Raw genomic sequence first — 72089 nt, 5'->3', positions numbered from 1 at the left:
GGAGATTGGAGACTGGTCTGTAGTTATTTGGGCAGGATGGGTCGAGAGCGGGTTTCTTTAGTAATGGAGTAATGATAGAGTGTTTGATGGAGGAGGGGAAAATGCCAGAGGAGAGGGAGAGATTAAAGATTGTAGTTAGGTGAGTTGTGACAGCTGGAGAAAGAGACTCTGAGGAGGTGTGAAGGAATGGGTGTTAAAAATCGTTATTGCGCAAAAATATCTAATCAAGACTTAACCAGGTGCGTTATTCTTAAAAGAAAAATGTCATGATATTCTGACGAAAGTATAGTGGTTTATTGAGTTATCCACCATCGCAGCAAAAACATAAAAGGTAGATGAAACAATTACAAACAGAGTGTCCATGTGTAGATATCAGCGCTTCTCCTGTTACTCATCTTTCCAGGGTCCTGAATGGTAGAAGTCATCTGTCTGTGTGAAAGTCTGAAGTCATCATGGCATGGAGTAGCTAACAGCTGTTGTTCCTCGTGTCTTGTCTCATGTCCATGGAGAATGATGGTGAAGGAAGGGAGGTGACCGTCCCACGTGACAAAAAAACCCCCCACCCCCTCCTAAGAGACGTTTATATATGGTTTCTACAGATCACGTGTCTTCTGTATATGGTGTTAACTTATACTCTGAGCTACATACACAGAAATAGCTTTTCATAGTGTCAGCAAGAAGCAATGTGCTCAGTACAGAATAAAAATAAGAATAATTAATATTTAACAATTCCCCCTTTTGAGGGTGACAGACATTGATTGGAACCCTCAAATTAAAATAATAATAAGATCTACTTTCTTCTTTGGCAAAATGATGTAATAAATAATATTATTAATAATAATATCGTTATATGTTCTCAATAATATAATGATATGTAAATTCATGTTATGGTAGGCCGTGACCAATATTCATATAAAATATATATTATACTTCCCTATATCTACTTGAAGCATCTCAGGTCTGATGTCATCTGGTCTTCATATTGATGTCTTCTTGGTTCTTTTAAACAATCTTTATTATAAGTCTTTTGTAATAGATGATAACATGTAGATATGTAGAGACTGTGTGTCATGTGTCAATCAAAGTCCATAAATTCAAATGTTGATAAGAAAACAAAGTTCATAGATGAAATGTAGCTTTAATATCTGTGCAGTGTCACCTTTAGAGACCTGGACTTACATTGGCTCGCCTTGGAAATCATCTGGAATCCTCATATCGTCCGCACTGGTCTTGGGACAGGTGTGACGTCTTTGGTCGGCACAGCAAGGGTTACAGTGACTCTTCCTTGCTAAACATAGCACCATAACCAGTCCTTAGTGCACAGGACACATGTCAGGGTTGTAGCGTCCTGACAATTACCTGAGTGTTCACCAGCTTTCATGGAAGTCTTATAGGTGATAGGAAACCACTGGAACGTGATAAGAACGTAATAACACAGTTCATCTTTGATACTGTACTCAGTTGTCAGTGATGGATGCTGTAGTTGTGAATGGTGACATGAATTGTATTTGACACAGTCTATTATTACTCAGAAATCATAGCATTGTTACCTTGTGGAACTTCAGGATAACGGCTTTTCTTCTTGCAATTTTTAAGAATCAATTGAATTTAGAAAAATGTAAAGTCTTTATTAACGTATCTCCGGTATCTTGATTGAAGTCTTCATTCCCTATTCTATACCAAATCTGGTTCTTTTCCCTAACTTATAACATCACAGCGTACCATAGCAATCAATAATATCCATATAATTATTAAATTATATTAATATGAAATTTATATTTAGAAAATAAAATAATAATAATAATAATAAATGATATATTATTTACCATATTCTTCATGTGATTGGACATTTTTATGTCATAAGTGTAATTTCTTCTTGAACCCATAGATGTCAGTATGTCTTTTATGTAACAAGTGCTGATATTTATTATTAAAACTTTATTAATTTATGTTCAATAAACCAATAATATGTAAGTATGTATAGCCATGAACCAAAATAAGAATATATATATGAATAAATGAATGAATGAGTGAAAGAATTGTTGTATTTAACTCAGAATTGAAATTTTCTTATATAATGAAACCATATGATCACTATATTTGATAAAGCAATATGCTTGTAGACATTACTCTATTAAATATTGATTTTTTCTTGAGAGGAAAAATTAAAAAGGAAAATTAAAAATGAAGAAAAAATTAAAAATGAAAAATTAAAATATTGCCTTCATTTGTTGATGAAAAAAATGAAAAAATTAAAAATAAAAATGAGAATAAAAAATAAGAATAAGACCTTTATATGTTGATGACAAATGCTGAGATTATGTCTCAGTAACACATTCCCTTAATATTTTCCTCATGTAGATGTTGTCATAACCTTGGATCACCAAAATATTGAAATTATGCAGCTTTGCATATAATACCCTTCATTAGAGAAAAAAATGATATTTATAATATTTATTGTTATTGTACCCAATAATACCTTATTAATATTTCTTCTTTATTAAAATGTGTGAAGAAGAGGTATTGATGAAATGTGATGATGTGATCAGGATCAAAAACACATTTCCTCCTTAATATCAAAAAATATTATTTTATGAAAAAATTAATTTGTAAAAACCCAAGTGAAAAATAATTATTTTTATAACTGTCATATCAGCTTTATGACTTATATTTGTTTGAAGATGCGTATTCATCTATGTAACCATGAAAAAAAACACTGAATATAATAAAATTATCATTAGGAAAAAATGTTCTAAATGTAGGTTTCCTTGATAAACCATATTGATGTGTTATTGTACTTATTAAATAATAATAATAACTAAAGAAATATATGTTGCATGCATGTTGAATATATCTTAATATTCTAATAATTTAACTGAATCCTATTTTCTCATTAACACAAGGTGTTTTTTTTTTTCAAACATACCATAAATCATGACTGAGGCCTCTGTCAAACTGTGCATCCACATTCCACATTCCACATACCACGCTCTGGTCACTCTTACATCACATCTCATGTCAAATTCACTCAGCAGCTGCTCATATGTTCTCTCACCTGTCACATGTGACTCACATAGACGTTCACAATACATTTCACATACAAAGAATAAAAAACATGTATATTAACCCAAAATATTGTATCCTAATTATCAATCAATGCGCATTGTAATCTATAAAATTTAGTATTCTAATATTCCTTTGAATATTCCCCAAATATTATTTAACTGTATCAGTATGTTTTAAACTATAGAAAGGACTGGACTCATTTACAAGAAACTTGAGTTGAATGTTCTAACGCTATTTCGGTACAGGAATCCATTTGCATGTAAAGGCTGAGGAAAATTCCTAAAGTTAAAAAACTAAAAAACAAGGCTATATGATATCTTTTAACTCACAGCTGTCACGTCATGCACCATGCAGTGGAAAAAAAACATAATGTTACAGAAAAATATGTAGTACACACATTTTTAGGTTGTTAGATATATTATTTATTTTTAAGTGTTAAATATATAAAAATCATGCAGTTAATATAGCTTCCTGTGTGAATAAGACATAAATTCATGAAACAGGTATTTTTTGTTCAATCCTCGCTTTGAAAGTAAAATTCTAAGGGAAATGAAAGATAAAGGTTAATTTCATATTTATTTCAAAACAAAATAATTTAAATATCTTATACATATGTATATATTTAATAAATGTATTTAATTGTAATTCTAAATATTTTTTTACTGGAGTATATTTTAATTATTTCGCTATATATATAAAAATGCAGTTAATATAATCTCTACTTATACAAATATGCTACAGTATTTACTGTATATTATATTAATATATGTAACTGCAGAATTATATAGAATAAAATAATTACATATTAATAAATAATACATTGTATAACTCATCATATAATATAATTACATATTTAGCCAATTCCTATCCCAAAATGTAACTCTCTGTCGATTATCTGAAATGCTGTATTTAGTAAGGTCAGTTTTAACCCTATGGACTCTTTGAAGAGCTGCTGTGATAATGGAGTGTTCAGCTGAGCTCCCCCTGGGATACTCACCTGCTTCCGTCTGTCAGTTTCCGCCATCTTTAGAGACAGATCTGAGCCTTCAGATTTTAAATCTTTCAGAGAAATTTCTTTAATAGACTCCTGAATCTTTTCATACGGTTTGTAACAAATATGTAATTTTCTTCGTACTTCATAGATTTGATTTTGGATCAGATTTGAAGATTTTGATTTTGGCTTTTGATAAGATTGAATTCCGACTGGTTTCAAAAACTTAGTAAAATGTGTTTTCCTTTCAAGATTCTCGTGTTTTCTAGAAAAATCAAGGGATTGGGCGCATTCGTATAAAGAATTTTTCTGTGTAGCAATTATACGAGATACAGGATTTAAGAATTTAAATTTGTTTACAAAACAATTTATCATGGATTGTTGATTCAAATTCGTACAGACCAACTTATAAATCCTTTCAAAAATGGCCATAAAAGTAAACGTACATTCTTCCCGGCCAATCTTCAATTTTAGAAGAATATCAAGATCTGGATAATTTTCTTTCAATCCACAGAAAATCAAAATTCTTAATCTTTCTACATCAGTCATATTTTCATACTCCTCATTCTGCATTTCTAATGAATATCTTCTCATAAAAGTTACTGGCAGCCAAATTTTAAACAAATTATTTTTCTCCTGATTAGTCAAATCAAACTTATCAGCAAAACTTTCAAATATCTCTGAATTTCTGCACACATGGATTTTGTCATCATATGCAGGAATGATTTTGCATAATTTTAGCAGGATTTTCCTAGATTTAAGTTGGAGTTGGGCCTCTGAGTCGTCTATTTTTAGTGGCCCTTGTACATCTGTCCCTCGTAGATCATCTTTGTCAATTGTCATGTCTCCTTCACTTCCTCCATCTTGTTTTTCATCTTGTGTCACAAAGTCAATGTCACTTTGGGTGGTCATCGTCATTACAGATACGTGCGTCACATCTTTCTCACTCTTCTCATTACAGTCAATCTTGGGAACATCATTCGTTTCCTTAGAAATTCTTTCTACACTGTCTTTTTTGGACTTCTCTGTCACAAACTCGTTAAATACATAAACCATATGTAAAATATTTTTAAGTTGCTCTTTTTCTTTTTTCTTAGACATTAGCTTACAATCTAAATTCAAATTCGAATTCGCTATTCTGCATTCTGCAAATAAATTAGACCAAAATATTTCTAAGCTAGATCCGTACAAACTTACAAATTCTATCTGACTTGATTTAGCATATGAATTTATCAAATCCATTTGTCTTACCTTGAAATCTCAGCTTGTAATCCCTTTGCTTTTACAACGCTGGGCTCCGGACTTCAGCACGGCTATTTTTAGCACATCTATCTTCAGCACTACCAGTGCTTGCTGTCAATCCGTCTGACACCTGTTAAAGTCTTCGTAATTCGTAGGTTCTTGTATGAGTTCTTTGTGACTTGAAGTTTTGAAGTGGAATTCCTGAATACTTGCACAATCTAGCGGAACTCTTCTGTCTTCCCCCGTGTGCAAGAAGAAGGAAATTCACGCAAAAATAGCACAAAAAATCAAAACTGGCTGGCTAGGCCAAATGTTAAAAATCGTTATTGCGCAAAAATATCTAATCAAGACTTAACCAGGTGCGTTATTCTTAAAAGAAAAATGTCATGATATTCTGACGAAAGTATAGTGGTTTATTGAGTTATCCACCATCGCAGCAAAAACATAAAAGGTAGATGAAACAATTACAAACAGAGTGTCCATGTGTAGATATCAGCGCTTCTCCTGTTACTCATCTTTCCAGGGTCCTGAATGGTAGAAGTCATCTGTCTGTGTGAAAGTCTGAAGTCATCATGGCATGGAGTAGCTAACAGCTGTTGTTCCTCGTGTCTTCTCATGTCCATGGAGAATGATGGTGAAGGAAGGGAGGTGACCGTCCCACGTGACAAAAAAAAACCCCACCCCCTCCTAAGAGACGTTTATATATGGTTTCTACAGATCACGTGTCTTCTGTATATGGTGTTAACTTATACTCTGAGCTACATACACAGAAATAGCTTTTCATAGTGTCAGCAAGAAGCAATGTGCTCAGTACAGAATAAAAATAAGAATAATTAATATTTAACAATGGGGTCGGTGGTGCACATAGTCGGACAAGAAGAAGAGAGGAGCCAGGAGACTTCTTCTTCTGTGATGGGATCGAATGTGGAGAGTGAGCCAGGGGAAATGCAGGGAGGGATGGGAGTCACTGAACTTGGTGATTGGGAGCAGATTTCCTGACGGATATTGTCTATTTTCTCTATAAAGTGGGAGGCCAGGTCATCAGCACAGATGTCTGTGATAGGGGCTTGTGCTTTTGGCCTGAGGAGGGAGTGAAAGGTGTCAAAAAGTTTCTTGGGGTTGTTGGCTAGTGAGGAGATCAGGGTGGTGAAGTAGGTCTGTTTGGCTAGGAGAAGGGCAGAGTTATAGGTCCTTAACATAAATTTGAAGTGTATGAAGTCTTCTGGTGTGCGTGTTTTCCTCCATAAGCGTTCAGCACACCTAGAGCATCGCTTGAGAAATCGGGTTTGCGATGTGAGCCTGGGCTGTTTCACTCGGTGTTTGGAGGTTCTGAGGGTGAGGGGCGCTACTTGGTCAAGGGTGCTTCTAAGAGTGTCATTGAAGTGATGTACAGCCAGATCAGGACAGGAAAAAGAAGCGATTGGGGACAATGATGAGTGTAGGGAGTCTGAAAGTGTATGAGGGTTAATGGCATGTAGATTTCTGAATGTGCGATAGGTAGGAGTGTGCTGGGGTGGGTGAGGATTTGTGAGTGTGAAGGAGAGAATGTTGTGGTCAGAGAGGGGAAGCGGGGAGTTATCTAGGTAGGAGATTGAGCAGAGCCAGGCGAAGACCAGGTCAAGGTTGTTACCGTCCTTGTGTGTCTCAGAGGTTGAGAGCTGTGAGAGGCCTAGAGAAGTGGTTAGTGATAGAAGCTGGGATGCAGATGTGGAAGTGGGGCTGTTTATGGGGATGTTGAAGTCTCCCAGGAAAGGGTTGGTAGTTCTGAGGACATGAAGTGCGGCAGCCAGGCAGAGAAATGGTCCAGGAAGTGGGTGGGTGAGACTGGGGGCTGTTGTGAATTCTGCTTTTGGGCTCCCTCCGGTGGTTGTAGATGGTAATGCAGTTGTGCCTGGACTGCAGGATTGGACAGGTGTATCTGCTAATTGCAAAGCTGACTGGGGTATTTAGCTTTGCAGGACTCATTAGTCCCTGCCAGTTGTCAATGTACTATTGCCAGTAATGGTTCTCTCCTGGCCTCTTCTGCCTGCTGCCATTTCAGCTAAAGATAAGTGTCTGATTCTGTTTCTTAGGCTCACAGGCTGTGTGTCTATTTTTCAGTCCTGTTCTTAGTTTCTATTTTGTTCCAGCTTCGACTGTCCTGTTGTTTTCTCAGTCTGGTTGGATTCGCTGGAGTTGCAGATATACTCTCCACACCTCTAGTTAGGTGGTGGAGTTTTTTGTATTTTTCTGCGGTGGATATTTTGTAGATTTTGTGCTGACCGCTCAGTATCCTGTGCTATACTTTCCTATCTAGGTAGAAGTGGCCTCCTTTGCTAAATCTGTTTTCCGCCTGCGTGTGTCTTTTCCTCTCCTACTCACCGTCATTATTTGTGGGGGGCTGCCTATACTTTGGGGGTCTACTCTGAGGCAAGTCAGTTTTCCTATTTTCCATCTTTAGGGAAATTTAGTCCTCCGGCTGTGTTGAGGTGTCTAGGTCTGATAGGTACACCCCACGGCTACTTCTAGTGTCTGTGATAAGTTCAGGGTTAGCCGTCTGTATAGTTACCACTACTCCAGCGAAGGTATTTTCATGTTGTTCCAAGGCCGCCTGATCATAACAGTACAACTGGCCGACAATGAGTTAATTGCATATCAGAAGAAGGGAGGAATGGTTTTGAGCCATTTTTCTTTTCTTAGCCTGTTTTGTCTTTTCCTCCCTCTTAATCTCTGGGTGGCAGAGGAACCTAGTACTAACATGAATGTTCAGGAGTTAGCTTCTCGTGTGGATCAGCTTGCTGCTAGGGTACAGGGTATTTCAGATTATATTGTTCAGACTCCTGCTTTAGAACCTAAGATTCACGCTCCTGATTTATTTTTTGGTGACAGATCCAAATTTTTGAGTTTCAAAAATAACTGTAAACTGTTTTTTGCATTGAGACCCCGGTCCTCTGGTGATCCCATTCAGCAGGTTAAAATCATCATATCCCTGCTGCGTGGTGACCCACAGGATTGGGCATTTTCCCTGGAATCTGGCAATCCTGCTTTGCTTAATGTTGATTCTTTCTTTCAAGCATTGGGGTTATTGTATGATGAGCCTAATTCTGTGGATCAAGCTGAGAAGACCTTGTTGGCCCTATCTCAGGGGCAAGAGGCGGCTGAATTGTATTGTCAGAAATTCAGAAAATGGTCTGTGCTGACTAAATGGAATGATGATGCTTTGGCGGCAATTTTCAGAAAGGGTCTTTCTGAATCCATTAAGGATGTTATGGTGGGGTTTCCGACACCCTCCAATCTGAGTGATTCTATTTCTTTGGCCATTCAGATTGACCGGCGCTTGCGGGAGCGCAGGGCTGTGCGTGATATGGCATTATCTTCAGGACAAGGTCCTGAACCTATGCAGTGTGATAGGATTCAGTCTAAAACGGAACGACAAGGTTTCAGACGTCTCAATAGGTTGTGTTTTTATTGTGGCGACGCTTTTCATGTCATTTCTGTCTGCCCTAAGCGGACAAAAAGGGTCGCCAGTTCATTTACCATCAGTACTGTACAACCTAAATTTCTGCTATCTGTGTCCTTGATCTGTTCATTGTCGTCATTTTCTGTCATGGCGTTTGTGGATTCAGGCGCCGCCTTGAATTTGATGGACTTTGATTTTGCTAGGCGCTGTGGTTTTCCCTTGCAGCCTTTGCAGAATCCTATTCCTTTAAGGGGCATTGATGCTACACCCTTGGCTAAAAATAAGCCCCAGTTTTGGACACAGGTGACTATGCGCATGGCGCCAGCCCACCAGGAAGATTATCGATTTCTGGTGTTGCATAATTTGCATGATGCTGTCGTGCTGGGTTTCCTGTGGTTGCAGGTCCATAATCCTGTTTTGGATTGGAAGTCCATGTCTGTAACTAGTTGGGGTTGTCAGGGGGTTCATAATGATGTTCCTCTGATGTCAATTGCCCCTTCTTCCTCTTCTGAAATTCCGGAGTTTTTGTCTGATTTTCAGGATGTATTCGATGAGCCTAAGTCCAGTTTCCTTCCACCGCATAGGGACTGCGATTGTGCTATTGATTTGATTCCAGGCTGTAAGTTTCCTAAGGGTCAACTTTTCAACCTTTCTGTACCTGAACATACCGCCATGCGGAGTTATATTAAGGAGTCTTTGGAGAAGGGGCATATTCGTCCATCCTCTTCACCATTGGGAGCGGGGTTCTTTTTTGTTGCTAAGAAAGATGGATCTTTGAGACCCTGTATTGATTATCGCCTCTTAAATAAGATCACTGTCAAGTTTCAATACCCCTTGCCTTTGCTTTCTGATTTGTTTGCTAGGATTAAGGGAGCTAGTTGGTTTACTAAGATTGACCTTCGGGGGGCTTATAATCTTGTTCGTATAAAGCAGGGTGATGAATGGAAAACTGCGTTTAACACGCCCGAAGGCCATTTTGAATACCTTGTGATGCCATTCGGACTCTCTAATGCTCCATCTGTTTTTCAGTCCTTCATGCATGATATCTTCCAGAGTTATCTTGATAAATTCTTGATCATATATTTGGACAATATTTTGATTTTTTCCGATGATTGGGAGTCTCATGTGCAACAGGTCAGGATGGTATTTCAGATCCTTCGTGACAATGCCTTGTTTGTGAAAGGGTCTAAGTGTCTTTTTGGGGTGCAGAAGGTTTCCTTTTTGGGCTTTATTTTTTCTCCCTCATCTATAGAGATGGATCCGGTTAAGGTTCAGGCCATTCATGATTGGATTCAGCCCACATCCGTGAAGAGCCTTCAGAAATTTTTGGGTTTCGCTAATTTTTATCGCCGTTTCATTGCTAATTTTTCCAGCGTGGTTAAACCCTTGACTGATTTGACTAAGAAGGGCGCTGATGTGGCGAATTGGCCCTCTGCGGCTGTCTCTGCCTTTCAAGAACTTAAACGTCGTATTTCTTCTGCTCCAGTGTTGCGCCAGCCGGATGTTTCTCTTCCGTTTCAGGTTGAGGTTGACGCTTCTGAGATTGGGGCAGGGGCCGTTTTGTCTCAGAGGGATCCTGTTGGTTCCTTGATGAAACCGTGTGCCTTCTTTTCCCGTAAATTTTCGCCTGCGGAACGCAATTATGACGTCGGCAATCGGGAGTTGTTGGCTATGAAGTGGGCGTTTGAGGAGTGGCGACATTGGCTTGAGGGAGCTAAGCACCGTATTGTGGTCTTGACCGACCATAAGAATTTGATTTACCTCGAGTCTGCCAAACGGTTGAATCCTAGACAGGCTCGATGGTCCTTGTTTTTTTCTCGTTTTGATTTTGTGGTCTCGTACCTTCCTGGTACTTAGAATGTTAAGGCTGATGCCCTCTCTAGGAGTTTTTTGCCTGATTCTCCTGAGGTCTTGGAACCAGTCGGTATTTTGAAGGAAGGGGTGGTCCTTTCTGCCATTTCTCCTGATTTACGACGGGTTCTTCAGAAATTTCAGGCTGACAAACCTGACTGTTGTCCTGTGGGGAAACTGTTTGTTCCTGACAGATGGATTAGTAGAGTGATTTCTGAGGTTCATTGTTCTGTGTTGGCTGGTCATCCTGGTATTTTTGGTACCAGAAACTTGGTTGGTAGGTCCTTTTGGTGGCCTTCTTTGTCGCGTGATGTGCGGTCTTTTGTGCAGTCCTGTGGGACTTGTGCGCGGGCCAAGCCTTGTTGCTCCCGTGCTAGTGGGTTGCTTTTGCCATTGCCGGTCCCTGAGAGGCCCTGGACGCATATTTCTATGGATTTTATTTCCGATCTTCCTGTTTCCCAAAGGATGTCGGTTATCTGGGTTGTTTGTGACCGATTCTCTAAGATGGTTCATTTGGTGCCTTTGCCTAAATTGCCTTCTTCTTCTGATTTGGTTCCGTTGTTTTTTCAGCATGTGGTCCGTTTGCATGGTATTCCGGAGAATATTGTGTCCGGCAGAGGTTCCCAGTTTGTTTCTAGGTTTTGGCGGGCCTTTTGTGCCAAGCTGTGCATTGATTTGTCTTTTTCTTCTGCATTTCATCCTCAGACAAATGGCCAGACTGAGCGAACTAATCAGACCTTGGAGACCTATTTGAGATGCTTTGTGTCTGCTGATCAGGATGATTGGGTGGCTTTCTTGCCATTGGCCGAGTTTGCCCTTAATAATCGGGCTAGTTCGGCTACTTTGGTTTCGCCTTTTTTTTGTAATTTTGGTTTTCATCCTCGTTTTTCTTCTGGGCAGGTTGAGCCTTCTGACCTTCCTGGTGTGGATTCTGTGGTCGACAGGTTGCAGCAGATTTGAGCTCATGTGGTGGACAATTTGGTGCTGTCTCAGGAGGAGGCTCTACGTTTTGCTAACCGTCGTCGGTGTGTTGGTTCCCGGCTTTGGGTTGGGGATCTGGTTTGGTTATCTTCCCATCATGTTCCTATGAAGGTTTCTCCCCCTAAGTTTAAGCCTCGGTTTATTGGTCCTTATAGGATTTCTGAGATTATTAATCCGGTGTCCTTTCGCCTGGTGCTTCCGGCCTCTTTTGCTATTCATAATGTCTTCCATAGATCTTTGTTGCGGAAATATATGGAGCCCGTTGTTCCCTCTGTTGATCCTCCGGCCCCTGTGTTGGTCGATGGGGAGTTGGAATATGTTGTTGAGAAGATTTTGGATTCTCGTTTTTCGAGGCGGAAGCTTCACTACCTTGTCAAATGGAAGGGTTATGGCCAGGAGGATAATTCTTGGGTTTCTGCCTCTGATGTCCATGCCGCTGATTTGGTTCGTACTTTTCATCGGGCTCATCCTGATCGGCCTGGGGGCTCTGGTGAGGGTTCGGTGACCCCTCCTCAAGGGGGGGTACTGTTGTGAATTCTGCTTTTGGGCTCCCTCCGGTGGTTGTAGATGGTAATGCAGTTGTGCCTGGACTGCAGTATTGGACAGGTGTATCTGCTAATTGCAAAGCTGACTGGGGTATTTAGCTTTGCAGGACTCATTAGTCCCTGCCAGTTGTCAATGTACTATTGCCAGTAATGGTTCTCTCCTGGCCTCTCCTGCCTGCTGCCATTTCAGCTAAAGATAAGTGTCTGATTCTGTTTCTTAGGCTCACAGGCTGTGTGTCTATTTTTCAGTCCTGTTCTTAGTTTCTATTTTGTTCCAGCTTCGACTGTCCTGTTGTTTTCTCAGTCTGGTTGGATTCGCTGGAGTTGCAGATATACTCTCCACACCTTTAGTTAGGTGGTGGAGTTTTTTGTATTTTTCTGCGGTGGATATTTTGTAGATTTTGTGCTGACCGCTCAGTATCCTGTGCTATACTTTCCTATCTAGGTAGAAGTGGCCTCCTTTGCTAAATCTGTTTTCCGCCTGCGTGTGTCTTTTCCTCTCCTACTCACCGTCATTATTTGTGGGGGCTGCCTATGTTTTCCTATTTTCCATCTTTAGGGAAATTTAGTCCTCCGGCTGTGTCGAGGTGTCTAGGTCTGATAGGTACACCCCACAGCTACTTCTAGTGTCTGTGATAAGTTCAGGGTTAGCTGTCTGTATAGTTACCACTACTCCAGCGAAGGTCTTTTCATGTTGTTCCAAGGCCGCCTGATCATAACAGGGGGCCGGTATATGACCGCTACTCTGAGGGAGAGGGGACGAAAGAGCCTGATGGTGTGGACATCAAAAGAAGGGAATGAGAGTGATGGAGCTGGGGGGATTACCTGGAAGGTGCATTGTGAGGAGAGAAGTATGTCGACTCCACCACCATGTCTGTTTGTGGGTCTCGGGGAATGTGAGAATTGTAAGCCACCATCAGAAATGGCAGCAGGAGAGACCATGTCTGAATCCTGAATCCAGGTTTCCGTGAGGGCCAGCAGATTCAGAGAGTTTTTCAGAAAGTAATTGTGTAGGAAAGGAAGCTTGTTGCATACAGACCGTGGATTCCAAAGGGTACAATTAAAAGAAGGAGATGAAGGAGTGCAAGTAATATTAGTAAGATTATTATGGGTTGAGGTTGGTGGATGGTGGACCGGGGTTGGGGGAGATGTCCCCTGAAATCAGTAGTAGTAGGAAGATAACAAGCAAGTAGTTTTTCGAATTGTATGAAGTTTTTTTGTGCAGAGATTTTGGGCAAGATGGGCTGAGGTTTTTCAGAAAGGTGAGAAGTGCTTGGGAGCTGTACATGGGAGAGGGAAGCAGTGAGGAGCTGATGTATATGAGTCATGATGGAAGGGGTATTGGATCATTTTTGTGAAAAAATATTATTTTTTTACTTTTAAGGCTCTACATTATAAACTTCTGTGAAGCACTTGGTGGGTCAAAGTGCCCACCACACATCTAGACAAGTTCCTTAGGGGTTCTACTTTCCAAAATGGTGTTCCTTTGGGGGGTTTCAATGTTTAGGCTCATCAGGGCCAACATGACATGGCGTCCTATCTCAATTCCAGTCAATTTTGCATTGAAAAGTCAAACGACGCTCTTTCCCTTCTTAGCTCTGCCAATCACCCAAACATTGGTTTACCCCTACATATGGGGTATCAGCGTACTCCGGACAAATTGTACAACAACTTTTTGGGTCCAATTTCTTCTGTTACCTTTGGGAAAATAAAAAATTGAGGGCGAAAAGATCATTTTTGTGAAAAAATATGTTTTTTTATTTTTATGGCTCTACATTATAAACTTCTGTGAAGCACTTGGTGGGTCAAAGTGCTCACCACACATCTAGATAAGTTCCTTAGGGGTTCTACTTTCCAAAATGGTGTCACTTGTGGGGGTTTCAATGTTTAGGCACATCAGGGGCTCACCAAGTGCGAAATGGTGTCCTATCTCAATTCCAGTCAATTTTGCATTTAAAAGTAAAACGGCGCTCCTTCCCTTCCGAGCTCTGCCCAAAGAGTGGTTTACCCCACATATGGGATATCCGCGTACTCAGGACAAATTGTAAAACAACGTTTGGGGTCCAATTTCTCCTTTTACCCTTGGGAAAATGAAACAAAGTGGAGCTGAAGTAATTTTTTTGTGAAAAAAAAGTTAACTGTTCATTTAAAAAAAAAAAAAAAATTCCTGTGAAACAGCTGAAGGGTTAATAAACTTCTTGAATGTGGTTTTGAGCACCTTGAGGGGTGCAGTTTTAGAATGGTGTCACACTTGGGTATTTTCTATCATATAGACCCATCAAAGTGATATCAAATGTGATGTGGTCCCGAAAAAAAAATGATGTTGTAAAAATAAAAAATTGCTGGTCAACTTTTAACCCTTATAACTCCCTAACAAAAAAAAATTTGGGTTCCAAAATTGTGCTGATGTAAAGTAGACATGTGGGAAATGTTACTTAGTAAGTATTTTGTGTGATATATCTCTGTGATTTAAGGGCATAAAAATTCAAAGTTGGAAAATTGCAAAATTTTCAAAATTTTTGCCTAATTTCCATTTTTTTCACAAATAAACACAGGTAATATCAAAGAAATTTTACCACTGTCATGACGTACAATATGTCTCGAGAAAACACCGTCAGAATCATCAGGATCCGCTGAAGCGTTCCAGAGCTATAACCTCATAAAGGGACAGTTGTCAGAATTGTAAAAATTAACATAGTAACATAGTAACATAGTTAGTAAGGCCGAAAAAAGACATTTGTCCATCCAGTTCAGCCTATATTCCATCATAATAAATCCCCAGATCTACGTCCTTCTACAGAACCTAATTGTATGATACAATATTGTTCTGCTCCAGGAAGACATCCAGGCCTCTCTTGAACCCCTCGACTGAGTTCGCCATCACCACCTCCTCAGGCAAGCAATTCCAGATTCTCACTGCCCTAACAGTAAAGAATCCTCTTCTATGTTGGTGGAAAAACCTTCTCTCCTCCAGACGCAAAGAATGCCCCCTTGTGCCCGTCACCTTCCTTGGTATAAACAGATCCTCAGCGAGATATTTGTATTGTCCCCTTATATACTTATACATGGTTATTAGATCGCCCCTCAGTCGTCTTTTTTCTAGACTAAATAATCCTAATTTCGCTAATCTATCTGGGTATTGTAGTTCTCCCATCCCCTTTATTAATTTTGTTGCCCTCCTTTGTACTCTCTCTAGTTCCATTATATCCTTCCTGAGCACCGGTGCCCAAAACTGGACACAGTACTCCATGTGCGGTCTAACTAGGGATTTGTACAGAGGCAGTATAATGCTCTCATCATGTGTATCCAGACCTCTTTTAATGCACCCCATGATCCTGTTTGCCTTGGCAGCTGCTGCCTGGCACTGGCTGCTCCAGGTAAGTTTATTATTAACTAGGATCCCCAAGTCCTTCTCCCTGTCAGATTTATCCAGTGGTTTCCCATTCAGTGTGTAATGGTGATATTGATTCCTTCTTCCCATGTGTATAACCTTACATTTATCATTGTTAAACCTCATCTGCCACCTTTCAGCCCAAGTTTCCAACTTATCCAGATCCATCTGTAGCAGAATACTATCTTCTCTTGTATTAACTGCTTTACATAGTTTTGTATCATCTGCAAATATCGATATTTTACTGTGTAAACCTTCTACCAGATCATTAATGAATATGTTGAAGAGAACAGGTCCCAATACTGACCCCTGCGGTACCCCACTGGTCACAGCGACCCAGTTAGAGACTATACCATTTATAACCACCCTCTGCTTTCTATCACTAAGCCAGTTACTAACCCATTTACACACATTTTCCCCCAGACCAAGCATTCTCATTTTGTGTACCAACCTCTTGTGCGGCACGGTATCAAACGCTTTGGAAAAATCGAGATATACCACGTCCAATGACTCACCGTCGTCCAGCCTATAGCTTACCTCTTCATAAAAACTGATTAGATTGGTTTGACAGGAGCGATTTCTCATAAACCCATGTTGATATGGAGTTAAACAGTTATTCTCATTGAGATAATCCAGAATAACATCCCTCAGAAACCCTTCAAATATTTTACCAACAATAGAGGTTAGACTTACTGGCCTATAATTTCCAGGTTAACTTTTAGAGCCCTTTTTGAATATTGGCACCACATTTGCTATGCGCCAATCCTGGGGAACAGACCCTGTCGCTATAGAGTCCCTAAAAATAAGAAATAATGGTTTATCTATTACATTACTTAGTTCTCTTAGTACTCGTGGGTGTATGCCATCCGGACCCGGAGATTTATCTATTTTAATCTTATTTAGCCGGTTTCGCACCTCTTCTTGGGTTAGATTGGTGACCCTTAATATAGGGTTTTCATTGTTTCTTGGGATTTCACCTAGCATTTCATTTTCCACCGTGAATACCGTGGAGAAGAAGGTGTTTAATATGTTAGCTTTTTCCTCGTCATCTACAACCATTCTTTCCTCGCTATTTTTTAAGGGGCCTACATTTTCAGTTTTTATTCTTTTACTATTGATATAGTTGAAGAACAGTTTGGGATTAGTTTTACTCTCCTTAGCAATGTGCTTCTCTGTTTCCTTTTTGGCAGCTTTAATTAGTTTTTTAGATAAAGTATTTTTCTCCCTATAGTTTTTTAGAGCTTCAATGGTGCCATCCTGCTTTAGTAGTGCAAATGCTTTCTTTTTACTGTTAATTGCCTGTCTTACTTCTTTGTTTAGCCACATTGGGTTTTTCCTATTTCTAGTCCTTTTATTCCCACAAGGTATAAACCGCTTACACTGCCTATTTAGGATGTTCTTAAACATTTCCCATTTATTATCTGTATTCTTATTTCTGAGGATATTGTCCCAGTCTACCAGATTAAGGGCATCTCTAAGCTGGCCAAACTTTGCCTTCCTAAAGTTCAGTGTTTTTGTGACTCCCTGAAAAGTCCCCCTAGTGAAAGACAGGTGAAACTGTACAATATTGTGGTCGCTATTTCCTAGATGCCCGACCACCTGCAGATTTGTTATTCTGTCAGGTCTATTAGATAGTATTAGGTCTAAAAGTGCTGCTCCTCTGGTTGGATTCTGCACCAATTGTGAAAGATAATTTTTCTTGGTTATTAGCAGAAACCTGTTGCCTTTATAGGTTTCACAGGTTTCTGTTTCCCAGTTAATATCCGGGTAGTTAAAGTCCCCCATAACCAGGACTTCATTATGGGTTGCAGCTTCATCTATCTGCTTTAGAAGTAGATTTTCCATGGTTTCTGTTATATTTGGGGGTTTGTAACAGACCCCAATGAGAATTTTGTTACCATTTTTCCCTCCATGAATTTCAACCCATATGGACTCGACATCCTCATTTCCTTCGCTAATATCCTCCCTTAAAGTGGACTTTAGACAAGACTTTACATAGAGACAAACCCCTCCTCCTCTCCGATTTTTACGATCCTTTCTAAACAGACTGTAACCCTGTAAGTTAACTGCCCAGTCATAGCTTTCATCTAACCATGTCTCGGTTATTCCCACTATGTCAAAGTTACCTGTAGATATTTCTGCATCTAGTTCTTCCATCTTGTTTGTCAGGCTTCTGGCGTTTGCGAGCATGCAGTTTAGAGGATTTTGTTTTGTTCCAATCTCCTCGCTGTGGATTGTTTTAGAAATGTTCTTACCTCCCTTCTGAGTATGTTTTCCTGGGTCTTCTTTGTTCGCGTCTAATGTTTTTCTTCCCGTCCCCTCTTCTTCTAGTTTAACGCCCTCCTGATGAGTGTAGCGAGTCTTCTGGCGAATGTGTGTTTCCCAGGTTTGTTGAGGTGTAGTCCGTCTCTGGCGAGGAGTCCATCGTACAAGTAATTCACACCGTGGTCCAGGAATCCGAATCCTTGTTGTCTGCACCATCGTCTTAGCCAGTTGTTTGCATCAAGGATCCTGTCCCATCTCCTGGTGCCATGCCCGTCTACTGGAAGGATAGAAGAAAAAACTACCTGTGCATCCAGTTCCTTTACTTTCTTCCCCAACTCTTCAAAGTCTTTGCAGATTGTCGGTAGGTCCTTCCTTGCCGTGTCATTGGTGCCAATATGTATCAGAAGAAATGGGTGGACGTCCTTGGAGCTGAAGAGCTTTGGTATCCTATCGGTCACATCCTTGATCATCGCACCTGGAAGGCAGCATACTTCTCTTGCAGTTATGTCCGGTCTGCAGATGGCTGCTTCTGTGCCTCTCAGTAGTGAGTCTCCCACCACCGGTTGGCCCGGTCATTAACGTGCAAACCACCCTTGGGGGTTAAGGGGTTAAGGAAATATTCACAGTAGATCTATAGGGTTTTCCACACCCCTCAATGCATATAAGGAAGAATTTTTTTATCCACTGACCGAAAGCAGAAAATGTACAAATTATATTAGAAAGTCTCTTTAATCTAAAGTTCATTTGCATAAAATCAGAAAAATAAATACATTTAGGACTTTTTGAGATAAATAAGCCACACAATAATATTATATAGCCACAACTTAGAGTAATGGATAGAATGGCCATGCAATAGCTCAAGGCAGCGCTGAAGAGCCATGCAATTACTCAGGGCTGCCATACACGTAGATATGGAATGCCATATTCTGGCAAGCAAGGGGTGATGTTTATAAAAATGCTGATTTCCCCCTCCATCTGACCTTACCTTCCAACAAACTCTAAATTATGCATTTGAAAATAAGTGCAGAAACACTAGCTTTTATTACAAAGCCGCGAAGCAGGCGGGAGCTCAGCCAAGTCCTGAAAATCCACCCTGTTTAATATCTGCAAATATTTCCTCCTTCGTGTACGCTGTATTGTTGGAGTTTGGCTTTTTTTTTTTTTTTCATTTTAGCAGTACATGGTTTTGAAGATTATTAATGCTGTACCACCACATTATGCTTGAATTATTCACACTTAGGTTGGAAGATGGAGGGTGCGGGTAAGAGGTTTTGTATTTTTTTTTATTATTTTATTTTTGTGTAAAATCGAATGTCCAAAAAATCAAGTGAAAAGTAGTTTATCTACAATTTAGTATTTTTTTTTCACTGATTCACTACCTTTCTACCTGTATGAGATTGATCACTAAGCTACATAAGGATATTGATATAATATTACAGTGTAAAGATTTTTATAAAGTGTAAATTTCCTTTTATTTTTTTTTTATCTAAATGTGTCTAAAATGTATGCAAAGATTTAATTTGTCATTTTACCTGTATATTTGGAGTTTTGTTTTTATGTTTCATTGCTCCAAATTCACTGGAAGGATTATGCTCATCTTGTTAAATGGGTTAAATTGCAAAGTGTTTGTTCATCCCTAATTTAAAATCCTTTCTGCTCTCAAGAATGGAGAGATTCTTAATTCTATTGTTTACTGCTCATTGCGTATGTTTCTGACCATCTCTGCAGTGAGAATCAATGGTAGCCGAAATCCTAGGTAAGAAGTGCGTGCTAGCAAGATCTTTGCTTTAGAGCCTGCAAGCACTGATCTATAAGAGGCTGGATCACTGTCTCCAGCTTTAGCCCCCATATACTCCTTCAATACTGCAGAGGCATAACCCCAATAGTATAAGATATAATTCACAAATAGTATAATATTCAGTTACAGAATGGTAAAAAGTGTATATGAATCAGTATTCATTAATATTTGAATATATACACATACAGAAAATACCCCTGATGAAGCAATTGTGAAACGCACGTCGAGTGTCTGATGAATGAGCTTATCATTACTCATGATCTTTACATGTGACTCTCTCATGGGATATCAATTGGTTAGCATATTTAGCACTGAATACTTTCTGTATATATATATATATATATATATATATATATATATTTTTTTTTTTTTTTACACACAGCTCTGGCAAAAATTAAAAGACCACTGCAGAATTTTTAGTTTGCCTGATTTTACTGTTTATAGGTAAATTTTTGAGTAAAATGTAAGTTGTCCGTTTATTCTATCAACTTCTGACAACATGTCTCCAAGTTTACAAGCAATAAATTTTGTATTTTTTTCTGACAAAGAAAAATGGTCAAACCCCCCCCCCCAAAAAAAAAAAAACCCCAGTGCTTTCAGACCTGAAAAAATGCAAAGAAAACAAGTTGATAGTTATTTAGAAACAACAATACTAGTGTTTTAGAGTTCAGAAATCAATATTGTGTGGAATAACCATGATTTTTAATCACAGCTTTCATACGTCTTGGAATGCTTTCCACCAGTCATTCACGCTGCTTCCTGCTCAAAAATGTAAGCAGTTCTTCTTTGTTTGATGGCTTGTGACTATGCATCATCCTCTTGATTACATTCCAGAGGTTTTCAATGGGGTTCAGGGCTGGAGATTGGGCTGCCCGTGACAGGGTTTTGATGTGGTGGTCTCTTAATTTTCACCAACCTGTAATGCTGGAATTATAAATACCCATTGCTTTTATTATTTGACTTTAATAAAGCTTATAAAGCTTCAGTAATTGGAATCATTATTTCTGTTCTGGCACATATTTCTCTCTCGGTTTTCCTGATTTATGTAGTGCTTTTTCGGACACTCATATTTACTGGGATTAAAATTTTTGGTAGCTCCATTATACAAGTGCTACACTATAATGTCGTCACAGTTATATGTATGTATTTATAGGGTGCTTTAGGATGATATCTCTGTGTGTATGCGCATTTACGGTCATTCTATTAATAATGATATCACATTTGTGTGCTTTCTTATAGCTACTACTTATTTGTGAGGATGTCACGATAAACTGGGATTTATTGTAATGATGTTAGATAGAGTAGGTATGGATGTTTATTGTGTGCGCTAAATTGTAATGACATCACAATAATGTGTGGATGTGAATTTACAGGATGTGCTGATAATGGTAAGTGTGTGTATAAAGTATTGTGAAAATTAGTATGGTTATGTATTCAAAGACTGGGCTCTCTGCTTTTAATGATTTCCGAATATTGTGTTCTGTATTTCTTGCTTCTGAGCTATCGGAGCCAGAGCATATTTATAGGGTCCGGATGCTAAAATAGTATATTGGGACTCTATACCAGGGGTGTCAAACTGCATTCCTCGAGGGTCTCAAACCATGCGTGTTTTCAAGATTACCTTAGCATTGCACAAGGTGCTGGCATCATTCTCTGCACGTGATTAAATTATCACCTGTGCAATGCAAGGAAATCCTGAAAACATGACCTGTTTGCAGCCCTCGAGGAATGCAGTTTGACACCCCTGCTCTATACTATTAAGTCATTCTATCTTGTGTGAATTCTATGTGTACGTTCAAAGTAGGGTTCCTAACTAGTGATGAGCAAGTGTACTCGTTGCATGGGTTTTCCTGAGCACGCTCGGGTGGTCTCCGAGGATTTGTAACTGCTCGGAGATTTAGTTTTCGTTGCCTCAGCTGCATGATTTACAGCTGCTAGACAACTTGATTACATGTGGGGATTCCCTAGCAACCAGGCAACCCTCGCATGTACTCAGGCTGGCTAGCAGCCGTAAATCATGCGGCTGCATCAACAAAACCTAAATCTCCGAGTAGTTGCAAATACTCAGAGACCACCCGAGCGTGCTCAGGAAAACCCAAGCAACGAGTATACTCGCTCATCACTATTCCTAACCTTCCAGAAATTCCTGTACAGTCTGTAAAAACAAGGTACTGTTTTGCCCTGTACATAAAAAAAATGTAGGGCATCTGGAATTTTTTTGAGGCTGAAGAAACTTCTACTGATTATTTTGACTATAATTATCATCATTTTATGGTTTAATGTGAACGCAGCTGGTGTCTTCATATCAGAATTATGGGCTGTAGACATGGATCACTTATAATCATAGTGATTTACCATAGTTTTACAATGTCTCTGTGAAAAATATTGTCTATCCGTGAGGTTTTGATACGCTTTCCAGAAAAAATAAAATCAAGTTGGCAACTCTGGTTCAAAGACTGGAACCTCTTGGAATGATGTTATCACGTTATGTCAGACTGGAGAGCCAAGTTCCCACCACTAGCATCGATTCAAGTGGTCTACTCTATATCTACCTGCATGTATTACCTGGCCCTTCTTTGCAAATTTCCATCCGACACATTTATCATACATTTGAATCGAATGGAAAAGTGGCTGTTCTTGCAAGCAGTTTACCAAAATTGATGCAGTTTTCAAATTGATTGTTCATGACTTCACACATTAGTTTGACAACAGTTTTAATCATAGAAATGCTCAACTACTAGCAGGTCTGTGGTGGCTAGAAATAAACAGTAAGCAGTGTAAGAAGCAGGAACACCACAGATCTGTGTAGAGGCCTTTTTGGGGTACTTCAACTCAGTTTTTATTCGCTCCAATGAGTACGGAACTGATGTACCTGAAAAGGGACAGTACACAGTACACAGAGCAATGGTGCCCTGCTCCATACACCATTACCTTACATCCATGGCAGGACAGAAACAGCTGTTTTCTAGGGGTATCAGATGTAGGACCCCCACCGATCTGATACTGATGACCTATCTGAAGGATACATCATCAGTATCAGTCCTGGACATTCCCCTTAAGCAGCAACAAGAAGCTTTAAGATGATTGGTTGCAAAGGGACATCTGTGACAAATGAAGAAGGTGAGATCTGGGGAAGGTGGCTACTGAGTGGTCTCCTTCTACTTACTGCTTTATGTTATCTTGGTGCTATGCTATATAATAATAAAATGGATAGTTTGTTAAATATATGATGAGATGCTGTATGTGTGTCTCTGTGTATATAGTATATGTATATAATGTATGTATGTAGTGCCCAGCACTGTTTATGCAGGGTTATGGCAGACTGGGGACCTACTCCAGTTCCCTTGTGGACCAGTTTGGGCCTGATGATAATGTTTAGAGGCTGAACTTTATTAAAATTTCACATATTACTTTGTTGGTTTATAGCCTGTGTTACACTGCAATTGTGTATGTATTTTACTAACCACTGTATTATACAAATATCTTATATTTGTGTGTGTCTGTGGGCATATAATCTGTTACTTGTTGTAATGATGTCCCAATAGCATGTTTAAATATGTGTTTGTATATATGTATGTATGTGTAATGATGTGAAGTACATTTAGTGTCTGCATTTATACACTCCTCAATAGGGTTGAGCGACTTTTCTTTTTATAGGATCGGGTCGGGTTTCACGAAACCCGACTTTTTCAAATGTCGGGTCGAGTGAAATCGGCCGATCCTATAGAAAGGTCGGGGTCGGCCGAAACACGAAACCCAATGCAGTGCATTGGGTTTCTAATGGTTCCCAGGGTTTGAAGGAGAGGAAACTCTCCTTCAGGCCCTGGGATCCATATTTAAGTGTAAAATAAAGAATCAAAATAAAAATTTTGATATACTTACCCTCGGACGCGCCCTGGTTCTCACCGGCAGCCTTCCTTCCTAAGAATGAGCGCCTGAAGGACCTTCGATGACGTCGCGGCTTGTGATTGGTCGCGTGAGCGGTCACATGGGCGTCACGCGACCCAATCACAAGCCGCGACGTCATCTAAGGTCCTTCAGGCGCTGAATCTTAGGAAGGAAGGCTGCGGGTTAGAACCAGGGCGCGTCCGAAGGTGAGTATATACCTATTAGGAATATACTCACCCTCGGACCCACCCTCGGACGCTTCCTTCCTAAGAATTAGCGCCTGAAGGACCTTCGATGACATCGCGGCTTGTGATTGGTCGCGTGACGCCCATGTGACCACTCACGCGACCAATCACAAGCCGCGATGTCATCGAAGGCCCTTCAGGCGCTCATTCTTAGGAAGGAAGGCTGCCGGTGAGAACCAGGGCGCGTCCGAGGGTGAGTATATCAATATTTTTTTTTTTTATTCTTTATTTTACACTTAAATATGAATTCCGATACGGATTCCCGATATCTTAAACATATCGGAACTCGGTATCGGAATTCTGATTCCAGATCAGAAGATCGCCGACCTCATGGCCGACCCCACACAGTCGGCGACTTCTGAATCTGGCCGACCTGTTTCGCTCAACCCTACTCCTCAATATTAAAAAATACAACACCAAGAAAAAAATCCATGGAATCATGGATAAACATGTTAATTATATGCAAGTTATGAAAAAATGGAAGCAACATTTTCAAAACATCTCAATTTATTTAGTACCAAGTATGAGTGCCACACACAGAAATACACACACTTACATGCCTGCTATCAATGAGTTTATTAATGATTATATGAGGAATGTTCTGCCACACTGAAAGCACATGGACACACAAATCATCAAGATCTGCTGCTGGCAGGTCCCTTTTAAGTTTCCAACGCATTGGAATCACAGATGTGCTTGATGGGAGACAAGTCCAGAGATGCTGCAGGCCCCGGGAGTCCATTTCCCAATGTAGACTACTCACAGTACCACAAGCAATATAAGGACATCACAAACCAAACCTAAGGTGTCGACACAAACTATCAGAAGGCGTTTGCACAACATTGGGCTACCAGCGGGACATCCGGCTACAGGTGTTCCATTGAACTTGCGCCTCCGCTCTCAAAGGCTAAAATAGTGCAGAGCAAGATGGCTATATTGGCTGCAATAGAGGTCAATCATCTTCACTGATGAGTCCCACTTTTGTGATGTATGCAATGATAGCTTGAGACTGGTCTGGAGATCACATGGGCAATGCCATGAAGAAGCCTTCACGAGGGTACGCAACATAGTGCCAACTCTCGGGACTATGATGTGGGGTGGCAATAACCAGATCCCTCTAGTCTTGATTCCACACTAACAACTCGGCCTTCATTCATTTATTAGTAGAACCAATGATACAGCCATTTCTCCAAATTGTCCCAAGAGCTGCTATTCAACACAACAACACCAGGTCGTATGTTGCAAATGCTACTTTCGCTGTCGGCATGGCCTAAACAATCTACTAAGGTCTGTAGCCTCTACGGACTTTCAAATCGAGCATATTTGGAATATTTTAGGCCAGTAATTGCATGCCGACAGTGGATGATGCAAATGCCCAAGTACATTCAGCGTTGCAGAAAATTCCTCAGACAACCACTAATAACTTCATTGATAGCAGCCAGGGCATGTAAATGCGTGTATTTCTGCTCATGGTGCTCATACTCAAATATGCTGAATAAATGAAGATGTTTTGGAAATTTTGTTTCCATTTTTTTCATCATTTGCATATCAGTAACTTGCCTATCTATCCTCTGATTTACATAATTCCATGATTTTTCTTTGCTAGTATTAAAAATTCAATGTTGAGGAGTGTGAATCGGTATCTATTATAATTATGATGCAACCACATATGTAATAATGATACAACAGTATACCTATATTATTGTTTGTTGAAAAGCAGTTATGGTGATGTCACAAGCTATGTGATCATATCACAATATAATGTGTTCATTTATAGGCTGTGTCTTTTTGTAATCATGCATTATTAACCCCTTTCTGACATGGGACGTACTATCCCGTCGAGGTGGGGTGGGCCCCCATGACCACGGACGGGATAGTACGCCCAGAGCGATCGGCGGCGCTCACGGGGGGAGCGCCGCCGATCGCGGCCGGGTGTCAGCTGCTTATCGCAGCTAACATCCGGCACTATGTGCCAGGAGCGGTCACGGACCGCCCCCGGCACATTAACCCCTGGCACACCGCGATCAAAGATGATCGCGATGTGCCGGCGGTATAGGGAAGCTTCCCGCAGGGAGGGGGCTCCCTGCGGGCTTCCCTGAGCCCCCCGCAGCAACGCGATGTGATCGCGTTGCTGCGAGGGTCTTACCTCCCTCCCTGCTTCCTCCAGCCCCGGATCCAAGATGGCCGCGGATCCGGGTCCTGCAGGGAGGGAGGTGGCTTCACAGAGCCTGCTCAGAGCAGGCACTGTGAAGGCTGCAGCGCTGCATGTCAGATCAGTGATCTGACAGAGTGCTGTGCACACTGTCAGATCACTGATCTGTGATGTCCCCCCCCTGGGACAATGTAAAAAAGTAAAAAAAAAAATTCAAAATGTGTAAAAAAAAATAAAAAAAAATATTCCTAAAAAATGAAAAAAATAAAAAAAAATATTATTCCCCTAAATACATTTCTTTATCTAAATAAAAAAAAAAACAATAAAAGTACACATATTTAGTATCGCCGCGTCCGTAACGGCCCGACCTATAAAACTGGCCCACTAGTTAACCCCTTCAGTAAATACCGTAAGAAAAAAAAAAAAAACGAGGCAAAAAACAACGCTTTATTATCATACCGCCGAACAAAAAGTGGAATAACACGCGATCAAAAAGACAGATATAAATAACCATGATACCGCTGAAAGCGTCATCTTGTCCCGCAAAAAACGAGCCGCCATACAGCATCATCAGCAAAAAAAAAAAAGTTATAGTCCTGAGAATAAAGCGATGCAAAAATAATTATTTTTTCTATAAAATAGTTTTTATCGTATAAAAGCACCAAAACATAAAAAAATGATATAAATGAGGTGTCGCTGTAATCGTACTGACCCGAAGAATAAAACTGCTTTATCAATTTTACCAAACGCGGAACGGTATAAACGCCTCCCCCAAAAGAAATTCATGAATAGCTGGTTTTTGGTCATTCTGCCTCGCAAAAATCGGAATAAAAAGCGATCAAAAAATGTAACGTGCCCGAAAATGTTACCAATAAAAACGTCAACTCGTCCCGCAAAAAACAAGACCTCACATGACTCTGTGAACCAAAATATGGAAAAATTATAGCTCTCAAAATGTGGTAACGCAAAAAATATTTTTTGCAATAAAAAGCGTCTTTCAGTGTGTGACGGCTGCCAATCATAAAAATCCGCTAAAAAACCCGCTATAAAAGTAAATCAAACCCACCTTCATCACCCCCTTAGTTAGGGAAAAATTAAAAAAAATGTATTTATTTCCATTTTTCCATTAGGGCTAGGGTTAGGGTTTGGGCTAGGGCTAGGGTTAGGGCTAGGGTTAGGGCTAGGGTTAGGGCTAGGGTTAGGGCTAGGGTTAGGGTTAGGGCTAGGGTTAGGGCTATGGTTAGGGCTAGGGTTAAGGCTACAGTTAGGGTTGGGGCTAAAGTTAGGGTTAGGGCTATGGTTAGGGCTAGGGTTAGGGCTACAGTTTGGGTTGGGGCTAAAGTTAGGGTTGGGGCTAGGGTTAAGGCTACAGTTAGGTTGGGGCTAAAGTTACGGTTAGGGTTTAGATTACATTTACAGTTGGGAATAGGGTTGGGATTAGGGTTAGGTGTGTGTCAGGGTTAGAGGTGTGGTTAGGGTTACTGTTGGGATTAGGGTTAGGGGTGTGTTTGGATTAGGGTTTCAGTTATAATTGGGGGGTTTCCACTGTTTAGGCACATCAGGGGCTCTCCAAACGCGACATGGCGTCCGATCTCAATTCCAGCCAATTCTGCGTTGAAAAAGTAAAACAGTGCTTCTTCCCTTCCGAGCTCTCCCGTGTGCCCAAACAGGGGTTTACCCCAACATATGGGGTATCAGCGTACTCAGGATAAATTGGACAACAACTTTTGGGGTCCAATTTCTCCTGTTACCCTTGGGAAAATACAAAACTGGGGGCTAAAAAATAATTTTTGTGGGAAAAAAAAGATTTTTTATTTTCACGGCTCTGTGTTATAAACTGTAGTGAAACACTTGGGGGTTCAAAGTTCTCACAACACATCTAGATAAGTTCCATGGGGGTCTAGTTTCCAATATGGGGTCACTTGTGGGGGATTTCTACTGTTTAGGTACATTAGGGGTTCTGCAAACGCAATGTGACGCCTGCAGACCATTCCATCTAAGTCTGCATTCCAAATGGCACTCCTTCCCTTCCGAGCCCTCCCATGCGCCCAAACGGTGGTTCCCCCCAACATATGGGGTATCAGCGTACTCAGGACAAATTGGACAACAACTTTTGGGGTCAAATTTCTCCTCTTACCCTCGGGAAAATACAAAACTGGGGGCTAAAAAATAATTTTTGGGGGAAAGATTTTTTTTTTCAATTTTCACGGCTCTGCGTTACAAACTGTAGTGAAACACTTGGGGGTTCAAAGCTCTCAGAACACATCTAGATGAGTTCCTTAGGGGGTCTAGTTTCCAAAATGGTGTCACTTGTGGGGGGTTTCTACTGTTTCGGTACATTAGGGGCTCTGCAAATGCAATGTGACACCTGCAGACCATTCCATTTAAGTCTGCATTCAAATGGCACTCCTTCCCTTCCGAACCCTCCCATGCGCCCAAACAGTGGTTCCCCCCCACATATGGGGTATCAGCACACTAAGGACAAATTGGACAACAACTTTTGGGGTCCACTTTCTCCTGTTACCCTCGGGAAAATACAAAACTGGGGGCTAAAAAAATAATTTTTGTGGGAAAAATTTTTTGTTTTATTTTTACGGCTCTGCATTATAAACTTCTGTGAAGCACTTGGTGGGTCAAAGTGATCACCACACCTCTAGATAAGTTCCTTAGGGGGTCTACTTTCCAAAATGGTGTCACTTGTGGGGGGTTTCAATGTTTAGGCACATCAGTGGCTCTCCAAACGCAACATGGCGTCCCATCTCAATTCCTGTCAATTTTGCATTGAAAAGTCAAACGGCGCTCCTTCCCTTCCGAGCTCTCCCATCCGCCCAAACAGTGGTTTACCCCCACATATGGGGTATCAGCGTACTCAGGACAAATTGTACAACAACTTTTGGGGTCCAACTTCTTCTCTTACCCTTGGGAAAATAAAAAATTGGGGGCGGAAAGTTAATTTTTGTGAAAAAATATGATTTTTTATTTTTACGGTTCTACATTATAAACTTCTGTGAAGCACTTGGTGGGTCAAAGTGCTCACCACACATCTAGATAAGTTCCTTAAGGGGTCTACTTTCCAAAATGGTGTCACTTGTGGGGGGTTTCAATGTTTAGGCACATCAGTGGCTCTCCAAACGCAACATGGCGTCCCATCTCAATTCCAGTCAGTTTTGCATTGAAAAGTCAAATGGCGCTCTTTCGCTTCCGAGCTCTGCCATGCGCCCAAACAGTGGTTTACCCCCACATGTGGGGTATTTTCGTGCTCAGGACAAATTGTACAACAATGTTTGGGGTCTATTTTCTCCTGTTACCCTTGGTAAAATTAAACAAATTGGAGCTGAATTAAATTTTTTGTGAAAAAAGTTAAATGTTCATTTTTATTTAAACATTCAAAAAATTCCTGTGAAGCACCAGAAGGGTTAATAAACTTCTTGAATATGGTTTTGAACACCTTGAGGGGTGTAGTTTTTAGAATGGTGTCACACTTGGGTATTTTCTATCATATAGACCCCTCAAAATGACTTCAAATGAGATGTGGTCCCTAAAAAAAATTGTGTTGTAGAAATGAGAAATTGCTGGTCAACTTTTAACCCTTATAACTCCCTAAAAAAAAAATTTGGGTTCCAAAATTGTGCTGATGTAAAGTAGACATGTGGGAAATGTTACTTATTAAGTATTTTGTGTTACATTTCTCTGTGATTTAATTGCATAAAAATTCAAAGTTGGAAAATTGCGAAATTTTAATAATTTTCGCCAAATTTCCATTTTTTTCACAAATAAACGCAGGTACTATCAAAGAATTTTTACCATTGTCATGAAGTACAATATGTCATGAGAAAACAATGTCAGAATCACCAGGATCCGTTGAAGCGTTCCAGAGTTATAACCTCACAAAGGGACAGTGGTCAGAATTGTAAAAATTGGCCCGGTCATTAACGTGCAAACCACCCTTGGGGGTAAAGGGGTTAATGTGCGTGTTAACTTGTGGTGTTATAGAAGTATGCATATCTGCCTTCCACTAATGATGGCACAATTGTGGGTATGAACAGTGTTTATAGCCTGGGCACTGTCGCTTGCACTATTTTGATAATGTCACAACATTGTTGTTATCTATTATGCTTAAATAGCAAGCATAGAAACTGTTCTGATGATGTTACAATGGTGTTTGTGTGTTTATGACATAGGGACTACTGTAATGATTGCTGCTTCTTTGCCTCTGGATTCCTTTCACTGTATGCTTTGGGTCATTGTCCATCTGTACTGTGAAGTGCTGTCTAATCAACCTTGTTGCATTTGATTGAATCTGAGCAAAAAGTATAGCCCTGTAGACATCAGAATTCATCTGGATGCTTCTGTCTTCAGTCACATCATCAATAAACACTAGTGACTCAGTGACGTTAGAAGCCATGCATGAGTGTGCCATCACACTGCCTCCACCATGTTTTACAGAGGTTGTGCTTTATTTTTCCCATAATTTCTGGTACAGGTTGATCTTAGTTTTATCTGTACAGAGAATGCTTTTCCAGAACTTGGCTAGCTTCTTTCTATTTTAAATGCTGAATATTGTTTTGCACCTCTTGGTGAACCCTCTGTATTAGTTCCCATGAAATCTTCTCATTAAGGTAGCCTTAAATACTCAAACACCTACTTTCCAGAGAGTGTGGTAGAGGTTATGAACGAGTTTTTCTTCAACATGGAAAGGATCATCCACCACTGTTGTATTCCCTGAACATCCAGGCCTTTTTGTGTTCCCAAGCTCATCAGTGCACTCTTTTTTTGCAGAACCGAACTGTTGATTTGGCCACACCAAACAATTCTGTTATCGCTCTGATGGATTTCTTCTTTTTTTCAGCCTATTGAGGGTCTGTTTCTCTTACATTGAGATCTCCTTTGACCGCATGTTGTAGGTTCACAGAAAGTTTCCAAATGCAAATGCCACACCTATAATCAGCTACAAACCTTTTACATGCTTAATTGATGATAGATTAATTAGGGAATAACCCATGCAGCCAATTAAAGAACTTTTGAGATAACTGTCAATTTACATTTTGTCTCTTTTAAAAGAGGCAGCTACTGTATATATTCAAGAGCTATAATTCCTAAACCCTTACTCCAATTAGGATGTGAATATCCTCAAATTAAGATGAGGTCTGCACTTTAAGCCCATATTGATTTTAGAACTGTATCTTCAATATGTTTTGGTAAATAGCTAAAATGCCAAAACTTGTGTCACTATCCAAATAATGCTGGATCTAACTGTATTGGTGTGTCTGCCTTGTATAATGTTACACTCATGTTTCCATATTTATAGATTGACCACTTTTGTAATGATGTCATAATAGTATTTGTGTTTTTTCACACTAATATTTATTGCAATCTCACAATAGTACTAGTTTATTTATAGGCTGTTGTCAATGGTATGGCAGAGTAACTGTGTTTATCCATTGACTTTTAAGAAGATTTATAGATATTGCAATAGTATGTGTTTATTTATAGGCTGCATTCTATTAAAATGATGTCATATCGGTGTTTTCTTCATTGTTTCTATGGGAGAGAAGAAAATCCCTTCATATAATACAGAAATGATAGAACATGCCATTATTTTTTCTTTCTTCACATTCTAATTTAACCCTCCATAAAAAAAAAGGAAAACCTTTGTGCGTCTCTTTGTAAAATCATAGCTAAAAGGATGTAAAGGATGAATCCAAAATGTTATGTACATTGTAATATGAAACATTGTCATAGGAATCCATAATGCATTCACGTGCATGCCGTCCGAGTGGAACATATAAAAAGCCTAATGCAGCAAAACGCTGTGCAGTTGGCAGGAGATGACAGACCAATGCACCATGAAGTATGACTGTACACCACATTACAATGTATTTCACAATCTGAGATACATTATGTTTGTTCAGCAGCTCTATAGTCTGCCATATTGATTCAAAGCTGCCACCAAAAACCATCCAAGTGTTAGGATCCATGCTACAATGAAGACAACTTCTCTCTTGACTACGAGAAGATCCCAGAGGGGGGGTTTTCTTTTGACCACTGTAAAGCAACATAGACAATAAAACAATGAGGGGTCATCTTATTTTTGCACACAGACGTAGCCTTGAGAGACAGCGGCATGCAGAGCACGCACAAAGAAAGATGGATAATCTTGTTAACGTTCTGGTCGAGGATAACACGCCGCAGTCTCAGCGTAAAAAAAAAAATCTAGAACATTGGTATAGAAAAGTGAAAGTGATGGATTCATAAAAATTGTAAAACGCACAAAATACATTAAAGTACACTAAATAGGTGTCGATTTAGCGGAGAGCATGGGTTGTTAGCGGTGCTAGTATGGTCTATTTACAGTCATCACATTACCTATCAAGCAAACTAGCAATGTCTCTCTATGTCATCTGTGGCTCACAAGAATAATGTGCAAAGACAGATTTTTTAGTTTAAGTAACATGCCATAGGAATCCCTATCTGTTTGGAAAATGGGATCCTGTGTCCTTGTGCTTGTAGCCTGGATGCTGCCCCAGCAAGAAGAAGAATACGCAGGAGAGACAGAGCATCTCCATTGTATACTGTTGGAGCTACGGGAGCAGCATAGTGTACTAAATGTAATTTGTTGAAATAATCTAAAATGTAATTCCAGCCATTTCGACAAAATTCTGATTTGTCATAGCTGTATATTGGACTATTTGATCAGTAGGAATCTGAGTCCTAAATCCCCTCTGCTCTCTTGTGCCACTTAGGCTTTGATTGACTTTGCTCAGTTCTCTTGAGAGATCAAACAATGCATGGGCTCAAAGGCTGTACCCCATGGATCACAAAGACTATTTCTCCAAGGAACAAATAAACAAATGCGACGAAACATAAAGGAAGACAGAACTCAGCTGAGTGTGTCTGCCCCTTTTAACTTAACTTCGGTTTAAAGGGAATCTGCCAGTAGATATGGGGCAGCATGAATCAGACACTGACTGCGTTATTGAAGCGACTAATGTTTTACTCTGAAGTGACACAGTGGACAATGCATCTTAGATGACTAGTCCGAGACAGGTCCCCAGCGACTTCTCCCAAGTCGCACTGTGCAGGTTTATGTGATTGCAATTATTACCATTTTACAGGTAACTGGAATTGCTGATTTTGCCTTCATATCAATATTCTGAATTAAAAAGGTATGTCACTTATTTTTAGGATTCGTTAAGGTTTCCTAATATGTCTGTAAAAATTCCAAAAAAATGTTGAATACATAGTGCAGAATAAAAAATCACAGCCCTCCTGTGTATGTTAAACACAGCTAATTACAGGCATTTATATCCCTTTGAAATGTTCTGACTTGTCATGCACGATTTTTAGCTGTGTTTTCAAATTGATCAGCAGGTTTCAAGTAAGCTGCCTTGAAGGAATGTGGCTAAAATACTAAGAATAGCTGCACCAAATGTTTTTCGCACAAAGTGCTGGTGAACAGGTAAGACAACCAAGAGATGTTAGAGATATACTGTATGTGTAAGATGCCAAAACTCTCATCACTTGCCAGGCATCATCTTTGGAGCAATTTATGCTCATGTAAGGAATTCTAGATTGATTTTTTAGTTTACCATTGTATTTATGTTTGTTCACATGTGAAAAAGACAAACCAACAATGAGGTCACTGGACAAGGTCTTCAAATTGAGGAACATTTCTCTTGCGAAGAAGACACAGCTCATACATAGTTTGGTCTTTTCTGTAGTAATGTACAGATTAGAAACCTGGACACTAAAGAAACAAGACAGAAGAAGAGTCAGCGCCTTCGAAATGTGGTGCTGGAGAAGGATGTTATCAATACCATGGATGTCAAGAAGAACAAACAAATCAATTTTGGATCAAATCAAGCCAGACATGTCACTTGAAGCAAGGATACATCATACAAATAGAGCAATCACTGCAGAAGGACATCATGGTCAGAAGAGTAGAAGGAATAAGGTGAAGAGGAAGACCAGAAACCCGATGGCTTGATACAATCAAAATAATGGTGGTGAAGACCCTGGTGGACCTCTCTAGACTTGAACAAGATCTTTCTACAGAGCGTTCATCCATCAAATTGTCATGGCTCAAGATGGACCCGAAGGACGCTAAAAAAATAAATACAATTTGTGAAGCAGATTATGGTTTCTGTGGAAGAATCAGCACCATGGACAGCGAGCCATTTTAGGCCAATATTGCATGCACTAATAGACTGCAAGATTCACCAAGAGACATTAAAAATGCAGTAAATCAGTGTTTCTTTTTTTTTTGTTGCTGAACTGCAAATGAAAGGGGTGAAGCATTTATCATCATGTGATAGGAGAAGATAACAGTATCAGGACTATATGACAGATTTGATATCAGACCTGTGTGTACAACACATAAAGGAGACATTTTGACTCGGAAGGTAAGATGTTGTTCAAGCCACATGTGGAGGGGACTTGGTGTTTCATATTTTGTAGGAAGGTAGTTATACGGACTTATTCACCCATACTATTATGCAGCCCAGACAAGGTGGCATTCTATACCCTATGATCTAGCTAGTCACACATAGTTGTATTTATACTCAGCACATTACTGCCTGGCACAATTGAAGAAAATAAAACCATACAAAGTCAGTTGGATTTTCCTTCAGATGTATTTAAAGACAACTTTTCAACTTGTACATATCAATGTGCTCAATGGTACAAAATTCATTTAACGTTTAACGCAGCTCTGGAACTGCAGATGTAGCACCGACCCGCCCTGTCCAGTTTCTTCTCTAGTATCCCCCTAGCAGGTACGGACTGGGACTGAAATTCAGCCCTGGCATTTGAAATCATACAGGCCCATGCTGTCCCCGTCACCCAAGCACCAGATGGAATATATTACTAATATTTCCCTGGATGGAGGAAAGTAAGATTTACTACAAGACCAATATACTAATGTTATCCATGGCCTGCTGGGATAAGTGATGGAGTCAGTGACTTTGTGCTCCATCACAATTCTTAACAGTATGGCTGTCTTGAGAACACTGATTCTGTTAACAATGTTGCAGACAAGGCAGCTCACAACCAGACAGGCCCTTCTGGCATTTACCAGAATTGCCAAATGGCCAGTCCGGCCCTGCCCCCTAGTCACTACATAAAAATAATGTAAAGCTTGACTTGACATGAGCCTGTCTAATGGCTCAAACTAACAGGGATCTATGATGTCATTATTTTTTTTTAATCATTATAATTAAATATTAAAGCCTGGAATAGTAACCATAAAAACACACAAAATAAGCCTACATTTAACCCCTTCAAGACCCAGCCTATTTTGACCTTAAAGACCTTGCCGTTTTTTGCAATTCTGACCAGTGTCCCTTTATGAGGTAATAACTCAGGAACGCTTCAACGGATCCTAGCGGTTCTGAGACTGTTTTTTCGTGACATATTGGGCTTCATGTTAGTGGTAAATTTAGGTCAATAAATTCTGCATTTATTTGTGATAAACACGGAAATTTGGCGAAAATTTTGAAAATTTCGCAATTTTCACATTTTGAATTTTTATTCTGTTAAACCAGAGAGATATGTGACACAAAATAGTTAATAAATAACATTTCCCACATGTTTACTTTACATCAGCACAATTTTGGAAACAAAATTTTTTTTTGTTAGGAAGTTATAAGGGTTAAAATTCGACCAGCGATTTGTCATTTTTACAACGAAATTTACAAAACCATTTTTTTTAGGGACCACCTCACATTTGAAGTCAGTTTGAGGGGTCTATATGGCTGAAAATACCCAAAAGTGACACCATTCTAAAAACTGCACCCCTCAAGGTACTCAAAACCACATTCAAGAAGTTTATTAACCCTTCAGGTGCTTCACAGCAGCAGAAGCAACATGGAAGGAAAAAATGAACATTTAACTTTTTAGTCACAAAAATTATCTTTTAGCAACAATTTTTTTATTTTCCCAATGGTAAAAGGAGAAACTGAACCACGAAAGTTGTTGTCCAATTTGTCCTGAGTACGCTGATACCTCATATGTGGGGGTAAACCACTGTTTTGGCGCACGGCAGGGCTTGGAAGGGAAGGAGCGCCATTTGACTTTTTGAATCAAAAATTGGCTCCACTCTTTAGCGGACACCATGTCACGTTTGGAGAGCCCCCGTGTGCCTAAAAATTGGAGCTCCCCCACAAGTGACCCCATTTTGGAAACTAGACGCCCCAAGGAACTTATCTAGATGCATAGTGAGCACTTTGAACCCCCAGGTGCTTCACAAATTGATCCGTAAAAATGAAAAAGTACTTTTTTTCACAAAAAAATTATTTAAGCCTCAATTTTTTCATTTTCACATGGGCAACAGGATAAAATGGATCCTAAAATGTGTTGGGCAATTTCTCCTGAGTACACCAATACCTCACATGTGGAGGTAAACCACTGTTTGGGCACATGGTAAGGCTCGGAAGGGAAGGAGCGCCATTTGACTTTTTGAATGAAAAATTGTTTCCATCGTTAGCGGACACCATGTCGCGTTTGGATAGCTCCTGTGTGCCTAAACATTGGCGCTCCCCCACAAGTGACCCCATTTTGGAAACTAGACCCCCCAAGGAACTAATTTAGATGCCTAGTGAGCACTTTAAACCCTCAGGTGCTTCACAAATTGATCTGTAAAAATGAAAAAGTAATTTTTTTTCACAAAAAAATTCTTTTCGCCTCAATTTTTTCATTTTCACATGGGCAGTAGGATAAAATGGATCATAAAATTTGTTGGGCAATTTCTCCCGAGTACGCCGATACCTCATATGTGGGGGTAAACCACTGTTTGGGCACTCGGCAGGGCTCGGAAGAGAAGGCGCGCCATTTGACTTTTTGAATGGAAAATTAGCTCCAATTGTTAGCGGACACCATGTCGCGTTTGGAGAGCCCCTGTGTGCCTAAACATTGGAGCTCCCGCACAAGTGACCCCATTTTGGAAACTAGACCCCCCAAGGAACTTATCTAGATGCATATTGAGCACTTTAAACCCCCAGGTGCTTCACAGAAGTTTATAACGCAGAGCCATGAAAATAAAAAATAATTTTTCTTTCCTCAAAAATGATTTTTTTAGCCTGGAATTTCCTATTTTGCCAAGGATAATAGGAGAAATTGGACCCCAAATATTGTTGTCCAGTTTGTCCTGAGTACGCTGATACCCCATATGTGAGGGTAAACCACTGTTTGGGCGCACGGCAGGGCTCGGAAGGGATGGCACGCCATTTGGCTTTTTAAATGGAAAATTAGCTCCAATCATTAGCGGACACCATGTCACGTTTGGAGAGCCCCTGTGTGCCTAAACATTGGAGATCCCCCAGAAATGACACCATTTTAGAAACTAGACCCCCAAAGGAACTAATCTAGATGTGTGGTGAGGACTTTGAACCCCCAAGTGCTTCACAGAAGTTTATAACGCAGAGCCATGAAAATAAAAAAAAAAATTATTTTCTCAAAAATGATTTTTAGCCTGCAATTTTTTATTTTCCCAAGGGTAACAGGAGAAATTTGACCCCAAAAGTTGTTGTCCAGTTTCTCCTGAGTACGCTGATACCCCATATGTGGGGAGGAACTACTGTTTGGGCACACGTTGGGGCTCGAAAGGGAAGTAGTGACGTTTTGGAATGCAGACTTTGATGGAATGTTCTGCTGGCATCATGTTCCATTTGCAGAGCCCCTGATGTGACTAAACAGTAGAAACCCCCCACAAGTGACCCCATTTTGGAAACTAGACCCCCAAAGGAACTTATCTAGATGTGTGGTGAGCACTTTGAACCCCCAAGTGCTTCATAGAAGTTTATAATGCAGAGCCGTGAAAATAATAAATACGTTTTCTTTCCTCAAAAATAATTATTTAGCCCAGAATTTTTTAATTTTCCCAAGGGTAACAGGAGAAATTTGACCCCAATATTTGTTGTCCAGTTTCTCCTGAGTACGGTGATACCCCATATGTGGGGGTAAACTACTGTTTGGGCACATGCCGGGGCTTGGAATTGAAGTAGTGACGTTTTGAAATGCAGACTTTGATGGAATGCTCTGCGGGCGTCACGTTGCGTTTGCAGAGCCCCTGATGTGCCTAAACAGTAGAAACCCCCCACAAGTGACCCCATTTTGGAAACTAGACCCTGAAAGGAACTTGTCTAGATGTGTGGTGAGCACTTTGAACCCCCAAGTGCTTCATAGAAGTTTATAATGCAGAGCCGTGAAAATAATAAATACGTTTTCTTTCCTCAAAAATAATTATTTAGCCCAGAATTTTTTATTTTCCCAAGGGTTACAGGAGAAATTGGACCCCAAAAGTTGTTGTCCAGTTTCTCCTGAGTACGCTGATACCCCATATGTGGGGGTAAACCACTGTTTGGGCACACGTCGGGGCTCAGAAGGGAAGTAGTGACTTTTGAAATGCAGACTTTGATGGAATGGTCTGCGGGTGTCACGTTGCGTTTGCAGAGCCCCTGGTGTGCCTAAACAGTAGAAACCCCCCACAAGTGACCCCATTTTAGAAACTAGACCCCCCAAGGAACTTATCTAGATATGTGGTGAGCACTTTGAACCCCCAAGTGCTTCACAGACGTTTACAACGCAGAGCCGTGAAAATAAAAAATCATTTTTCTTTCCTCAAAAATTATGTTTTAGCAAGCATTTTTTTAGATTCACAAGGGTAACAGGAGAAATTGGACCCCAGTAATTGTTGCGCAGTTTGTCCTGAGTATGCTGGTACCCCATATGTGGGGGTAAACCACTGTTTGGGCACACGTCAGGGCTCGGAAGTGAGGGAGCACCATTTGACTTTTTGAATACGAGATTGGCTGGAATCAATGGTGGCGCCATGTTGCGTTTGGAGACCCCTGATGTGCCTAAACAGTGGTAACCCCTCAATTCTACCTCCAACACTAACCCCAACACACCCCTAACCCTAATCCCAACTGTAGCCATAATCCTAATCACAACCCTAACCCCAACACACCCCTAACCACAACCCTAACCCCAACACACCCCTAACCCTAACCACAACCCTAATTCCAACCCAACCCTAACCCTAACCACAACCCTAATTCCAACCCTAACCCTAAGGCTATGTGCCCACGTTGCGGATTCGTGTGAGATATTTCCGCACCATTTTTGAAAAATCTGCGGGTAAAAGGCACTGCGTTTTACCTGCGGATTTTCCGCGGATTTCCAGTGTTTTTTGTGCGGATTTCACCTGCGGATTCCTATTGAGGAACAGGTGTAAAACGCTGCGGAATCCGCACAAAGAATTGACATGCTGCGGAAAATACAACGCAGCGTTCCCGCGCGGTATTTTCCGCACCATGGGCACAGCGGATTTGGTTTTTCATATGTTTACATGGTACTGTAAACCTGATGGAACACTGCTGCGGATCCGCAGCCTAATTCTAAAGGTATGTGCACACGCTGCGGAAAACGCTGCGGATCCGCAGCAGTTTCCCATGAGTGTACAGTTCAATGTAAACCTATGGGAAACAAAAATCGCTGTACACATGCTGCGGAAAAACTGCACGGAAACGCAGCGGTTTACATTCCGCAGCATGTCACTTCTTTGTGCGGATTCCGCAGCGGTTTTACAACTGCTCCAATAGAAAATCGCAATTGTAAAACCGCAGTGAAATGCGCATAAAAACGCGGTAAATCCGCCATAAATCCGCAGCGGTTTAGCACTGCGGATTTATCAAATCCGCAGCGGAAAAATCCGCAGAGGACCAGAATACGTGTGCACATTCCTAACCCTAACCCTACCCCTAACCCTAACCCTACCCCTAACCCTACCCCTAGCCCTACCCCTAACCCTACCCCTAACCCTACCCCTAACCCTAACCCTACCCCTAACCCTAACCCTAACCCTACCCCTAACCCTAACCCTACCCCTAACCCTATTCTAACATTAGTGGAAAAAAAAAATTTCTTTATTTTTTTATTGTCCCTACCTATGGGGGTGACAAAGGGGGGGTGTCATTTATTATTTTTTTTATTTTGATCACTGAGATAGATTATATCTCAGTGATCAAAATGCACTTTGGAACGAATCTGCCGGCCGGCAGATTCGGCGGGCGCACTGCGCATGCGCCCGCCATTTTGGAAGATGGCGGCGCCCGGGAGAAGACGGACGGGACCACGGCTGGATCGGTAAGTATGATAGGGTGGGGGGGGACCACGGGGGGGGGATCGGAGCACGGGGGGGGGGGAATCGGAGCGCGGGAGGGGTGGAACGGAGCGCGGGGGGCGTGGAACGGAGCACGGGGGGGCTGGAATGGAGCACGGGGGGGTGGAACGGAGCACCGGGGGGGTGGATCGGAGTGCAGGGGGGGTGATTGGAGCACGGGGGGGGGTGATTGGAGCACGGGGGGAGCGGACACGAGCACGGGGGGGAGCGGAGCAGAGGACGGAGGGGAGCCGGAGCAGTGTACCGGCCAGATCGGGGGGGTGGGGGGGCGATCGGAGGGGTGGGGTGGGGGCACATTAGTATTTCCAGCCATGGCCGATGATATTTCAGCATCGGCCATGGCTGGATTGTAATATTTCACCCGTTATAATGGGTGAAATATTACAAATCGCTCTGATTGGCAGTTTCACTTTCAACAGCCAATCAGAGCGATCGTAGCCACGAGGGGGTGAAGCCACCCCCCCTGGGCTAAACTACCACTCCCCCTGTCCCTGCAGATCGGGTGAAATGGGAGTTAACCCTTTCACCCGATCTGCAGGGACGCGATCTTTCCATGACGCCGCATAGGCGTCATGGGTCGGAATGGCACCGACTTTCATGACGCCTACGTGGCGTCATGGGTCGGGAAGGGGTTAATTAGTGTAAAACTGGTCTAAGATGAGCAGAATTTTCCTTGATTACATCTAAAGCTCATGAGAAAGCAATGATAGATTATATCATAAAACAGATTCATGACTTGGAATAATGTGGTCAGTTGGTCAAATTAGCGATCACAATGGTTTTATTTATTTAGCTGGCTATGAAAACCATCAAGAGATATTAACCCCTTTCTGACCTCAGACGGGATAGTACATCCGAGGTCAGATCCCCTGCTTTCGAAGCCGGGACATGTCAGCTGTCACATGATCGGGGGTCAGCGATGCGTTGGCATAACAACCAGAGGTCTCCTTGTGGTTGGCGCTCATAACAATGCAGGAATTCAGCTACCTAGGAGCGATCTGGGCTTCGCTTCTATGTAGCAGTAGTGACGATTGGGTTGTGGCAGCTTCTAGCCTCCCATAGAGGCTATTGAAGCATGGCAAAAGTAAAAACAAATGTTTTAAAAAATCTGAAAAAAATAAAAAAAATTAAAGTTTAAATCACCCCCCTTTCGCCCCATTCAAAATAAAACAATAAAAAAACAAATACACACAAATTTGTTATCGCCATGTTCAGAATCGCCTGATCTATCAATAAAAAAAAAGGTTTAATCTGCTCGCTAAACGGCATAGCAAGAAAAAAATTAAAAACGCCAGAATTACTTTTTTTGGTCTCCGCGACATTGCATTAAAACGCAATAACAGGCGATCAAAAGAATGTATCTGCACCAAAATAGTATCACTAAAAACATCAGCTCGGCACGCAAAAAATAAGCCCTCACCTGACTCCAAATCACTAAAAATGGAGACGCTACGGGTATCGGAAAATGGCGCCTTTTTTTTTTTTTTAGCAAAGTTTGGAATTTTTTTTTCACCACCTAGATAAAAAATAACCTAGACATGTTTAGTGTCTATGAACTCGTATTGACCTGGAGAATCACAAAGGCCAGTCAGTTATAGCATTTAGTGAACCTAGAAAAAAATACAAACCAAAAACAAGTGTGGGATTGCACTTTTTCTGCAATTTCACCGCACTTGGAATTTGTTTCCCGTTTTCTAGTACATGACATGCCAAAAACAATAATGTCATTCAAAAGTACAACTCGTCCCGCAAAAAAATAAGCTCTCACATGGCCATAATTGACTGAAAAATAAAAAAAGTTATGGCTCTGGGAAGGAGGGGATTGAAAAACGAAAATACCCCGGGTCATGAAGGGGTTAAAAAAGAAATATGGATTTGCATTAAAGAAAAGAAATTTGACCCTTATCAAACTTTAAAAAAAGAACCATGAGTACGGAAAACAGAAAAAAGATGGCATCATAGCATGAAGATCGTTCATGCTAGAAGATCGTTGGGTACAGCCGGGACCAGCTGCTTCGAAAGCATCACCAAACCAGGGATTCAAGCTTCAGGAGGCTAATTTGCATATTCCAGGTGCCTTCTGGGAGAAGCGAAGTCTCCCTAAGCTAGAAGATCGTTGGGTACAGCCGGGACCAGCTGCTTCGAAAGCATCACCAAACCAGGGATTCAAGCTTCAGGAGGCTAATTTGCATATTCCAGGTGCCTTCTGGGAGAAGCGAAGTCTCCCTAAGCTAGAAGATCGTTGGGTACAGCCGGGACCAGCTGCTTCGAAAGCATCACCAAACCAGGGATTCAAGCTTCAGGAGGCTAATTTGCATATTCCAGGTGCCTTCTGGGAGAAGCGAAGTCTCCCTAAGCTAGAAGATCGTTGGGTACAGCCGGGACCAGCTGCTTCGAAAGCATCACCAAACCAGGGATTCAAGCTTCAGGAGGCTAATTTGCATATTCCAGGTGCCTTCTGGGAGAAGCGAAGTCTCCCTAAGCTAGAAGATCGTTGGGTACAGCCGGGACCAGCTGCTTCGAAAGCATCACCAAACCAGGGATTCAAGCTTCAGGAGGCTAATTTGCATATTCCAGGTGCCTTCTGGGAGAAGCGAAGTCTCCCTAAGCTAGAAGATCGTTGGGTACAGCCGGGACCAGCTGCTTCGAAAGCATCACCAAACCAGGGATTCAAGCTTCAGGAGGCTAATTTGCATATTCCAGGTGCCTTCTGGGAGAAGCGAAGTCTCCCTAAGCTAGAAGATCGTTGGGTACAGCCGGGACCAGCTGCTTCGAAAGCATCACCAAACCAGGGATTCAAGCTTCAGGAGGCTAATTTGCATATTCCAGGTGCCTTCTGGGAGAAGCGAAGTCTCCCTAAGCTAGAAGATCGTTGGGTACAGCCGGGACCAGCTGCTTCGAAAGCATCACCAAACCAGGGATTCAAGCTTCAGGAGGCTAATTTGCATATTCCAGGTGCCTTCTGGGAGAAGCGAAGTCTCCCTAAGCTAGAAGATCGTTGGGTACAGCCGGGACCAGCTGCTTCGAAAGCATCACCAAACCAGGGATTCAAGCTTCAGGAGGCTAATTTGCATATTCCAGGTGCCTTCTGGGAGAAGCGAAGTCTCCCTAAGCTAGAAGATCGTTGGGTACAGCCGGGACCAGCTGCTTCGAAAGCATCACCAAACCAGGGATTCAAGCTTCAGGAGGCTAATTTGCATATTCCAGGTGCCTTCTGGGAGAAGCGAAGTCTCCCTAAGCTAGAAGATCGTTGGGTACAGCCGGGACCAGCTGCTTCGAAAGCATCACCAAACCAGGGATTCAAGCTTCAGGAGGCTAATTTGCATATTCCAGGTGCCTTCTGGGAGAAGCGAAGTCTCCCTAAGCTAGAAGATCGTTGGGTACAGCCGGGACCAGCTGCTTCGAAAGCATCACCAAACCAGGGATTCAAGCTTCAGGAGGCTAATTTGCATATTCCAGGTGCCTTCTGGGAGAAGCGAAGTCTCCCTAAGCTAGAAGATCGTTGGGTACAGCCGGGACCAGCTGCTTCGAAAGCATCACCAAACCAGGGATTCAAGCTTCAGGAGGCTAATTTGCATATTCCAGGTGCCTTCTGGGAGAAGCGAAGTCTCCCTAAGCTAGAAGATCGTTGGGTACAGCCGGGACCAGCTGCTTCGAAAGCATCACCAAACCAGGGATTCAAGCTTCAGGAGGCTAATTTGCATATTCCAGGTGCCTTCTGGGAGAAGCGAAGTCTCCCTAAGCTAGAAGATCGTTGGGTACAGCCGGGACCAGCTGCTTCGAAAGCATCACCAAACCAGGGATTCAAGCTTCAGGAGGCTAATTTGCATATTCCAGGTGCCTTCTGGGAGAAGCGAAGTCTCCCTAAGCTAGAAGATCGTTGGGTACAGCCGGGGCCAGCTGCTTCGAAAGCATCACCAAACCAGGGATTCAAGCTTCAGGAGGCTAATTTGCATATTCCAGGTGCCTTCTGGGAGAAGCGAAGTCTCCCTAAGCTAGAAGATCGTTGGGTACAGCCGGGACCAGCTGCTTCGAAAGCATCACCAAACCAGGGATTCAAGCTTCAGGAGGCTAATTTGCATATTCCAGGTGCCTTCTGGGAGAAGCGAAGTCTCCCTAAGCTAGAAGATCGTTGGGTACAGCCGGGACCAGCTGCTTCGAAAGCATCACCAAACCAGGGATTCAAGCTTCAGGAGGCTAATTTGCATATTCCAGGTGCCTTCTGGGAGAAGCGAAGTTTCCCTAAGCTAGAAGATCGTTGGGTACAGCCGGGACCAGCTGCTTCGAAAGCATCACCAAACCAGGGATTCAAGCTTCAGGAGGCTAATTTGCATATTCCAGGTGCCTTCTGGGAGAAGCGAAGTCTCCCTAAGCTAGAAGATCGTTGGGTACAGCCGGGACCAGCTGCTTCGAAAGCATCACCAAACCGCGCGCCGAATTTTTGCCTGTAGGACATTATTGCAAGAGAGCTTGGCTGAGTAGATTACACAAGAAGGAAAACACACAGCAAGTCAGCAGGATCTAGGAGCAGCATGGCAGATGTGACAACCTACATGGTGAGCTGCAGCATGTGCTACATGTTCACAGATCGACCAGAAGAAGAATCCAATTTCACCTGTCAGAAGTGTAGACTAGTGGCCCTTTAAGAAGAAAAGGTGCAGGGTCTGGAAGAAAGAATAGCAACTTTGAAACTCATCAAAGAGAATGAAGACTTTCTAGACAGAACAGAAGCATCTCTACTGGTCACAGAAGGTGCAAAAAGTGTCAGAGAACCTCCAAAAGCAGATGAGTGGAAGCATGTGACCAAAAGAAGCAAGAAGACCATGGAGAAATCACCAACCACACAACTGAAGAACCGATATCAAATCTTTGTAGAGGATGAAGATGGCACACCTAAGAATGAAGCAATACCAGCAAGCAAAAAAGAAAAGGGCCCACAGCAACAAGTGACAGCAAAAAGTACAGCCAAGAAGCAACGAAGAGTGGTGGTGGTGGGAGACTCACTACTGAGAGGCACAGAAGCAGCCATCTGCAGACCGGACATAACTGCAAGAGAAGTATGCTGCCTTCCAGGTGCGATGATCAAGGATGTGACCGATAGGATACCAAAGCTCTTCAGCTCCAAGGACGTCCACCCATTTCTTCTGATACATATTGGCACCAATGACACGGCAAGGAAGGACCTACCGACAATCTGCAAGGACTTTGAAGAGTTGGGGAAGAAAGTAAAGGAACTGGATGCACAGGTAGTTTTTTCTTCTATCCTTCCAGTAGATGGGCATGGCACCAGGAGATGGAACAGGATCCTTGATGCAAACAACTGGCTAAGACGATGGTGCAGACAACAAGGATTTGGATTCCTGGACCACGGTGTGAATTACTGGTATGATGGACTCCTCGCCAGAGACGGACTACACCTCAACAAACCTGGGAAACACACATTCGCCAGAAGACTCGCTACACTCATCAGGAGGGCGTTAAACTAGAAGAAGAGGGGACGGGAAGAAAAACATTAGACTCGAACAAAGACGACCCAGGAAAACATACTCAGAAGGGAGGTAAGAACATTTCTAAAACAATCCACAGTGAGGAGATTGGAACAAAACAAAATCCTCTAAACTGCATGCTCGCAAACGCCAGAAGCCTTACAAACAAGATTGAAGAACTAGAAGCAGAAATATCTACAGGTAACTTTGACATAGTGGGAATAACCGAGACATGGTTAGATGAAAGCTATGACTGGGCAGTTAACTTACAGGGTTACAGTCTGTTTAGAAAGGATCGTAAAAATCGGAGAGGAGGAGGGGTTTGTCTCTATGTAAAGTCTTGTCTAAAGTCCACTTTAAGGGAGGATATTAGCGAAGGGAATGAGGATGTCGAGTCCATATGGGTTGAAATTCATGGAGGGAAAAATGGTAACAAAATTCTCATTGGGGTCTGTTACAAACCCCCAAATATAACAGAAAGCATGGAAAGTCTACTTCTAAAGCAGATAGATGAAGCTGCAACCCATAATGAGGTCCTGGTTATGGGGGACTTTAACTACCCGGATATTAACTGGGAAACAGAAACCTGTGAAACCCATAAAGGCAACAGGTTTCTGCTAATAACCAATAAAAATTATCTTTCACAATTGGTGCAGAATCCAACCAGAGGAGCAGCACTTTTAGACCTAATACTATCTAATAGACCTGACAGAATAACAAATCTGCAGGTGGTTGGGCATTTAGGAAATAGCGACCACAATATTATGCAGTTTCACCTGTCTTTCACTAGGGGGACTTGTGAGGGAGTCACAAAAACATTGAACTTTAGGAAGGCAAAGTTTGAACAGCTTAGAGATGCCCTTAATCTGGTAGACTGGGACAATATCCTCAGAAATGAGAATACAGATAATAAATGGGAAATGTTTAAGAACATCCTAAATAGGCAGTGTAAGCGGTTTATACCTTGTGGGAATAAAAGGACTAGAAATAGGAAAAACCCAATGTGGCTAAACAAAGAAGTAAGACAGGCAATTAACAGTAAAAAGAAAGCATTTGCACTACTAAAGCAGGATGGCACCATTGAAGCTCTAAAAAACTATAGGGAGAAAAATACTTTATCTAAAAAACTAATTAAAGCTGCCAAAAAGGAAACAGAGAAGCACATTGCTAAGGAGAGTAAAACTAATCCCAAACTGTTCTTCAACTATATCAATAGTAAAAGAATAAAAACTGAAAATGTAGGCCCCTTAAAAAATAGTGAGGAAAGAATGGTTGTAGATGACGAGGAAAAAGCTAACATATTAAACACCTTCTTCTCCACGGTATTCACGGTGGAAAATGAAATGCTAGGTGAAATCCCAAGAAACAATGAAAACCCTATATTAAGAGTCACCAATCTAACCCAAGAAGAGGTGCGAAACCGGCTAAATAAGATTAAAATAGATAAATCTCCGGGTCCGGATGGCATACACCCACGAGTACTAAGAGAACTAAGTAATGTAATAGATAAACCATTATTTCTTATTTTTAGGGACTCTATAGCGACAGGGTCTGTTCCGCAGGACTGGCGCATAGCAAATGTGGTGCCAATATTCAAAAAGGGCTCTAAAAGTGAACCTGGAAATTATAGGCCAGTAAGTCTAACCTCTATTGTTGGTAAAATATTTGAAGGGTTTCTGAGGGATGTTATTCTGGATTATCTCAATGAGAATAACTGTTTAACTCCATATCAGCATGGGTTTATGAGAAATCGCTCCTGTCAAACCAATCTAATCAGTTTTTATGAAGAGGTAAGCTATAGACTGGACCACGGTGAGTCATTGGACGTGGTATATCTCGATTTTTCCAAAGCGTTTGATACCGTGCCGCACAAGAGGTTGGTACACAAAATGAGAATGCTTGGTCTGGGGGAAAATGTGTGTAAATGGGTTAGTAACTGGCTTAGTGATAGAAAGCAGAGGGTGGTTATAAATGGTATAGTCTCTAACTGGGTCGCTGTGACCAGTGGGGTACCGCAGGGGTCAGTATTGGGACCTGTTCTCTTCAACATATTCATTAATGATCTGGTAGAAGGTTTACACAGTAAAATATCGATATTTGCAGATGATACAAAACTATGTAAAGCAGTTAATACAAGAGAAGATAGTATTCTGCTACAGATGGATCTGGATAAGTTGGAAACTTGGGCTGAAAGGTGGCAGATGAGGTTTAACAATGATAAATGTAAGGTTATACACATGGGAAGAGGGAATCAATATCACCATTACACACTGAACGGGAAACCACTGGGTAAATCTGACAGGGAGAAGGACTTGGGGATCCTAGTTAATGATAAACTTACCTGGAGCAGCCAGTGCCAGGCAGCAGCTGCCAAGGCAAACAGGATCATGGGGTGCATTAAAAGAGGTCTGGATACACATGATGAGAGCATTATACTGCCTCTGTACAAATCCCTAGTTAGACCGCACATGGAGTACTGTGTCCAGTTTTGGGCACCGGTGCTCAGGAAGGATATAATGGAACTAGAGAGAGTACAAAGGAGGGCAACAAAATTAATAAAGGGGATGGGAGAACTACAATACCCAGATAGATTAGCGAAATTAGGATTATTTAGTCTAGAAAAAAGACGACTGAGGGGCGATCTAATAACCATGTATAAGTATATAAGGGGACAATACAAATATCTCGCTGAGGATCTGTTTATACCAAGGAAGGTGACGGGCACAAGGGGGCATTCTTTGCGTCTGGAGGAGAGAAGGTTTTTCCACCAACATAGAAGAGGATTCTTTACTGTTAGGGCAGTGAGAATCTGGAATTGCTTGCCTGAGGAGGTGGTGATGGCGAACTCAGTCGAGGGGTTCAAGAGAGGCCTGGATGTCTTCCTGGAGCAGAACAATATTGTATCATACAATTATTAGGTTCTGTAGAAGGACGTAGATCTGGGGATTTATTATGATGGAATATAGGCTGAACTGGATGGACAAATGTCTTTTTTCGGCCTTACTAACTATGTTACTATGTTACTATGTTACCTAATTTCTGTACAGTTGATGGTTTTGGGAACAGTGTTTGTGTTGGTGTCTTTTTCCATTAAAGCTTTTCTATGGACATGAAAGGTGACATAGGTCATCAGAAGTTCCACGGATGAATCCCACCCTTTCAGAAACCTGGTTGGTGGAGTTACCGATAAAGAAACGCACATCTTAACAGTCTTAACAGTAGGGCAGCACGGTGGTTCAGTAGTTAGCTCAGCAGCCTTGCAGCGCTGGAGTCCTGGGTTCTAATCCCACCTTGGACACCATCTGCAAGGAGTTTGTGTGGGTTTCCTCCAGGTTCTCCGGTTTCCTCCCACATTCCAAAGACATACTGATAGGGAATTTAGACTGTGAGCCCCATTGGGGACAGTGATGATAATGTGTGCAAACTGTAAAGCACTGCAGAATATGTTACCGCTATATAAAAATAAAGATTATTTATTTATAGTCTTCAAGATCGACTCTTAGGAGCAGATTTTTAGAAAGGTTGAGCACTAGCCGGATCTCCAAAATCCCTGATAGTGCTGATAGACCAAATAAACATGTGGACATAAAGGGGCAGTACGTGACCTTATTGTTCCACTATAGTTAATGGGCTATGTCTAGTTTTGCAGCTTAGATCCGTTCACTTCAATGAGGCACATCTGCACTAATACACAGTCTATGGACCCAAGTGGCATTGTTCCTACAAAAGAAATGAGTGATTTTTTAATAACCTTTTTAACATACTTTTAAAATATTAATAAATCATTTTCACATACAGAGGGGTTTATATATCCAACACACACGTTGTTTGCCGTCTCTTCTTATTCTGTGTCTCGGTCCACTTTATCCTTTTCCGTTTCTTACTCATAACTGGGATTTTTCACTTGTTTGGACCTTCTCGGCGTTTACCATGCCACAAGCATTTTCTGCAATGTTGGCTCCTCCACTCCCCCCGTCCTTTCTCTCTCTCCATCCCTCGTCTCTTCCAGTCCATGGGACGCTCCTGCTGACTTCACATTTGCTGCTGTGTGAATTACACATCTGTGAGCAGTGACAGCAGAGATTAATCACCGGGCCCCACACTCCCCCCTTCAAGGAGAATAAATAAATATAAACATACTAATACAAGCCTTAAATAAAGCCTGGATCGGCATCTTATGAAACCAGGTAGCGCCAGCTGCTTTAAGATGGTAGAGAGCTGCAAAACTGACACATAAAGCCAGTTACAGGTTCGCAGGATTTAGCCTTTATTCACATTTCCTCTTTTTCTACATGTAAGCATACAGGTGTAAAAAGATATTTAAAGGGGTTGAATCATTTAGAAATAAGGGGTACATCTTTTTCATGAACAGTGCCACTGCTATACAAAGTCTATCCGTACAATTGCAGTTCAGTCCCAATAACTTAAGAGATATCCTATGGACCGGAGTAGCAATGAAGTGTGGCACTATTACTATTTTATTAAAGGGGTTGTCCAGCCTTATGGTACAAGCAAGGATGGAGTGGGACTAAAATTTAGCCCTGGCATTTGAAAGCACACAGACCCATGCCAGCTCCGTCCCCTTCCTCAGATTGGGGTCTCTATTACTAATATTACCATGTCTTCTGGAAATAAAGACTTACTACAAGACCTATATTTCCATTAATACCACTATATAAGATTTATTAATAATAATATTGGAAAAATAATATTGCAATTTAACAGACAAATACCACCAGACCATAATACCATATTACCAGCATATACCTGTGATGATGATACTGTTATATTAATGTCACAACCCCCGTACTAGGACTGATATTTCCACCATGCAGTGACCATATACTGATAATATCAGTTCTACACAGTGCTCTGCAGACCATATATGTGTGTAGACAATGCAGGCTCTCACCAATGTTGTTCTTGCTGATCATAGTAATTCACTTTCCCTTTTCTTTTCCATTCGGCCCAGACCGCCATAACCACTTCTTCCAGATATAACTCTTCCATGCAAAATGTAACAGAAGCAGCTTTGGCTTACTACTTTTCCAGCTCATATTCCCCCACCTCTACTCAAACGAATAGAGTGCTATAATCAGTGCTCTATCCAGTAATAACACCCCTTATGGGCCCTGTATAATAATAATTGTATCCTGCTTTTGTGCCCCACACAATATTAGTGCCTCCTCTGTGCCCTTATGCATAAATAATGTTTCCTCTGTACTTCCTCATACAGTAAAAATAATGCTCTCCTGTGCCTCCTTATAGTTATTTCGCACCATATAGTGATAATGTCCCCTTTTCCTGCCTTATAATTTCTCAGTGAAATATTATAATAATGACCCCGTATCTCCTTATGATAACACAAACACCCCTTTGCCTTCATATAATAATGCCACCTATGCTTCACCTTTAATGATGCCGATTGCCCATTATGCCTCTATATATTTTAATGCCCCTGAGCAGGGACGTATATACTGTAGAAATCACTGTATACCATAGAAAAAAGTTCTATCATGGCCACATAGGCACAGTGACAGAATAACTTACCTCTCAACCTTTTAAAACATGGGAAGGGATATTTATTGCGGCACTTACACAGTTGTTTTGCCTTTACTGAAACCCTTTCATCTACTATGATACTCCTTCCATGGTTCCCATACAGTATGATGCCCCCTGATAATGCCTCCACACAGAATAATCTCACACAGTACGATGGTCACGCCTGACTTCACATACTACAATGTCCACCACTGCCCGCAACACAGTATGATGTCCACCATTGCCCCCAACACATGGTATGATGTCTACACTGCCTTCCCACAACATGATGTCTGTCCACCACTGTCGCATCCCCAGCACAATGGTCACCAAATCCCCCCACATAGTAAGATGGTAATCCCAGCCAGCTGCAAAGTATCATGTCCTTTTCTTCCTGTCCACCCAAGTTTGATGGTCACGTCAGCCCCTTACACAGTATAATAATCATCACTGTCAACCATAAAGTATGATGGTCACCACTGCTCCCAACACAGTATGATGGTCCCCCACAGCCCCAATACAGTATGATGGTCCACCATAGCCCTTGATATAGTATCACGGTCTCTCCACATAATATTATGGTCCCCAAAGCTTCAATACAGTATGATGGTCCACCTCCCACAATATGATGCTCCCCCACACTATGATGGCTCTTCACAGCCCCAAAAAATATGATGGCCCCTGCCAAAGCCCTCCATATATTATGATGGTCCCCTCCACATCCTTCCATATTGTATGATGGTCCCCCCATATAGTAGGATGGTCCCTCCGAAACCCACCAGTCACCACAGCCCACAAAAAAACACATCTTGTAAGAATCCAGCCTCCCCATCTACCACAGTCGCCGTCTCTTCTTCTATTTTGTCTTGCAATGGACGCTGGCCAGTGTGTCGCCAGCCTCCAAGAGACCGGAAGTATCCTACGGCATGCTGGAGTATGTAATTAAGCACAAAACCAGTGGCTCTTTACCCTGTCCCAACTGTTAGCAGTACCAGCTTCATGAAATCACAAATTATGCTGCCCATGGCTGGACCTGGCCATCTAGCATTTGCCAGATTTGCCCAATGGACAGACTCTATGTGACTGCAGTAGTCGCCTTAAAAAAAGGGAGGCCCTGACATTTCCTGCACAGGGGCCCCAACCTGTCTGTGTCTGCCCCTGGTTCACTGTAAGGATTCCTTAAATCTGCAGTCACGTAGAGTCTGGCCATTGTCCACATATACATACATGTATATCTATATATATAATTGTCTAAGGGTTTTTCCGTCTGTCTGTCTGTATGTCTGTCTGTCCTGGAAATTCCGCGTCTCTGATTGGTTGAGGCCGCCAGGCCTCGACCAATCAGCGACGGGCACAGCATGGCAACGATGATGTCATAAAGGTTGCCTCGACCAATCAGCAACGGGCACAGTCTGCCGCGAATTCGCCTCGACCAATCAGCGACGGGCACAGTATCGACGTAGATGTCATAATGGTTACCATGGCGCCGATGATGTCATAAAGGTTGCCTCGACCAATCAGCGATGGGCACAGTCTGCCGCGAATTCGCCTCGACCAATCAGCGACGGGTACAGTATCGACGTAGATGTCGTAATGGTTGCCATGGCGACGATGATGTCATAAAGTTTGCCTCGAACAGTCAGCGACGGGCACAGTCTGCCGCGAATTCTGGAATCATCATTGTCCATATACTACGGGGACATGCATATTCTAGAATACCCGATGCGTTATAATCGGGCCACAATCTAGTATTACATATTCTCCTTTATTATATTATTATTTATTATTATACATTTTTATAGCGCCATTTATTCCATGGCGCTTTACATGTGAATACGGGGCAAATATAGACAAATACATTAAACATGAGCAGATAACAAGGCACACGAGTACATAAGGAGGGAGGACCCTGCCCGCGAGGGCTCACAGTCTGCAGGGGGTGGGTGAGGATACACTAGGAGAGTGTCGTCCCTTATTATGCAGTGCCCTCTCTTGTTATGTACAGCACCGTCCCTTACATATTGAATTTTATAGAGCCATGTTTTTATTAGATACTGTCCTGTCTTGTTAGCTGTATAATGCAATGATGGCTGATGGAGCATGGGAAAGCTTCTTTTCTAAAGGAGGAGCTGATGGACTGGTAGTCTGGTCACTGGCTCCTCCATCAGAATTCATTTTATATCTAACAAGAGAGGGGACTATGTAATAAAATAGGGCACTGTGAATAACAAAAATAACAAGAATACACTATGTAAGAGACAGTACTGTACATAACAGCAGAGGAAACTATATAACAAGGAAGGGCATCATATGGAACTAGAGAGGATAGTGCGTAATAAGGGACGGTGTTATGCATAACAAAAGAGGAAACTATGCAACTAAAGATGGTGTTATACATATAAGTAAGTACACTATACACTAAGGGACTGTGCTATACATGAGTGGGTACACTATATACCAAGGGACTGTGCTATACATAATAAGTGAGTACACTTTATACTAAAGGACTGTGCTAGACATAATAATCGATAATAAAGTCTTCCTCCACCTCCCCCTGTTCCTAAATCCATTATAAATCCCCCTTCCTCCCATCCCAATCCCCCACACCCCTCATTGTCCTCCTCCCCCGCATCCCATTATTGCCCTTTCCCCACCCCATGATTGCTCTCTTCACCACCTCCATCATTGCTTTCTCCCCACCACCCCATTATTTTCCATTCCACCACCTCCATCATTGCCTCCTCCCCACCACCCCATCATTACCTGTTCCACCACCTCCATCATTTCTTCCTCCCCCACCACCCCATCATTGTCCTTTCCATCACTATCATCATTGTCTTCTCCCTCACCATTACCCATCCCACGACATCCATCATTTCCTCCTCCCCACCACCCCCATCATTGCCCTTTCCACCACCTCCATCATTGTCTCCTCCCCACAACCCCATCATTGTCCATTCTTCTGCCATCATCATTGTCTTCTCTCCCACCACACCCATCATTACCCATTCCACAACCTCCATCATTTCCTCCTCCCCACCACCCCCATTATTGCCCATTCACCACCTCCATCTTTTCCTCCTCCCCCACCACCCCCATTATTGCCCTTTCTAACACCCAGTCATTGCTTTCTCCCCCACCCCTATCATTGCCCTCTCCATCAACCGAATCATTGCCTTCTGCCCCATCACCCCATCATTGCCCACTCTGTCAACCCAATCATTGCCTTCTGCACCATCACCCCCATCATTGCCCTCTCCTTTATCTACACACACAGCACCATTCACCTCTCTGCATATACACACACACAACACACACAAACACACCTCACCTCTTCGCACGGTATCCTGAAGCCGCACCATCGCCGGCAGCTTCCTGTCTCCCACAGCCGCGGTGCTGAATGATGACACTATTCAGCCGCTGCTGTGTGAGACAGTAAGCGTGGGCAGGAAGCAGGATGGATCCCTGCAGTTCCGCTCCTCTGCGATTTTCTCTTGCAGGCAGGGGAGCAGCAGGGATTGTGTAACAAATGGAAGTGGAGGCACAAGTGATGCAGTTCACATTAGTTTTTTATTTTTTGAGTGGAACCTCGGGACCTCGGTCCAGGGGGGCTCTGAAGGGGGTGTAACTAGTGAGCCCCAGGTATCCGTAGTAAGATCCCTCGAACAGGACCAGAGTGGGGGAGAGAGAAGCAGCAGCAGGACGCCGAGGGACAGACAGAGAGCAGGGATCCAGACAGGGACCTCGCAGAGGTACAGGGGCAGTCTCGGGAGCAGGAGCGGGTGAGGGACCAGAACTGGGGGCAGCGCCAGAAGCGGGTTCAGGGTCAGAACCAGGTGTAACAGATTGCTCCCTGCCCACCGCACATGAGGGCTATCTGGCCAGGGGCCCCTCGGGGCCGGATGAACTAGCCAGATTGCCCTCATTATTACCTGCCCTGCAGGGGCGCCCCGGAGCCTCCGGGCCCCCATTGCAGCTGCACTAGTTGAACAGGTGGATGTGTCTGCCCATGCAGTGAACGCTGTGAGGATTCTCCGATGCTGGAGCTGGGAATGCCAGGTGTGTGACCGCAAATATTCAATTTGTATACAGGGGGGTCACTTGCCAACTAGATGTGTATGGCTTTGCTCAAAGCAAGTAAAATGAGCCAGGCCAGATATGTCAAGTTGAAATGTGGCTGGAAGTATGCAAAACTCAGCAGCACCATAGAATTCTCGATGTGAGCATTCACAAATCTACAGTCACATAGGATGATTACAGGCTTGTATCCTAAGGCCGGACAAACCGTTTAAGATCAGACATCAGGGTATGTTATTATTTTCAATACAATAATTATGAAGTCACCCAAGAATGTGCTGCAGTAGTTTTGAAAAATGTTTAAATTAATTTATTTCTCTCATGAGTGTATTAAATGTAGAGGATAAACTTGCCAATGAAGTGTAGTTGTCTTTTTTGACAATTTGGCCAATTGCTATCAAGTTTGTATCCAGAAATCTGAAAAACTCAATTCAAGACCCTTTTCCTGGATCTAACAAATTAAAGCTGCACTCTGAAATGAAACAGTATGTAAACAAAGAATATATATCATTGGAATGAAATTACTGCTGTAGAAAATAAGATAAAAATGAAGGTACTTAGCGCATAATTTGGCTAATCCATTTGTGCCCAACAGCCAGCAACAAGGCGTACTCCCTTTGTGGGGACAGTGACCTAACATGATACCACTCCCAGGCTAAAAGCCTTATATGGGCAGGTAGGATCAAGCTCTATTTAAAGTCAGCAGGATTGTCCACAGTAACCAAAAGACACTGTCAGTTTTGAGTTAATGATATGCTCGTGCTCCGTGGCGGTCTCTGGGGGGTCTTCATGTGGTGCTCTGATTAGCTATTCATAATGAAGACTGCTGACAGGTCACTGATCCCTCACTGACCTGCCCCCTAGTTTACATAATGAATATATATACATACCGAAGGGAAAAAAAACCCTTCTGCAGGCCGTCAGCAGCCGTGGCACCTGCACTGCAGCATAATCGCATGTTTAATGTCTCAATAATAAATGTGGTTTATGTTATTCAGATCGAAAAAAAAATCACTTTTAAAATGGCGCCCACCGCGCCTGAGCAGTAGCAGCTATCGGTGTCTATAGCTGATCCGTTAGTTGCTACTGCGCAGGCGTGGGTGGTGCCATCTTGGAGGAGGATTTTATTTTTGTTCCCCAGCAAGACGACGCCTCCGGCGCATGCGCAGTAGTAGCTCTCAGCTGTCTCCGATAACTGCTACTGCGCGGGCATGGGTGGCGCCATTTTAAAAGTGATTTTTTTTTTCTATTTGAATAACATCAGCCACATTTATTATTGGAACATTAAACATGTGATTATGCCGCATTGCAGGTGACACGGCCGCTGCCGGCCTGCAGAAGGTTTTTGTTTTCAGAAATACATTATTTAAACATTCATTGTACAGATATTCATTATGTAAACTAGGGGGCAGGTCAGTGAGGGATCAGTGACCTGCCAGCAGTCTTCAGTATGAATACCTAATCAGACCACAACATGGAGACCTCTCACAGGTTGCCCAGGAGCACGAGCATATCATTAACTCAAAACTGAAAATAAAGATTAAACAACAACCACAAGACAGATTTCATCAACCAAGGTATCATTGTAATCAGTATAGCGGCGCCAACCTGACACTATCCATAGGTTACTGTGCACAATCCTGCTGACAGATTCCCTTTAGAACCAACATAGGCTGATGGGTGAAATGCTCTGTCAGAGGGCGTGTACTGTAAATATCAAAAGACTGACAGTCATGTCTAAACAGAAAGACAAATGTGAACAGGCGCTCTACATGTAACTATCAAATTAAAGCTGAACTCTGAAACACTATAGTATGTAAACATTGAACATATGAAACAGGAATTGCCTTACTACCGTAAAAAATAACTTAAAAATGAGATACTTAGCCCATAAATTGGCCGATCTATTTGCGCCCAACAGCCAGCGACAAGGCGTACCCTCACTAAGAGTGTCTGTCTTAGATTGCACCTGCTCACATTTGTCTTTCTGTTTTGAAGTGATGGTCAGTCTTTTGATATTTGTAATACACACCTTCTGACCGTGCTCGCCACCCATCATCCTATAGCGGTTTTAAATAGAGCTTGATCCTGCCTGCCCATATAATTGTAGGCTTTTCGCCCGGGAGAGGTATCATGTTAGGTCAGGGTCCCACCACAAGTTTTGTAGCATTGTCCCATTGATGTGCTTTGGACTGTCCTTCAATACTCAGCACATCCACCAATCTGTGGAAAGTATACAGGGTAACATCTAGTACATAGAAACAGCTGATCCAAAGGAGCAGCCAAGAGTTGGACTCCCACTGGTCTGTTATTGATGGCCAATCCTACAGATAGACCATCAAGTTTGGGAATCCGGTAAACCCCTTTAAGTCACACCTGAGTCTTGAATTGGCAGATTGGCTTTGTATTGTTGATCTGTTACTGAAGAGTTTGCAGGAAGAGGAATACAATCTATGGCAAATTGTATTAAAATGACATTTACAAAAAACTATGTACAAGTTGATACAAACATGAAGAAGTGAAGATGCTGAGACCAGTGAGTGACACAGGCAGATGTGTAATGGATCTCAGACAAGCTTAGTACAGATTGGAAAGAAAAAAGGGACATGATAATTATATAGGAAAGTAAGTGATAAAAGAGAGATTAGTCAGAGCGAATGTCAGTGTGTCACCTGCCACCAGCCTTCCTCCATATGCTGCTGTCATTCACAGCATCCGATAAGCAACCTGGGCATGGATCAGCAAGCAGAGAGAAACAGTGTTGGATATCTGTCATGTGTGTGAATATATAATATAGAGCTGTCACCATGCAATGTAGTAGGTATTACGCTCAGTGTAATGGTTTGAGCACATCGCAACTTCTAACACGCAATATGTTTGCCCTGTGCTTTAGTTAGCCGCTATATCTGCAGCCAGATTGGAATTTGGTTGAGAATCCCTATAGATTAGGACAAAAAGGGCACCTGAGCACTTAGCTGATTGTTGGGGACATCATGTTCTACAATTTTGTGTCCATGGCGAGCAAAAAATGTACCAAACCACAGACAGTTGTGCTATTAAAGAAAATTTGCAGTTTATTGTGTCTGTGTAAAGGTGGAGAAGTCGTACAAAAACCCTCTCTGAAGACTTCTCTAATGTTGTTGTATGGATATGCTGTTTCATGTGACATAGTTATGTGATTTTACATTCACTAGCCTGCAGCAATTTGCTAACCTAGGATACGATTAACACTTTGTGCCAGCCCAGGTGAGGAGGAATTATTGGGGCATTTGTACATGAAGCTAGTTCCTGTTAGGCTATGGTCACACTAGCAGCATTTGGTCAGTATTTTACCTCAGTATCTGTAAGCCAAAGCCAGGAGTGGAACAATCAGAGGAAAAGTATAATATAAACACGTCACCACTTCTGTATTTATCACCCACTCCTGGTTTTGGCTTACAGATACTGAGGTAAAATACTGACCAAATACTGCTAGTGTGACGGCAGCCTTAGAGTTATGGAGTTGAGCAACTGAAGTAGCAGTAAGCATCATATACTTAAAGGCCACAAGTGAAAAGTGTGCTGCGATTTAGAATCAAGGGGTTAAAGAGCAGAACGGTGTTACGAAAGCCAGTTACCATCTAATGGCCGGAGTGCAGAAGCAGAAAGGTTGTCACAGCCACACACATTGGCCAGTGTGACTAATATACAAGGAAGATTCTTCACTTTCTGTGAGTACCTGCAGTGGCATGAATAGAGGTGATGGAGGCATAATTCCCATGGGCAGTTAGTGAGGAATGGGATACTGACAAAGCGTGAAACTGGTCCTGGAGGATTACCGTATTTTTCTGACCATAAGACGCACTTTTTTTCCTCCAAATTTCAGAGGAAAGTGTGGGTGCATCTTATGGTAGGGATGTAACGTGGGGAGGGGGCAGCAGGGAGTGGGATTGCACTGGCTGGGAGGCAGGAGGCAGAAAAATGTATCTGCCGGGCTTCAGGAATCAGCGCTGGAAAACCACATGGTCCATTAAAGTTCAGTGAATATTCATTAGCTGCTTCCCCGCCCACCTGTCAGCTGAGAAGTGAGTGGGAGCAGCACATGAATACTCCTTCACAGGGACACAGATGGTTTCCCCAGCGCTGGATTCCTGCAGCAGCTGGGGAGATCTGTGTGTCCAGGGGAGGAGGAGGCAGCAGCAGGGGCCAGAGGAGACAAGATCGCTGCATACCTGCCTGCCAGGGCTGTGCTGGATGGATGCTGAGTGCTCCAGCACAAGGACTTGTGTGATGTCATGAAGAGGGCGGGCTGGAGCATCACATGGCAGCACAGAGCCCTCCCTCTTCTGATATCATCACAGGTCCTGCAGACACCACACTACAATCTGCAAGCTTACTCCTGTGCTGTGGAGAGGCAACAAGAGGGAGCGCTCAGTGGTGTCATGGGATGGGATGCTGCAGCATTTTACCTCACCACAGCGTGGCTGGCTGCCACAATTAAAAGGTTAGTCACTATAACACACAATAAAGCACTCTGCCACTTCTGTGGCGAACCATAACTCCCAGCATGCCATAGGTTCTGCAGGACATGCTGGGAGTTATAGTTCTCCCAATGGGATCTCAAAGCAGCACTCCAGTGTTATTTTTCAGTGCTGGAGTGGTGCTTTAAATATAAGCCCTGTGCCCCCATTCTTATACTCACCCTCCAGCATCTTCATATAGTACTTTACAGACACCACACTGGTCCTGCAGCACCATCTTCTACCCGCAGCTTCCAACATAATAACATACTATTATATATAATAACAACACATATAATAGTATGTTTATGTTATTAAATATTTTACCACCTTTTTTGCTTCAAATATTTTTTTCCCTATTTTCCACCTCTAAAACCTGGGTGTGTCTTATAGTCCGGTGCGTCTTATAGTCCGAAAAATAGTTGAATCTTTATCTGACCAGGGTACTCCACCGTAGTGTGGCATGACAGTGTTAGAAGAATTACTCTGTTACTCTGTAACTGTACTAAACATCATCGTTATGCTGTTTGCAAAGAAAGCTAAGATATGAGCTAAGAAATGGTTATAGAAATGCATGCCATTTATCAGTTGTTGATAAACCTTTTCAAGAACTCAAGTAAAGCTGTTTTTAACATTTTAAAATGGTTGTTGGTCTCCCTGATTCGTTAAATGAATATAAGGTTCCCATTCCGTCGTACCACTTGTGGCCTGAAAAGGGGTAAGCATCAAATCCTTACAAAACACACACTCAGGGGTATCGTAGCAGGGTGTTTATGGGGCAAAGAAGTAAATACCATCCAGTCCCGTCACTTACACCTGAATTGGCGTAGTTTTGGAGGAAGATGCAAGGCGCAGACAAGATGGTGCCAGAATACACTGTCAAGATGGCAAATTAAGTCGCAGTGGAAAAAGAAAGTCTTGCCCAGCATGGTAGTTGAGGACACAGAAGAGCATGAAGTAGTTCCCACACTACTAAAATTCTGGTCCAGAGGAATGAATGCCCTATAGAGAAAACCCAACCCGCTGTGAGAGGTGCGTGCTGGCAGAAGTTGCAATGGAAAGCAACGTCATGTCCACCGAGAGGTGATAGAAGCTCACAGGAGGAGACACCGGGACTGAATAATGTCGCGCCTGACACTTACAAAGTACAGCCCCCAGAAGGATGGAGCCAAAGGAACAAGACCACAAGGAAGAGATAGCCGGCGTCATTATTCTGCTGGATGTGGACATTATAGTCTATTTAGCAAGAGCATGGTGGATATAGAGAAGTGAAAGGAGGAGAGGGCAAAAGAGAAAGTCCTTGAAAAAGACAGGCGAAGCCAGCAGGCTGCTGATTTGGCCGCAAAAGATAACTGCGCCTGTGCGGGTAGTACACAGATGAGGGAGAGTTATCTGGCAACCCCCTCCAGCTTTGAGGCGAGGGGAAGAAGTTACCTCACCAATTCAGCCAGGGGTTATGTATCCAATCCATCTCATAGGTCAATAAATGTACATACCTCACAACAAGTTGTGGCATATGTACACATGAATTAGCCACATCCTGCGCTATATTACCAGAGGTGCAAAAAGCGACCTGGGAGAAATTGGAGAACTTCACCGTGTCCAGCTCCTAAAACTGGAGTGACTCAAATAGTGAGGAGAAACAGAAGTTATCGGCCTTCTACAGTCTGCAATGTCCATGTTTGGCTGATAGGCCATGATGTTTTTAGAGGTTGAATTCTGCGAAACACCTACTATAAGGCTGATGACTGGTCAGGTCACAGGAAGATTCATATTGAAGGCTGACAGCCTTGTTGAGGGTTTGCGTTTGATAACCATGTGGCTGTGTTCCTATGTAATGTTGCTAAAAGAAGAAAAATGGAGAGACTGTCCTGTTACCCTCATGGCCAAAGATAGGCCTGAAGAAAGTCAGATAGGCTAAATCTTTTATTTTCATTTTATTTTTTGTTGGGCCTGTTGTGCTGTTTTCTGCTGGATCAAGGGTAATGGCGTGGCTGGAGGACTGTTGTGATGTGCTGGACTGTGTACTACCTGGTTTCCAGGGTCCTTAAAGGGAACCTGTCACCAGATTTGGCCGCTATGAGATGCGGCCACCACCTTTCAAGGCTGATATACAGCATTCTATTATGATATATATCTGCCCCCAATCCAACCTGTAAGTTAAGAAAAATAACTTTTATTATACTCCCCTGCGGGGCTGTCTAGTCTGAGGGGTATTGCTCTTCTTGGTCCGGCACCTCCCATCTTCTTTTAATGCCGTCCTCCTTCTTGGTTAGTGTGGTTGATGCGTCCCTGCATAAACCACACTGTCTCCACGGCATCGCGCTCCTCCATACTTCTCTGTCCTGTTGGGGGCAGAGCAAAGTCCTGCAGTGTGCAAGCGCTGGGCCTCTCTGACCTTTCCCGGCTCATGCGCACTGCAGTACTTTGCTCTGCCTTCAACAGGGCAGAGAAGTATGCCTGCGCAGGAGCACGATGCAGGGGAAACTGTGTGGATGGTGCAGGGGATGCCGGGGAGACTGTGTTTATGGTGCAGGGAACCAAGAACGAGGACGGCATCGCAAGAAGATGGGAGGCACTGGACAAAGACCAGCAACAACCCCTCGAACCGGACCACTCCGCAGGTGAGTATAATAAGTTATTTCTCATGTTTTCCAGGTCGGGTTTGGGACTTATATACAGCATTATAGAATGCTGTATATCAGCCCTGAAAAGTGATGGTGGCACCTCATATCGGCCTAACCTGATGAAAGGTTCCCTTTAACCAAGAAGGACCAGATCCATCTGCATCTATGGCATACCTCTCAATTTTTGAAGAAGGCAAAAAGGAACAAAGGCAAATTTTAGGCCACGCCCCTGACCACACCCATTTCACAACTAGTCACAATCACATCCACACCCCAACCACACCCATTTAGCACTGCTGATCACACTGTTTCATAAACAATAATTATAAACAGAAAAAAATATGGCCACACAGTGCTCCATACTGTATAATGGCCACACATGATGCTCAATAATGTATAATGGCCACACATGATGCTCCATACTGTATAATGGCCACACATAGTACTCCATACTGTATAATGGCCACACAGTGCTCCATACTGTATAATGGCCTCACAGTGCTCCATACAGTATAATGGCCACACATGATGCTCTATACTTTATAATGGCCTCACATGATGATCCATACTGTATAATGGCTTCACATGATGTTCCATACTGTATAATGGCCACACAGTGCTCCATACTGTATAATGGCCTCACATGATGCTCCAAACTGTATAATGGCCACCCAGTGCTCCATACTGTATAATGGCCACACAGTGCTCCATACTGTATAATGGCCTCACAGTGCTCCATACAGTATAATGGCCACACATGATGCTCTATACTTTATAATGGCCTCACATGATGATCCATACTGTATAATGGCTTCACATGATGTTCCATACTGTATAATGGCCACACAGTGCTCCATACTGTATAATGGCCTCACATGATGCTCCAAACTGTATAATGGCCACCCAGTGCTCCATACTGTATAATGGCCTCACATAGTGCTCCACACTGTATAATGGCCACACAGTGCTCCATACTGTATAATGGCCACGCAATGCTCCATACTGTATAATGGCTACACAGTGCTCCATACTGTATAATGGCCACACATGATGCTCCATACTGTATAATGGCCACACATGATGCTCCATTCTGTATAATGGCCACACAGTGCTCCATACTACAGTATATAATGGCTTCACAGTGCTCCATACTGTATAATGGCCACACATGATTCTCCATTCTGTATAATGGCCATACATGATGCTCAATACTGTATAATGGCCACACATTGTGTTCCATACTATGTAATGGCCACACATAGTGCTCCATACTGTATGATGGCCTCACAGTGCTCGATACTGTATAATGGCCACACATGATGCTCCATACTGTATAATGGCCACACATGATGCTCCATACTGTATAATGGCCATACATGATGCTCCATTCTGTATAATGGCCACACAGTGCTCCATACTGTATAATGGCCACACAGTGCTCAATTCTGTATAATGGCTTCACAGTGCTCCATACTGTATAATGGCCACACATGACATCCATACTGTATAATGACCACACATGATGCTCAATACTGTATAATGGCCACACATGATGCTCCATACTGTGTAATGGTCACACATAGTGCTCCATACTGTACAATGGCCACACAGTGCTCCATACTGTATAATGGCCTCACAGCACTCGATACTGTATAATGGCCACACATGACGCTCCATACTGTATAATGGCCACACATGATGCTCCATACTGTATAATGGCCACACAGTGCTCCATACTGTATAATGGCCCCACATAGTGCTCCTTACTGTATAATGGCCTCACATGAAGCTTCATACTGTATAATGGCCTCAGATGATGCTCAATACTGTATAATGGCCACACATAATACGCCATACTGTATAATGGCCACACAGTGGTCCATACTGTATAATGGCCCCACATAGTGCTCTGTACTGTATAATGGACAAATAGTGCTCCATACTGTATAATGTCCCCACAGTGCTCCATACTGTATAATGGCCACACATGAAGCTCAATACTGAATAATGGCCACACATGATGCTCCATACTGTATAATGGCCACACATAGTGCTCCATACTGTATAATGGCCAAACAGTGCTCGATACTGTATAATGGCCTCACAGTGCTCGATACTGTATAATGGCCACACATGATGCTCCATACTGTATAATGGCCCCACCTAGTGCTCCATACAGTATAATGTCCCCACATAGTGCTCCGTACTGTATAATGGACTCACATGAAGCTCCATACAGTATAATGGCCTCATATGATGCTCCATACTATATAATGGCCACACCTGATGCTCCATACTGTATAATAGCCCCACATGATGCTCCATACTGTATAATGGCCTCACATGATGCTCAATACTATATAATGGCCACACATGATGCTCCATATTGTATAATGGCAACACAGTGCTCCATACTGTATAATAGCCCTACATAGTGCTCCATACTGTATAATGGCCTCACATGATGCTCAATACTGTATAATGGCCACAAATGATGCTCCATATTGTATATTGGCAACACAGTGCTCCATACTGTATAATGGCTCCCCATAGTGCTCCATACTCTATAATGGTCTCATATGATGCTCCATACTGTATAATGGCCACACAGTGCTCTATACTGTATAATGACCGCACAGTACACCATACTGTATAATGGCCACACAGTGCTCCACACTGTATAATGTCCAGACATGATGCTCAATACTGTATAATGGCCACACATGATGCTCCATATTGTATAATAGCCAAACAGTGCTCCATACTGTATAATGGCCCCTCATGATGCTCCATACTGTATAATGGTCTCACATGATGCTCCATACTGTATAATGGCCTCACATGATGCTCATTACTGTATAATGGCCACACATGATGCTCCATATTGTATAATGGCAACACAGTGCTCCATACTGTATAATAACCCCACATAGTGCTCCATACTGTATAATGGTCTCACACGATGCTCAATACTGTATAATGGCCACACATGATGCTCCATATTGTATAATGGCAACACAGTGCTCCATACTGTATAATGGCCCCACATAGTGCTCCATACTGTACAATGGCCTCATATGATGCTCCACACTGTATAATGGCCACACAGTGCTCCATACTGTATAATGGCCACAGAGTACACCATAATGTGTAATGGCCAAACAGTGCTCCACACTGTATAATGTCCAGACATGATGCTCAATACTGTATAATGGCCACACATGATGCTATCAGAGGGGCAGAGAGGTGATCACCGGGGCAGGAGGGGGCTGTCAGGAGCGAGTGGGGCAGAGGAGATGCAGCAGATGGAGATGGAGGCAGAGATGGAGCCGGAACCAGCAAGGAGGGTGATCAGGGGGCAGGGGTGATCACCAGGCAGGGGGGAGGGAGCGGAGGCCAGCGATGGAATCGGATGGTGGGGGAGTGGAGGGCAGCAGAGCGGAGTACTGGAAGGCAGATGGCGGTCAGGCAGCGGCAGTGTTTAGACAGCGATCAGTTGACTGTGGTGCAGAAGGGACAGGGTAGTGCAGCTCCCGGGATCAGGATGGAGAGCGAGGGCAGCCATATTTCACTCCCCCCTCCACATCTGATTGGATAGCGTCACATGGATGCTAGATCTGGTGGGTGGTGGCAAAGAGGTCACTAGAGTGATTGTAGCCATGGGAGGGCAAAGCCACCCCCTGGGCTCAACTAGAGGTCCTCCTGTACCTGCAGGTCGGGTGACATTTCAGTGACCCGGTCACCTGATCCGCAGGAACGCGATCCCGCCATTACACCACATAGGCATCACAGGTTGGATTGGCACCGACTTTCATGATGCCTACGTGGCGTCACAGGTCAGGAAGGGGTTTTAAAGTGACGGTACATTTAGTCTGAGGCAATGTTGGAAAAGGATGGTGACAGCGGGACAGAGTCTCAAAATTGGAACTGTCCTGCTGGATCCGGGACAGTTGGGAGTTATGATCTATGGGCTTTGTCATTCCTGTTCCAGGGTCCTTAACCGAGAAGGATCAGATGATGTGCTAGTATCAAGAAGAGATCCAGATGTCACCAGTCCAAGACTGTTGCATTGTTTAATACTGCCATGCTGCTTTATTGTCCTGCAGGTCCTGGATTTCCAAGGGCAGCAGTCATTAATGACAGGATGTGTGTAAAGGTAGAGAAGTCATACAAACACCCCTTTTGAAGACTTCTCTATGTGTTTGTATGGATCTGCTGTTTTATGTGACATAGTTATGTGATTTTACATTTAGTAGCCTGTAGCAGCTTGTTAGCCTAGGATAGGGTTAAAACTTTGTGCTAATGCAGGTGGGGAGGAGTTACTGGGGCATTTGTACATGAAGCTAGTTCCTGTTAGAGTTAAAGAGTTGAGCAATTGAAGTAGCAAATTACAGGCCACAAGTGGAAAGTGAGTTGCAATTGAGAATTAATGATGTTACACAAGTCAGTTACCATGTAACGTCTGGAGTGCAGAGGTAGAAAGGAAGTCACAGCGACTCAGAGTGTGACTAATATACAGTACAAGGAAGATTCTTTACTTTCTGTGAGAATCTGCACTGGCATAAATAGAACTGACGGAGGCGTGATTCCCATAGGCAGCTAGTGAGGAGTGGACTACTGACAATGTGTCAAACTTCAATAGTCCTGGAGGACTAAGTAGACGCTTATTCTGACCAGGAAGGAGCACGGGGTACTGCATGATAGTGTTGTATATTGACAGTGGTAAAATAAATACTTTGTTACTCTGCAACTGTAATGAATGTCATCATTTTGCTATTTGCCTTATGTGGAAGAAATTGTTAAAGACATGTATTCCGCTTATCAGATGTTGGGAAACCTTTTCAAGAATTTGAGTAAAGCTGTTTTTAACTATTTTAAATTGTTGTTGGTCTCCCTGATTCGTCGCATGAATTTAAGGTCCCCATTCCATTGTACTACTTGGGGCCTGAAAAGGGGTAAGCATCAAGTCCACACAAAGCACAGGCACAATCAGGGGAACCGCGACAGGGTGTATAGACACACAGAAATAATCACCAGCCAGTCCCGTCCATACCACCAGCACATTTGAAAAGAAGCAGCTTTGCAAAAAATCCTGATTTAACATACTACTACCAGTGTTGCTTCAATAGAAAAGATATGTTCAGATCACCCTTCTTGACTGGTCGGTGTGAAGAATATTGGAGATATAGTTTCATGTCAATCATTTGGCAGGGTATTATAAAACATGTGCAGCTGTGACAGGACACCAGGTGGTCAAGCCTCAAAAGACTGTGATTGACACACATCTCACACCTTGAGCCAGCTAAGCTCAGAACAAGTGGCTTGCTTGTCATGTGGGTACCATACAGTCTAACTTCTTTGTTCTGACAGCTATGATTTCATAAGGAGAATATGGACTTATTGTATGTTCTGGTAACACACCAGTTATATTTTTGAGATCTCTGGCATGGGCCAAACACCTTCTAGGGTCCCAATCCGTTCTAGCACCACAGAGTCGGGAAATACGCAGAATGGCTAATAGGAACCAGATAACAAAGATGTGTTTAGACTCAATGCATAACAGGGGCCCGGCCAGATGCGATGGCACCAAAACCACCTCCGTAGGAACATCCACCTTAAGGTGTGTCATGTCGAGTAACGTGCTGTGAAGGACACACATATGGTCAAACATCAACCTGGAAATTGACATGATCCATCTGTCCATTAAGGAGTTATGGCCCATCTTAAGTTTTTAGCTGCTAGGGGCCAGGGAGGCAATTTATGTTCAGCCCAGAGTTCAGGAGGGGAGTGACCCAAAGAGGATAAAGGCTAGTGTAAGGCCATGTGGTGGCTCTTTTTGTTATGCATGCAGTCCACTAAGAAAGGGGGGGGGGGGGTCACAGCGAGTAACATGGTGTGAGGGACACACACATGGTCAAACATAAACCTGGTGATTGACATGATCCATCTGCATATATCTTTTGTCCTACCACTATTGTATTTGCATACCTGACCATTGTATATGTATAACAATTGTGTATCTAGTGTATTATCTAGTGTGCCCTTAAGGCGATTAAATATATAATTTAACCTTGGACTGCTTTTATCTCGATCCACGAGTCCATATGTCTGTATACTTGGCTTAACTTTCCATGCTACCAGGGCTGGTTTCTGGCACATATAATCTCGTTAACAAACTGGGCTTACATCCAACGAGGAACTGGTGGCAGTTCTACTGGGCTGGCAGCACTCTGTTTCACTGGCGCTCGTGAAAGGGGCCTGTCAGCCTGTCAGTGTTGTGAGTAAGTGTGGTACCACGTCAGTGACTACGTGGGCCACATCCTCTCACTGACCATACCTCCCTGGGCCCATGGGAACAGGGGGTGTCTGTGTAAAACTGTACAAAGCTGACCTTACATGTCCCCAGGGGAGTGCGGAATGTGATCTTGGTGAAAGTGGCGAGACCACACTACGTGATCGGTCTGACATAATGGTGATGTCAAGTGAGATGGCAAGGTGTGAGCTCATCACATGTGGTAGCAGCGGTGGGATTCTGCTTGATTTCTCCAGTGCCATCCAACACAGTCGTGTTCCACAATGTGGTTTGCAGGTGTTGGATATGTGCTGGATACAATCGCTTTCTAAAAACTACCAAAGTAGTACCACTGTATACAGCTAAATGTAGAATTATTTGTCTCCATGGTTACAAACTTTAAACAAACCCTATGCAGTCTAATTTTGCAGTCATACCCTGCTCTATTATCTCTGCCTTGTAATATTGGTAACTTACAGAAACTGAAAACTGTTATAGCTAAAAGAGCATTACAGTTTTTGTAGTCTGTTACCGTAGAGACAATAATCTGCATGGGAGCTGTATACATAAGATGGTAAGATTTAAGACTATTTGGTAAGTTGATTAACAGAGCACTGCACTTATCTCCAATAAAGAAGATCTATACTAATGCAAGACACTATGAAAAAGTCATCTGACCATTTAAGGAGATTTTTTTTAGTACACTATTCAGAATTGAAAAAGACATGTAAATGTATAAGTTGTTAAAACTGATGTGGCTTTATTGGAGTGTGCCTAGGTATGTGATCAGTGGGTATTAGTAACTGGACTATGTCACCATGAAGACCAGTATGCCATTTGGCCACCAGGGATCCCAGGCTTGCTAATGGACAACAGGAACTAGAGCATACAATGATAAAGCCAACACAGATATAAAGTCTGATCAGTTAAAGATCTATAACTCCCTCCTGCACCTTCCCAAGATTAAGCCCAACAGTCAACAAGGGAATAACAGCATAAAGTTAGATTTTTTTTGTTTATCAAAGGAGTTGTTTCCTTTTTTGTAAATTGGCAAAAATGCAAAGTGCTTAGAAAAACAGTCTACCTCTTATTAAAAATCCACTTCGTTCTCAAGAATGTAGGGATTTTTAACTTTCCAGTTTACTGCTCGTTGCCGATGTTACACTCCACCTCTGCAGTCTATCAGAAGTGGTAGTCTCCTAGTGCCGGATCTCAGGACTCTGTGCTATAGAGCCTGTAAGCTTTGCTCTGGCCAGATGCAACCACCTAGCCCTCTTCTGTTACCCATGTTGCGGAGGCAAAACGGTCTCTGCTTGCCACAACTTAGGTTCACCCAGAGGCTAAACCGTACCACTGGGTGAACTGTCAATCATCAGGAGTATTGCACCTCCAGCAAGCAGGAATCAGAGGTGAAGTGCGCTCCTGAAGAATGTAGATGAGACAAACCCTTTGAGGGTAAATTTAGTGTGGATTTTCAGCCTGGATTTGTGTGAGAAGAATCTTAAAACATAATACAATGCCAACTAAGTTAATGAACTTCTAAAAATTCCAAAACCTTTCTGAGTGTAAACTGACCTGCGGTGTGGATTGTATAATCCACAGTATGCGTTGTTTGTATTTCATTGTGGACTTCACGCTTTGCAATTAATTCGGTGAAATTGTCATCAAAGTCTGCATGTAACACTTTTGGATTTTGATGCGGAAACACAGCAGAAATTCCGCAGATATGCGGTGTAAAGTCCACATTAAAGCCGCTATGGGTACATGATGCCTAACTGTAGCATTTTAGTCTCTGTTCACATCTCCAATATGGTTTCTGGTTAATGAGGATACCACAACAGTCAGATGGTACCGTACATTGCATGATGGATGTCAATGGTGTCCGACAAACACCACAATCTTACCACGGAGTCTGCTGGGTCCATGAAGATGTCTATCAAAAAGAAAAATAACATTGCATGTGGCATTATTTTTCCATCAAATATGAAGGAATCTGAGGAAGCCTCCCATGCAAATGTGAACAGAGCCTAAGGGATATCCTCTATATAAACCAAATACTGGTGATAATTATTTACCTTCTCGGTCGCATATTAGCAAGGGAGCCTTAGATAATGTCAGCTTCATTATCAAACATAACCGCCTTCTATGGTTGGTAAAACAAGCATAGGATTTAATCAACATATATGTGTAAGTAATTCACACAGAAAACGTAGCTGCAGCATTAATGGAGTTAATAACAAGCCATTTCTCTTATGACCAATGTAGCGTTTTTCAGTAAATAAAAAAAAAAATTAGTGCATTTCGTGAATATCTTTTTCTCTCTTCCCTCAGAAGCACACCATTACCTGACATTATAGAAATTCATAATGCCCCATTAATTTCCTGGAGCAAGTGGTAAATACATTTCATACTGGACGGGTGATTCTGCAGTACAGAACAGCGTCGCCCTGAGCTAGAAGAAAGTCAGACACTATTTCTTTAATCAAGGGCATAGATGTAAAGACCACCAAAGTTTTACGTTTTTTTTTGCTGCTAACCCAGAACCAAACTATTTATGTGTAGTAGTTGCATCACATAGGTAGGGGCTTGCATTTCAAAAACCTGACCGGCACATCCAAACATAGAGTCAGTGTGAACAGGTGCTGAACCTAGAGTCGCCAACTCGTATATAGTTAAGTAAATAAGGCAGCACACTGCAGCGCTAGAACATACAAACTTGAAAAAACGAAATTTGAACTGCATTACTGCACTAGAAATATGAAAAAATGAGAGCTTTTAGCGCATAAAAATGGCCAATTTTATGTGTACCTGGTAGCCCCGTTACGGCATCTCTCTTATACCAGGTCCTAAACTTGCCTTACCTCGCTGAGAATTGTTACGCTCACGCCCTGACTGGTGGGCGTGAGCTCGGGGGTTTTGTGGCCCCACTGTGCCACAAACCAGACTACCCTGGAAGGGGCGTGACTATAACAGCTGCCTGGGTTTTCACTGGGGCCTCTGATGGTGAGGTCAGGCTTGTGCAGCAGGCAGCTGCCAGGTGCTACTCCAGGGTGGTGTCTGGCTGTGGCTGCTGATCCCACTTGGGAGACAGGAAGACCAGGATTGGTGCGGGCATTAGGCAGGACTGGCAGAAGAGCACGGCTGGAACACAGACGAGTAGGCTGGCACGGCTGAGACAGGGCTGGCAGAGACACGGCAGAGAACACAGGGCTGGCAGAGACACGGCAGGAAACAGGACTGGCTAGGACAGCAGGAACACAGGACTAGAAGGCAGGGCAGGAACGGCAGGACTGGCAGGAACACAGGATTGGGAGGCACGGCAGAGAACACAGGACTGGTTGATGTGGTATATGAAGGAACAGGTAAGGGCCTGTTCACACTGGACGTGCAGGTACAGATATGTAGTTTGGAACACAGGGCTGGCAGAGACACGGCAGAGACACGGCAGAGAACACAGGGCTTGCTAGGACGGCAGGAGACACAGGACTGACTTAGGACGGCAGGAGACAGGACTGACTAGGACGGCAGGAAACA

This window comes from Ranitomeya imitator, chromosome 2, assembly GCF_032444005.1.
Source record: "Ranitomeya imitator isolate aRanImi1 chromosome 2, aRanImi1.pri, whole genome shotgun sequence".
NCBI lineage: Eukaryota > Metazoa > Chordata > Amphibia > Anura > Dendrobatidae > Ranitomeya > Ranitomeya imitator.
Note: the sequence above shows the minus strand (reverse complement) of the source record.